This window comes from Vigna unguiculata, chromosome 3, assembly GCF_037176805.1.
Source record: "Vigna unguiculata cultivar grain cowpea cultivar isolate G323 ecotype 2 chromosome 3, ASM3717680v1, whole genome shotgun sequence".
Classification (NCBI taxonomy): Eukaryota; Viridiplantae; Streptophyta; class Magnoliopsida; order Fabales; family Fabaceae; genus Vigna; species Vigna unguiculata.
This window is the reverse complement of record NC_140794.1, coordinates 68,660,158-68,721,105: the sequence shown is the minus strand read 5'-3', so window position 1 is coordinate 68,721,105 and position 60,948 is coordinate 68,660,158. Positions and strand designations below refer to the sequence as shown.

The window sequence follows — 60,948 nt, the reverse complement described above, 5'->3', positions numbered from 1 at the left end:
TCCAATAAGCTGGAAAGGAACATTTGGCCTCTTCTGTGTTTTTAATCAATACAAGAAAACAATATTAAGGTTACAAGTCTGAAGATAAACATAACTTTTTCTACTTCATATCTTCTCCCTCAAGTTGGGAACTGAAAATAAACATAACTTTTGGATTTGGAAGGATTTTCGTCAATAGGACGCTGCATAATGTGAACATTGTAAGTTGTATTGCAAGTTTGTTTAGTATTTTTTTTATTTTCAACTTTAATATAATTGATCCTATTTTTTTTTCTTGTGTGTCATCGTTGTATTTAAGTTTAAAATGTGCATACGTGTTTTCACAAATTTCACTATAATACAAAAATGAACATGTGTTGTATCATGTGGAATAACACTATAACACAAACATATGCATACATATTTTGTAGATTTTGGTCTAGTATTTCTCTCTCATCCAAAGGACATCTTCTGCAACCTATAAAAATACATTTATTGACCTTAACACTGTCACATTTCTCCAGGAGCTACATGTTTCTGTACAAATTCTATTCAACCTCATTATTTGGTATCACGATTTCAAGTTAATATTTGAAAAAGATAATAAAAATTAAGTTATTGTTTTCTATATGATTTAAATTGCCGTCGACATTCATTTTCACGGAGTAGACAAATTATGCCTATAAAAGTAGAAAATTGTTATGGTGAAACCGTTATCCAATCTAATAAATACAGAATTTGATCGAATTGCATCACTTCGGGTTAATAAATATTCATACCCATGAACGTTTCCAATTTTAAAATTGTTATTCTCAAAAAAATTTCTAATACTAAAAAGAAGAAAAATTAAATTTAAAGTTGTAACTCAATAATAGTAACTTCAATCCTCAGATATCTTCCTACTAAAAATACTTACATAAAATTCACATGCAGAAAAATTACACAAAGAAATAAATAACGTCTAATTCACCACATTTATACTAAAAATAATATGAATTTCTTAACTTTTAAAATATATATTACACATTCATTTAATTTTTTTAAAGGATTTGTTATCTATAAAGATTCCTTTAAGAGAAAACATATTTGTGGGTTCTAAATTGTATTAGGTCATTCTAAGTGCTAAGAGATTTTTCTTTTTTAAATATTAGGCTGTAATATCTATTTAAAATATAAATGTTTGTTGGAAATAATCTAAATGTGAGTCAAAAGTTTCATATTGGATAGAATATATAAAGTTAAACATTATATAAGATGAAAAGTCCATAACCACATTGCCTTAAGATTTTGGAGGTAAAAATGGTGTCAAATGCCTTATATGTGTAAGACCAATGTCATATATATAAAACCATAATCTCTCAATGACTATAACTCGTTAGAAATACATAAAATGTTTATCATATATTATTGAAGAGATATTTCTAAATGCTTTTGCAACTAATAATCAAGATGTTATCATTCTCTTCAGTATTAGAATTTTCTCTTTCATCAAACATATTAGTCTATTTAGAAATTATTTTTAATTTCTCTACAAAACGAGTTGTTTTCTTACATGTTAAAGGATTATAAATTGTCTCTGAGTTGAATATAATTATTGTAAGCCCTGCAAACTATTAATAATGGGAGTGACATCCTCTAAAGACGACATACCAGCCAAGAAGTCAAATTTCATTGGCACACCACCATCTAATTCTTGCCTAGTTTCTTAACAAAAAAATATCCATTCACAACACAAATATTATCACACGATTAACAACCGTTGGCTTAAGTTGAGTTTGAGCAACAAGTTATTTCACAACAAGTTGTATCATAAAAGATCAAACCATGGATCCATCACAGACTTCACCCTAGTGTCCATATATTTAAAAAAGATTTAGAGAAAAATGATTTTTCGTGATCTTATCTTGTAAGTAACCCAAAAAAATATGAAATTCCAAAGAAGTCATACCTATACCTCACCAAACGACAATCCTCCCTCCAACCAGCCAATTGCACCAAAGGTATTAAATTTGCATCCTCGTTTCAACAATATAAGCGAACCTGCTCCGACTACTTTCTAATTATGTGTACAGATCTAAGCCCCTCTAATACAAAAAATACTACAACCAAACAACAAGAATGTGATGCACTTCGAGCATTCTCTTCTCTTATACATTCATTTCTCATCTCCTTTCTTTGATTTTTTTTCTTTCACCATTTAACTTTTTATATTATTATTAATATCACCATTACATGCATTGTGTTACGGTTAACATCAACATGTCACAAGTCACTGCCATAAGTAACCACTTGGCTTCTTTTTAATGTTTTTTTTTTATCAATGTATTTCTTTTTAGTCTAAGATGATCTATATTTTTTAGCTAAACTTGTCTATATGTTTGGATTATGGTTTGTTTATACTCTAATGAGTTTATGCTTGTTTTTGTGATTTTAATATTGCTAATTTGTTTCACAATAGGTATCTCTCTAAGTTTTTTTTTTGTTTATAATTTTTTTATAAGTTGAAGGTTATTTGTTCGTGGTTGAATTTGTTGAATTTTGGTATTTCTTGTTATCTATTGATGGTGGAATTTTGTTTTGTAATTCTTGTTTTGGTGTGTGTTGTAGAATTTGTTTAAATATTGATTTCATGTTAGAATTTTGTTTATAAGCTAAATCGTTATTGCTTAATTATTATCCTGTATTTTTTTAAAATTTATGTGCGAGTAGGGTTATAAATAGTGCAATTGGTTTCTAATATATCAAAGCATGTGAAAAAAATGTCTAATCAACAATTTATTCAATATGGAGAGACAAAAGATCAAATTCAAAATTCAACAAATTTAAAGATTTAAATATTCTTGTTGTTGAATTTAAAATCATGTATATGTCTTGCAGAATTCAAATAAAAATAATAGTTTTACTATTACTTTTCTAGAGGGAGTTAATATGTCCTTTTACATATAGCTATTTAAAACTTAATTTTAAATATACAAATATTTTTTATTTCTCTTTTAATCTCTAAATTTTATTTTTAATATAAATACATATTTGCTAACATTAAAACAAAAACACAAATAGACATGAACCCATGTATACGTTCTTATGACAATGATTGAATGAAATTATGAAAGTAAAAAAAAAAAAAGATTCTAATACCCGTCCTTTTAAATTGGATTGATGTTGAAATTATAATAACTGTAATTAATTCGGGGTCCTTGTTCCCTTTATTATGTGTGTTTCTGTTTCCGAGCTTGATACACACACCCACCACCACACCCTTCTTCAACATCAACTACATTGCACTCATCCACCACTTCTCTCTTTCAGATCCAAAACCTTTTCTTTTTCTCACTCCAACTTCTCCATTCTAACCTCTGCAATTCGCTTCTTCAATTCCCCTCTTTCTCCACACCAAGAAACCAATCTTATTCTCAAAAGTCTCTGTTTATTACTTTTTATTCGTCCCCTTTAGCCCTGTTAGTGATTATCGCCACAAGATTAGTTTTTTCGGCTGGTTCTATGCTTAATTCATTAGACTAGCTCGTTCTCCTACGTGATCTGTTACAACTACACTTTTGGTACCTCCGCCAAATTGTCTATGTTGCTCTTGTTTCCATTTCCGTGTTCTCCGCCCCTTGTACAGTACTGTGTAGTGTAGAGTACGTTCCTTTGTTACAACCGTGGTTGATTTTAGCTACCAAATTTTACTGGGTCTGCCTTCGTATTATTGAGCTCTAATTTTTTTTTTATTCTTCTTCTAAATTTATCCTCTCTTTTTTATTTTTATTTTTTATTTTGCACTTTTACTTGACTTTTTCATTTTGATCATCCCTCGTGATCCCCGGAGATTCTTGTGCCATTCTAAATTAACTGGAAGTGGGAGTTCAGTGATTTGAATTTGGGTTACGGTTGGGTTGTTCGATCATTATCGAGTTTTATGCTTAGTTTCCAATATGCCTCATGATCAGAGAAAAAAGGTATTGTTACTTGATCAATATGGCAGCACACTTGAGTAGATGTATGTTTATGTAGCGTAGCATGGTACACTTTTGTGAAGAGAATTATTACTTCCATGTTTTGTGATTTCTGCATCTATACATGGTTTGGATAGGATCTGTACCCTTTGTATTGAATTTTGTTCTTTCAAACCTTCCAGTATTTCGCGGTCCCTGTCACTGCATACACTTTTTTACATCTGTTTCTATTTTGACTGTATTTTTCATATGGCATTATGTCTGGTTCCCAGTTATTTTGGCTCGTGATATGTACTGCAAAATGTTTTTCATCTTTTAAGCTTTCTTGTCAGCTATTTTGGTTCATAGCTTATCTACTGAGCGCAAACCATTGCAATGGATTCTCTTATAAACTTGTTCACTGTTCATGTCAATTTAAATCTTATATAGCACATAGGAAATCTTTTTCATGAAACAGAATGCTGAATAATCCACCATTATATAACAAATATGAAGTACGACTCTTGAGATAGGGATAACATCCTTACATTTTCTCTTTTTCCATCAAATACATGGCTTATTAACCAGAAATCACTGATCGTTTAGTCTGCTTTAACTTCCCTTTTATGTTCGGAGTTTGGGCAATATTGGGTTGGCTATCAATGGCTTAACACCTTCATCGTTTACTGGGGCTTGGTACCGGCTGTGACAAGCTCTCAGTGGACATTTTCAAACAATCATCTATGTGTATATATTTTAAACTAGATATATGCTCTTGATGTACAAAGGCAAAGTTTGAACCAGGACCTTGTGTTTCAAGATTTGAAAGTAGCTCAATTTTTCAGTCTCCTCTCTCTTTAGAAATGGTATATGTTATTCCTAACTACCCTCTTCTTCTTCTTTTTTACCTTTTTCGGTCTAATTTATTTGAATAAATTAAGCTCATTTAATTTATAATTTTAAACATTTTCCCTTTTAATACAAGTGTTTTGGATTCTATCTGAATGAGACATGCATATATTCTACAGTTCTAAACATTTTTTTTTTTGTAATTTTAATCTGTTCTTTTTAAATTTACCTAAACTTTTGAGCCCGTGCAATATTTGAGATACTTGTTACTACAGCCAAAATAAGTATGCCGGTGTTATAGTTAGTTTTAGTATTCTGTTTCCCTTTTCCTTGTTACATTTTAACTGGGTACTTCAAATTGTGCTTTCATGAAAAGCTACATGAAACAAATGCTATTTGTTTCATTTCCTTTTTTTATCTTTAAATTCATTTTCTTATATTTAAGATCTCTAGAAAAGAGAATTTTCCTTACTGTTAAAGGAATAAGTCTAATGTACTCTGGGTGATTTTTTAAATCTCATGTATAAATTAACTACATTTATATCCATTGTCTAAAAGCTTTTGTCTAGCTCTATTCTTTTCTATTTGTAGATGCTGTGCTTGCTACTTTTATAAGATATGAAACCTTATTCTGGTTTCATGGGTGTTGTTGCTCATTTAAATCATGACTTTGGCTTTACTTGGTATATTCAGGCAGAGTCTAATGTGTTGTGTTTATGCAGTCATCTGTAGATGTAGACTTCTTTACAGAATATGGCGAAGGGAGTAGATACAGAATAGAGGAAGTGATTGGTAAAGGAAGCTATGGTGTTGTTTGCTCTGCTTATGATACACGCACAGGAGAGAAGGTTGCAATAAAGAAAATCAACGACATATTTGAACACGTTTCTGATGCCACCCGCATTCTTCGTGAGATCAAGCTTCTTAGACTCTTACGCCATCCTGATATTGTGGAGATCAAGCATATTTTATTACCTCCTTCTAGTAGGGAATTCAAAGATATATATGTTGTATTTGAGCTTATGGAATCTGATTTACATCAGGTCATCAAAGCAAATGATGATTTGACTGCAGAGCATTATCAGTTTTTTCTCTATCAGCTTCTTCGAGGCTTGAAGTATATACACACAGGTTATGATCTTTATATTTGGCTAACTTTTATTTTTAAATTTCTTAATGTACCTTCTTCATAGTTAATGTTTTATACAAACACTAATTGCTAAATCACATAATCATTGTGGCTGATTTAAACTTGTTAATGAGTTTGTAGCAAATGTTTTTCACCGAGATCTGAAGCCAAAAAATATTTTAGCAAATTCTGACTGCAAACTGAAGATTTGTGACTTTGGTCTTGCCAGAGTGGCTTTCAATGATACACCAACTGCTATATTTTGGACAGTAAGAATTTTTTTCTTATGAAATACTCACCTTAAACGTAGTTTTCCTTCTCTGGTTATCACATGTTGCTTATTCTCACCACTTGTTTCCTCACAGGATTATGTTGCTACACGGTGGTATAGGGCTCCTGAATTGTGTGGATCCTTTTTCTCCAAGGTTCAATATCTGTTACCTTTTTTATCCTGGATCACTGCTCTCTTTATCTCATTTATTACTGCTTGGAATCTAAAAGTTGAGAACATGCTTTCCTCCCCCACATCCTTTTTGTCTCTTTCCTCAAGCCAATATGCATTCCAGGAAATTTTTGGAAATTTATGTTTTTTAAACTGCTGTTAACTTAATGTACAAAAGAACCTGTGTTGAGACTTGAGCTATTTCATCAAGTTTTGATTTGTATGCTAATATTGTCCAATTGAAGAGGTTTAGCTTGACAGTTAAATAATTATTGGTTATGTATTGTTTACTTTTTAGTCAAACAAAAAAAAATGTCTTATTGTTTGTGAAATGACAATGGATAATTAATGTTGTTACAATCTTTTTTTCTTTCAGTATACCCCAGCTATAGACATATGGAGCATTGGCTGCATTTTCGCAGAACTTTTAACTGGGAAACCTCTTTTCCCAGGGAAGAATGTTGTCCATCAATTGGACCTCATGACTGATTTTCTTGGAACACCCTCTCCTGAAGCCATTGCTAGGGTCTGTTATTCATTTGCCAATCCTTATAGCAAATTTGTGTCCTTTATTTTTTTTGCTTAATATAACCTTGGCAGTATATTAACAGGTACGGAATGAGAAAGCTCGAAGATACTTGAGTAGTATGCGCAAGAAAAAGCCGGTGCCTTTCTCTCAAAAGTTTCCCAATGTAGATCCCCTTGCTCTTCGGGTTTTAGAAAGAATGCTGGCATTTGAACCTAAGGATCGACCTACTGCTGAAGAGGTTAAATTTCCATCCGTCTGTTGTTAACTTTCCACACATCATGATTAGTTTTAATCAGAATACTGTGTATGATTTAATTAGGCTCTAGCAGATCCATATTTTAAAGGCCTGGCCAAAGTTGAGAGAGAGCCTTGTTCTCAGCCAGTTACCAAGATGGAGTTTGAATTTGAGAGACGTAGGATAACAAAGGAAGACGTGCGAGAGCTTATATACCGAGAGATTCTGGAGTACCATCCAAAGATGTTAAAAGAACATTTAGACGGAGAAGAGCCAACAGGATTCATGTATCCAAGGTACTATTGTACGAACTTGCACCGAAATTTCTATTTCACTTCTCACTCTTCTTCTCAAGTAAGTACGCTTGACGAGATATTTAATTCAACATGGAGCGATGTACTATGTAGCTATTAATAACGTTTGGTCAGCCTTTTTGTTCTACCTTTTAACTAATTTCATATATAGGTGCTTGGAGGATTTCTTCTTCTCCACTTGTTCTGCATTTTCCCCTTCTTTTAATGACTTCCGTGTTTACCAAAAGATAGAATTTGATTTTGTGAGCCATAAAACTTCTTCTGATGTAAAGATTATACTTTTTTCTCCTCCCCCCAATATATGCTTAAGTTTTTCTGCTCTAGATCCTCAATCATCATAAACACTTCCTTTTGATATTAATGTTGTTAATGAATACATTTTAAAACTTTACCTGGAGTTTACATTTGTTGAAATGTATGATTAACTGCAATTTCATGCTTATACATATAGTCATGTAAATTTTCAATCCTACTTTATATAGTATATCACTTCAGCATTTTTTTTATGCTAACACGTATTTCAAATAGTGCCGTGGACCATTTCAAAAAACAATTTGCATATCTTGAGGAGCAATATGGAAAAGGTGGAACTGTTACTCCACCTGAGAGGCAACATGCATCATTACCCAGGTATCCTGAGAGGCAACTGGTTCTGGAAACATGGCTTTTGTCTTTTGCTATTGCTCCTTTATCTTGTCAGTGTACCCATTTATTTTCTCTTGAACTGCACGCCAACTGTGCTGATTTGAGGCTGTAAATGCAGGCCATGTGTGTTGTATTCAGATAACGAAAAGCAAAATATGGCAGTGGTTGCGGATGATCTCTCCAAGTGTAGGATCAGAGAAGTTGAGAAGCCAGCCATAGACAAGAACGGTGGTATCCCAATGACCAGGCTTCCTTTACAAGCTCCTCAAAATATTCAAGGTGTGATGACTAATTGTAGTATGTATTTTACTTTTTCATTTCCCTCTTTCTTTCCTGGTCTCTCATATGTGCATGGTAGACATTGTCTTCAAAGAGTGTGTGTGTGTGTGCTCGTTGTTGAGGCTTGTTTCTTTTTATTCATTGGCTTTTTACATACCCAATAAGAAGTATGTTTCTGGTTGTGTGAACTTGTTCTTGCTTCTGTCACATGATGGAGAATTATGTATGAATGGCTGAAAGCAGCAGGACTTGTATTACTGAAATAGATTTGTGGATTTTTTGTGATTCTTTTGATGAGTGTATTTCAAGCTTGCTTCTTTCTGATTTGGTTCACATGACTCAGGTGTTGCTGCACGTCCAGGAAAAGTTGTAGGTTCAGTACTGCGTCACAACAACAGAGGGGTGGCAGTGACAACTGAGACTGAGCAGCGGAAGACGGGTAAAAACCCATCTGTTTCAGCCAAGTATGCTGCTCAAAGCTGTTCTTATCCAAGAAGAAACCCAAACTGTAAAATTGAGAGGGCAGTTGAAGGAATTGAAGGTGCTAATGGACTTCAGACAAAGCCTCAATATCTAGCACGCAAAGTTGCTGCTGCACAAGGGGGACCTGGTGGTAATTGGTATTGATTTTGGAAATGTTGAATCTATGCCCTGCAATTGCTTTGTGCCATCATATTAGGGTTTGTTGTTCACACACAACCAGATCAATCAATCATCTGAATTGAACAAAGATAAGAGTGGCCATAGCATCAACAACATCAAAATTTGAGAGAGCTAAAGGGATTATAATCTAAAGAAGTCTCCAGCTGATGTTTTATTAGATCTTGCAATTTGCTTCACCAATTTGAAGTTTGGAAGGTTAAAAATGGGGGAATTCTTTCTGTCTAGTTCGTTGCCAACAGAGAAGGAATGATCTGAAAAACATGGAATTGGAGGCAATGCACTTGCAGAATATAAATGATTTGTATTGTCAAACAATCACATCTTTCTCTGTTTCTTCATGTCAGGTTTGAGGCTGGCTCTCTTCCAATCTATACCTTCTCTTTTTAGTTTCTGACTAGATCAGGAAGACTTTGAATAATTATTTGTATCCTTAATTGTTAATTGAATGAAATATCGTAAACTGTTTAAATTTAATTATATATGTATAAAATTATTACTTTTGATGATTATTACATCTAATCTTTTATTGTAGAATTTATACATTTAAATAAAATAAGAAACATTAATTAAACATTTTTTAAACCAATTATTGGTTTTAAGAAAAAAAAGTATAGTACAATATTATTATTTAATATATGAATAAAGTAAATAATTGTTAAACTTATTTTTAGTTGAAAACTAATTATTGATGAGAAAAAAAAAAAACCTAATAGTATCTAAGAGTTATAAAAGTTAAAACTAATTATTGGTAAAACTAAAATAAACTAAAAAACAATTATATGGAATTTAAATGAAATTAGGTGCATTTTTAGTTTTTTTCCTACCTCATTTGGATATTTAACTTAAACTAAATGTAGGTAAGCAAAAGGAGGTCTATGTCATTTAAATATTATGTTAGTTTAAACGTAAATCTATTTCATGTTTTTCATAATTAGGTTCATTCATGTTTTAATAAAATATTAATAAATGGTTTAATATTTGATTGTTATATTTAATAATTAATATCTTTTATTAGGTTCCTTTACATTCTGTTTTTTTTTTTACTATTTATTTGAATTATTGATCATAGATTAATATCATTAGGTCATAATCACGTCTTATCTCTTAAAATTGTTTATTCTATATTCAAAGCTTTTATTAAAAATATTATTACATTGTTAGATTTTAAATGCTGAATCACCCAATAAAAAGATATAAGTCTTTATTAAATAAACATCAAATTTTATTTATTTATTTTAATCATTATCCCATAAAATTAGCCACGATAACTTAATTAGCTGAATTAAATATTTTCATCTGGGTATGTTTTTTATTCTCTTACACAACATTACGTACTAATACTGGATTTTCTTCCACAAATGTACCGTTTTTGAGGAAGAAAAAGAGAATGAAAAGTTTTGAAGATACATGACATTGTTGTCGCAGTGTATATATCATCTATTATTTTATTTCCAAATTAAAAATTTAATTTCATCTTTATCGATAAGTGTGAAATTTTTATTTCATTTAATTTTTTACTCGCATCTTATATTTACTTTTAATATTTTAAAACATAAAAATAGAAATCACACAAATTAGATATTATAAAAAAGTTAAATATAAAAAAAATATTTTTTATTTTCTTCAATGTCAAAGATAAAAAAATTCTAATTACATAAATATTAAATTAGAATATCAGATAAAAGTTCGATAAAAATTAATTAACTATAAAAAAATAAAACTTCAATGAAATTGAGAATTTCATCTCCTAAAATGCAGTACATTGTTAGAACAAGATCATGCAGAGAAAAAAATATATAATCAAAAGTTGTGATGAGAAAAAAAAATTTATCTTAAAGATCTCAATAAAATTAGATTTTTGAATAATTGAGAAAGAATGATATATTTTTTTCAAACAAAACTCTTTAAATGAATCTAATTAAGAGAAAAAGAAAACAAATAAAATAAACTTTTTTATGTTATCATTTAAATTAAAGATTTAATAATTTGAACTCTTGAAATAAAAAGTCAAACATTCTCATGTTAAAAAGTAAATAAAAAAAAATTAAAGTAACTGAGACCAGTTCTTTAAGCTATTTGATTTATTAAAATTTTTATTTTTATTTTTGAAATACAATATATCATTTAAATAAAATAAACAATTGTAATTAAGATTAAGATTAGAGAAAAAAAGTATTTTGAAGGTATATATTTTTAAAATTTTTAACAAGTACATAGAGAGAGAGAAAATTTCTGTAGCAAAAATAAATAAAACATAAAATTAAAGACTAAAAGCAATTACCAATATATTTTTTTTAAGCTGATTAGTGAAGTATGATTATTTCAATAATTTGAAACGACAATATACATAAAGTTTATCTATATATGTAGTTGATCAGTAGTGAGAATTTTCATTAAAATTAGGACAAATTTGATTGAACAATGTCTAGAAAAACATATTTATTTCTTTAATATTTTATAACAACGGTTAGATGAAAGAAACTAATTAAAAACTAATATAAGATCAAGAACTGAATTAAAAAATAATTTACAGATCTAACTGTAAATCATGGAATAGTTTATAGACCTTCAAAATAATTGGACTTATTATCACTATTATTCCAAATTTGAGTAAATGGAATATAATATGTTTTCAGTTGAAAACTAATCCTTTGTTACGAAAAACTAATAGTATTTAAGATTTGCAAAAGTAAAAGCCAATCATCGATAAAAATAAAAAAGAAGAAGATACTTTTATATGAAAATAAAACAAAACAAAGTTACATTATTTTTTATTGTTTATATTTTTCAACTGTCAAATTTAATACGATTAGGTTTTATAAATTTTATTAGGTATGATCAACATCTATTTCTGAATATGATTTAGATTTGTATATTTCTAACTTAACTATGCAAAAATTATATAGTAAATATTACGAATGTGGATAATTTATTTTTTCACAAAATATAAATAAATATATTAAATCAAGTTAGGTCTAATGTTGAAGTCTTCGTGAACCACTGTAATAACTTGATTTCTTTGTTATTAATTGGGATGAATTTCGAAGGATCACAGCCAATATTCCCATGCATAAAATGGGTAGCACGCATGAACACCCTAATTCACAAAACTTGTGTATTATATTGACACCTTCTTACATTAATTTAAGTAAAATTAAATATTTATTTTAATAATTTGCGCAATTTAACACCAATCTTTATATTACACTTATTGAAATTAAGCTATAGCTTCAATAAATGATGGTGCAGAGAAACATTTATGGTACGATAATTTTAAATTTTGTCTTATTTTATATCGAACCGTATACTCCAAGGTTTATGCCCCGATGACACAACCTGATTATGTAACTTGCAATCCACAAACAAGAAATTCGGCAGTGCTATATATGAACAAAATGTTTGATTAGGTTTCTTCTAAGGAAGAAACTGGCATGGAAAGAGTCAAAATGCCAATTATTTTGAGGATGTGTACTATGTCACACTGTATGTCTATAAGCTTTCATGCTTTATCCAAATAATGTTTGGTGATAAGATTATTATGTGCCAAACTACAAATCATTATCTCATTAATTTATGCCAACCATTTTCAGCTGAGATATAAATAGTACATAAAAAGAAAACTCGTAAATTTAATGTCTTGAAAAATTTTGGATTGAAAGTGTAAGTCTAAATCATAGCGAGTAAAAATAAAAAAGAAGTCGAATACTATATGAAAACGAATGAAAATCTATATACACATTTGGATCAAAAGTGATGTTAATTAAACTTATATTTTATTAGTGTTGTATCTATCCAATAATTTATTTATTTTTTTATCAAAAGACTCATTAAAGAGTGGCTAAATCTATCTCACTTGTTATTTTAACATAAAAGTTTAAATTTTTATGTGTCCATAACTTGCAAATATAATCTCTAATTCTAAAATTCTAATAAGAAACCTTGAGGAAATTTAGTAAAGAAAGCAACGTTAACCCTTTGGGCAAGTTAGTAGGCAGAAAGAGAAGCTTGAAGTTACTCTTTCCCTATATATATCATGCCATACCACACCATAAGCGTGCCCCCAAAGCTTGCCATTCTCATTCTTCTATAAAACTCTCCTTCTGTGATCACACTTGGAATACAACTTTCACTATATATCACATATAACGCAATCACCGTTTATCAACCATCAACAAAAGTTAAACATCAGTAGTTGCATTGCAATGGAAGGAGAGGGAAGCATTCATGTAGAAGTGGATGAACTCCAAAGGATGAGGCTCAGCGAAACCATCAGCATAGGCACCACCATGTTTGAGCCTCGTGGCCTCAGCAGCATAGACAAGTTCGACAGTAACAGCACTGTCAATTCTGTCTCTCCGACAACCTCGGCACCAGAAAAGAAGCTCACCCTTTTTGCGCTCCAGCTTGCAGTGCTTGAAAAAGCAGCCACCGGGTTGGGAACTCTCGGTTTCATTTGGGCAACCGTTGTCCTTCTGGGTGGTTTCGCCATCACCTTAGAAAAAACCGACTTCTGGTTCATCACCATCATACTTGTTGTTGAAGGAACCAGGATTTTCAGCAGAAGCCATGAACTTGAATGGCAGCACCAAGCCACATGGTCTATCACTGAGGTAGTGGTAATCCCCTTTACAAAAAAAAAAAAAAAAACTTTTAGAGATTTTTTCAAAATTAACAAAGTGTTTTATCTTCTTTTTTTAATATTTCCTTTCTATTGGAGTACCATAACTAATAGTTTTTTGCTTTGAAATTTCTTATTTGATTCAGAACCATCACCACCAATATGTTGCAGCTGATGCTACCCCATCAAGAACACCGACTAGGATGTGGGTTAGCTCAGATGTTCCACTCCTACCATATGCTAAATGGTTTTTCCTTTCAAGGCATGTTAGTAGGCTTCTCTATTGGCTGCAGCTTCTTTCTGCAACAGCTTGTGTGGTTCTCTCGTTAACAAAGCTCGTGATGCATAACTACGGAGAGGTGGCAAAGGGAGACACTGACAAGAGGAACCGAAAATCAGCTCTTTCCATCTTCTATGCGTTGGCTCTTGCAGAAGCTCTGTTGTTTCTGATGGAAAAGGCCTATTGGGAGTGGCAAGTGAGCTATTGCAAACTGTTGGAAGAGGTTAACAAGGAGTGTGAGTTGGGGCCACCGGGAATGGTGTCCACTAGAAGGTTCTTCTATGATGCCTATTCAAGATGTGTCAATGGAAGCATATTTGATGGCTTGAAAATGGATATGGTTAGTTTCTCTATGGACTTGTTGGCTTCTAATTCACCTGATGAGCAGCTCATTGGAGCAAGAATTCTTAGACAGTTTTCAGTGAGTGAAAGATTTTCTGATGATACCCTTCAAAAGATTGGAATTGACATATCAGTGGCGGAGAGACTGGTTGAGATGTTGAATTGGACAGATCTCAAGGAGGAAGAGATTAGGCTCTCTGCTGCAGAGATTTTGTCAAAGCTAGCTGGCAAGAAGCAGAACTCTCTCCGAATAGCTGGAATTCCAGGAGCCATGGAATCAATATCATCTCTTCTGAAAACTAATAGGAGTGTGATTCCTGCAGCTGATGAGATAGGAGAAAAGAAACTTGTATTTGATCACCAAAATTATGGGTTCTGTACATTTAACCAATTGGGACTCCTCATACTGAAAAAACTTGCACGTGATCTTGACAACTGTGGAAAGATTGGAAACACAAGAGGCCTTCTTCCAAAGATCATAGACTTCACACATGCTGAAGAATGGTTGCTGAAGAGTGAAAATGTTACTTCATCCCAAGTCGTAACCGTGAAGAGGTCTTTGCAATTGGTGAAGATGTTGGCTAGCACTGTTGGCACTACTGGGAAATATCTTCGAAGAGAGATTTCGGAGATAGTTTTCACCATCAGCAATATTAGAGACATTTTGAGGCATGGAGAGAAGCATCCTCTTCTACAGAAACTGAGCATAGAGATTTTGACAAGCCTGGCATTGGAAGAGGATGCAACGGAAAGAATAGGGGGCACTGGTGGAGTGCTTAAAGAACTGTTCAACATTTTTTTCAAGCACAACATACCAGAAAATCAGAAACATATAAAGATTGTTGCGGGTGAGGCCCTTGCAATGCTGGTTTTGGAAAGCAAGAATAACTGCCATCGAATTTTGAAGTTGAGAGTACTAGAAAGGCTCGAAGAAGCATTGAAAGATCCATTGCTTCGTGTTAATGCAGCTAGAATTCTGAGAAATTTATGCACCTACAGTGGACCAGAATTGTTCAACCAGCTAAAGGGGGTAACAACTGCAGCACCCATAGTAAGTGTTGAGCTCTGACCATCATTATTATTTTAAGCGATCATTAGTGTTTTGGTTTTTGCTGAGATAAATTTCTCCATAAACACAACTAAACAAATGAATTGAATTTTTCCAAAAATAACATAATATACATTGACTTTAAGAGAAGCTAGATGAAGGTGCTTTTTGAAGTTCATGAGTTTTCTTATCATTTTTCATTCCTGCAGATACTTAAGGCGATCATGTCAGAAGAAAACAAGATACAAGAAGTGATGGTTGGACTAGCTGCAAATGTTTTCAGATACATAACTACTCGTGAATCAAGCATTGTATTTGAAGAAGCTGGAATCACCGAGGCTGAACTTGCAAACAAATTAGTCCAGATTCTAAAGAAACACAAGTATCCCCCGACCAAGGTCCCAAGGATAAGGAGGTTCGTTATAGAGTTGGCTATTTGGATGATGAAAGACAAATCGGAAAACATAGACACCTTCAAGGGTATGGAAATGGAAGTGGTGTTGGAGGGTGTCTTAGAGACCACATCGGAGCTTGAAAGCTTTAATGTTTTCTCCGGCACAGTTGGACTTAACCGGCACAATATAACAACTCAGTCACTCGTTGACATGGCACTGAAATTGATGGAAGATAGGTAAACTGTTGTAGAATCTCCATCCAAAGGACAAGCATGTTTGCTGCGGCTGAAAAGATCAACCCATTAACTTATTCATTGATTTTCCAGATTCAATGTTGAACTTGAAAGATTGACATTTTACTTCTTATGCCTGCTTCGAGTTTCAATATCTTTTCTCTGAAACAATACGAAGTTGTAACTTTAATTATGAAGGATCCTGCTTCTACATTTAGACCAAACTCGAAATTCTGGGACTTTTACTAGTTCAACTAAGGTTTCCAGTTACACAGGCTTCAAATGTTTTGGCGCTGTAGTTGAGGAAGCTAATTAAATTATCGCAAGAAAACATCTTGTGACAAAAAAATGACATAGCAATCAAGGAAATTTTTGCAGTATGTTTGGAGTCAATGTAATAAATGTCAGTGACATCACAGAAACCCCCAAACAACTCCAATAATGCAGCTCTAAGTCCCGGTTGTGCAGGACATTTACGTCAGGATAGCACACCATTGTGTAAACTGTTCTGCCACCTTTCTGAAAGCAAATCTTTGTCGCACTCATAAATTAAAGGTGAAAATTAGCTTGGAAGTATTGAATTATTTGAAAATATTTGATATTCTAAAAGTTTGAATTAAGCTTAGTTACTTTTAATTAGATTTATGATTAGTTTCTTTAAGATTCCATTAAGTATCCTAAAATAATTCAATAATTTACAAAATAACTAGATTAGCCGATTGATTTTAAATTATTTGAAACATCTTAATCAAACGTCTATAGTTGACAAAACATAAACACATCTGAAGAGAAGGAAAGACGAGAGCATCCAGAATATTGTTCAAATACTGAGTCCGATAGAGAGAATATTTCCCATCATTTAGATTCTTAAAGGCAACAAAATATGACAAATCTCACTTACAGTCAAAGAATATTGTTTGATTTGTTAGTTGAGAATCTAAACATACCAAATTTACACACGAGCAACCTATTTCTTTGGTACAAACTATGAATTTTTTTCTTAGTTACAGAAACAACGTATAAATGAGAATCAATCATCTGATCATAATGGCTGTTGCTATTTGTTTTTGAAAAAATTGAAATCCCAACGACGCATTAAGCCGTCCATGGCATGGCCTGGGGGATTCCTGACAACAGTTACTGTGGCTTTTGTATTGTGTGATATGTCAGTCTCTGATGAACTTTTCAAACTACCAGAACTGGAGCTATGAGCAGAACCTCTTGTGTGGCTGGACTCACTTACTGATGACGTGTCTGTTGATGCCGGCGGCAGCGGTGGCGGCAGCTGGGACTGCAGTTGCAACTGTTCTGATGAAAGACTTGGCACAGGACTTGGTTTGGAAACCACATTTTGAGAATGGTTTACTGAAATGGAATTTGACTCACCTTCCAATGTCTCACATTCTTCTGTAGCAGAGGAAGTGCTTTTAGATTTTGAATCTGTGCTGTGTTTGAGCGAGGAAGATTCTGTCTCCATAGATCTTGAATTCTCTTGTGAGGAAGCATCTTTATCCGAAGGATCTACAGCCGCTACAGACACAGTACTAATGCTACTTGCTGGTTGTTCTGCATTTGAATTTCGTACTTCCAGGTCCTTCAGTGACTCCATCACTGCTTCCATGAACATCTGAATAGAATGGACAAATCAAATGTAAGGAGGATACAAAGGCTCACCAGGTGTAAGGTTATGTAGAAGTCATCAAGTCAACTCACCCTTTCTTCCTCCTCAGAAGTAGATGGAAAACCTGCAAGGTCATCTAGTTGATATTCAACGTATTGATCATCTTCCAATGCTGCTGGAACATGGGGTCCAAAAGGATCACCATTTGACAATTCAAAGCTAATCATTGATGATGGAGATGGAGAATGATCACCACCCTTTTCCTGCTAAACAAAAAAATCATGAAAAAATGTGAGACTCTAGTTCATTTGTCTTTGGTTACCTTACTGGTTATACTTCTTCTTTGCTTCTTTGTTATTTCATCACCACCACTAAAGGTAGATATGTGAATACATCACATTCTTGAAGCTCGGGTACATAACATTTTTAGGAAACTCTTGATTGTCATGGCATCATTACTTATTTAGAAACGGCAATTACTACTAATCACACCTTTTTCTTTAGTAGTTTGGATGCTTACTTAGTTACCACCAACCCCACTTGGTGATTGATAACACTACTAAAGCCATACATGCATATAGTTTACAGGAAAAAATTACAATGCATTTTTGAAGAATAAGGGAAAACGTTTCAACAATGTGAAAGGTAAAAAGTGATTTGGAAATACCTCATGTTCATGACGTTCATCTTTTGAAGAAATATCAGATGGAACCTAAGAAAAGTCATACAAAATATTACTCCAAAAAATTAAAGCCATGCCAATTAAAGAATTTAAACAAGATTGAAATCATCATATATTTGATGGCCATGCGAAAGCCATTTGACCTGTATTATTACATTGGATTTTAGCAAAACACTCTCCTCTGATGTTAGCCAAATGCAATCATCTAAGTTTAATATCCGACTCGAGTAATCTTATGCAAAAATACATTTTAGGATCAGGATCATCTAATGCTAGTTAGGGGCGTCATAATGCCATGTTACGAGAGAGAAAGATACAATAATAAAATAAATACTGGTGGACCCTGCCATACTATACTTGTTTTTGTCTTCTTCATAACGAGATCACCATCCTATTTTTTAATGGTTAAAAATTGTTTCTGTTCCTTACTCATTTTTAATTTAGTTACTAGACAAAAAAAAATCAATTTATTCTCAATATGAACAATCAATTTTAGTGACATCTGTGCCATCTATGGTTGTTATAACACAGTTTTTGCCCAATGAAAAATGATTATCACATCCAGAGATAAAAATGTAAATTTCTGGTCTCTTTACATATTCATTTTCAATTTGATCTGTAGACTTCACCTCGTCATTACTCCAACAAGTAGTAAATCAAAATTGAAAACAACAATATGCATAACACAAAAACTAAATTAAAAACCTGTTTCATTTAAGAAACTCTGCTTTATTGTTATATAGCTAGTCCCAAGCCTGGGTAAAGGGTCTATGGTTTCATAGCCAGTCCCAAGCATCGGTAAAGGAGAAGGGTTGTGTTAGGCTCTCAACAACTAACGTAAAAATCATTGATATACCAGAGATGGATCACCTGTAACTTTTTTAATATAAGAAAATAAAAAAATAAAAAATACATGGATATGAACCAAAATTATATCCCAACCCTTTTCAAAATACAGGGTACATTCCCTCAGCCAAACATATTTGCATGCTATACGAACAGTAAACCAAGAGTTGATAAAGACAGACCTCCATTCTACTCATTGGTCGTCTTGAACGAACCTGCTCAATGGCATTTATCGTACTGCTTGCTGAAGGTTCTGCATCTAACAAAGAAGCATGTATAAAAGATTTGCAAAAAGGGAAGGTACTAAGTGCTGATCCTCACGCAAATCAATATAGCAGAAAAAATTAAGAGAATATAGGTGCTTAAGTCATGCCTTTGTTTCTTGATGATGATTCAACGTTGTAGCCTAATTCATGCATAGATCTCCAAACATCCTGAGGGAAAAAAGAAAATTTTCAGAAGATGTACAAGATGGACTATTGAAATTTGAATAAAGTGGAACCAACGAGAAGCATTGCTGATTTTACCTTACCAAAGTAATCATTCACAGGGTCAAAAAATGATTCCCCAACCTCATCTTCCGGAGGTTGCAAAACATTGTGAAAAAAAATGTTTATGGAATCAAAGTAAAATTGAGGACGTGGAGAATTGTGATCTCCCTCAAATTTAATTATGTTTTTGTCTCCCTACAAAGTGTGGACAGCAATATTGAAGATTAAAGTAACAGGGATAAAAATAAAAAGAAAATCCAATAGCATAGAATATATACTATAATTAGAAGAAAGGGTCAGTGTCTGCTTGGTTGAGATTATTATTGAACAAATAATCACATCTTTCAAATCCTCCAAAGAAGCTGTTAAAAAAGAACTCTAGACATACCATGTAAGCCTCAAATATCCGATCAGAGTGATGAGGCTGTATAAAATCATCCTCAATGGCATGCCCAAGTAGAGCTGGAACAAAACAAGATTTTGCCACCTGCAACACAAACAAATAATTAAATAATATGATGGAGAAGATAAAAATGAGTAAAACCAGTAGGAATAAATTTTTATTGTTTTCTCCCCCAGATATTTTCAATAAATTTTGAATACAGTTCAGAATATTGATTTCTGAGATTTTGAATGCCAGATATATGCTCAAGAGGACAACAAAACAATTGTCCACGTTATTTCTTTGTTAGTTTTGCATCACTATATGGACAAAAATTAGATCCTGAAAAAGCCTAGTACGTGCTTGGATTCCCTTTCAGGTGCTTCCAACAGAAATCCATACATTCTCTAATGTTGCCAGTGGCCCCACAGAGTAAGGGACACAAATTAGTAGTACTTAGCCAGTATTCAATCAACTATACCATGTGGTCCACCAGTTCAGTCATTAGCAACCAAAAACTTGAAACATAATTTAAATTGGTTATTATTAGAACTATACAAATTAAAAAGTAAGAAGAACAAGAAGATGCAAGACTGCTCCACTTGTTCCCAAAATAAATCCTTCAAATAACGTTTTCTGAACTATTTGGAACAATGTACTATTTGCATCGAGCTACAACTTTCTTTAGCTCACTAGCAAAAGTTTCTCTACCTATGATTAGCAATTGATCAATTTAATTTACAAGAAACTTACCTGAAATTTTTAAGGCAATATATAATTATGAAAACTGATTTTTAAGGCAAGTGATACTGATTTCTTTCAATAAAAAACTCCTACCATAAAATAAAATTAAATAACCAAAGGACAAACAACCTTTATGGTATTGAGGTCCATTATGTCAAATTTTGCCTTCTTTTGAATAGCTCTTCGCATGTACTGGATTGCAAACTTCACCTGTAACAAGAAAAATGAAACAAAAACCGCCTAAAAGTGAGTTATGGCACTGAGATGTTATTTTAATAATAAGAACAAAACAGGGCATCACTAGGCTCACTAATTCTATGTCCGGAAAGTCTACAACAGATGTCATTTATATTTTAAAGTGGTTAATGAGAAGGTAACGAAGTAAACCAAGAGACTTGCATATAACTTTATTGGCTTGTAAGCATATGATCGAGTCCCAAGATGTTGTGGAAAATCTGGAAAAAGAAAGTGTTTTTGTTGCATAAATCTGGACTATACACAACCTGTGTGACGAGATAACTACTTTTTTCTTTATCAGCCTACTAGTGTGAGAACTCTGAGGCAAGACCAAGGACTTACATATAAGGATAGGGTTACAGTAAGGCTCAACCTTAAGTCCTTATTTGTTTTGTTTTGGATTTGTTTACAAACTTGAGCTACAGAGACAAACTTTCTAAAGTAGGAATTAGATAGAATATATGCATAGAAATCTAGTAAGGAATACTCTTGTAAGAAAAAATTGCAGATGTTATATTATATCACCGGTTTCTAAGGTTAAATATTTCGGATCAATATCACAAAATATAGGGTAATGCAAAGTAGGTAATTCAACCTCTCCTCCACAAACTTTAAGGACCCTAGACATCTTATGGGGTTTTCTACAAGTTACCAATTGACCCCAACATTACAAGAAATTAATAACTTTTTTTTATCAAACTTGCCCCACTTTAACACATGTCCATTGAAGAGAAGTTTCATGTAGCAGAAGAGGAACTTTTGGGGGGATCATTAAAGAGAATGAAGTAGTAAAGGCAGAAATTAGCTTAAATGTAGTTTTTTTCTTTGAAATGGTACACAAGACAGCCATGCTGTTGCACTGCTTAAGAGATATCTAGTATCTCAATTGTTATCCAGTAACCTGTGATGCATGGACATGGTACTTCATCTAACTTATCCGTATCCGACAGGCACAGGATTCATAATTCATATTTATCAAGTGTCCCAGAGCAATTGTTTCTGTTTTTGAATTTGTGCATCTCTCTCTATATTACAGATATGTACTGAGAGGTATGGGTTCTAAAATAATCTAACTAAACTGAATTTTAAAATAACAATAGCAGCAAATAAAATATGTAACAGTTTAAAAAATCTTAGAATCTGTAAAATTAAAAACTTACATAAAAAAATTAAGACATTAGTTAAACTGCATAACAGAATGCATATATGGAAATGACAAATGAAGGGCCAGGAAGAAATTTGGTTTATGGGAGTGAGATTAACCATAAATGTGAAGATGAAGTGTAGAAGTTAACCAAGAAATTACGCAAAGATTTGGGGCCCTTTGGGCAGGTACGTTGGCAGACCTTCAAAGGTCTGCATCTGTTTCTAAATTTACTTTAGTGTAATTAAGAGGGATTTCCCCAATCGTAAGGAGCTATACTCCATGGTTTCTTACCAGTAAAAATCAGTTATTGTCCAGGTACAAATTCAACAACACAATTTTTGATCGTGATAACAGGTCATGAAGAGCTATTAAATTTCAGGCTGGATAGACATGGAAGTTCAACAGTATTAATGTCATTTCCGATCAAACTTCTTTATTTCGTGTCAAAGATCACTGAGGCATGCCAGCATAGACTGAAAATAGTTTCAATAACCTCAAAGTAAAGAACCAAAAGTAATCTTTGATATACTCACGGTGAACTTCGGAAGACGAATTTTATATGTATCTACAAGTTCCATCATCAAATCAACCAAATCAGAAAAGGGACTGTCTAAAACCATCCCTGCAATTGAAGGATCCTCAGCTCCATACATAAGGCTGCAAGTAATAAAATCATAAATTGTTCAGAGAAAAACCATATGCATTAGCTAAAATGTAATGTTTGAATAGCTATAATCACAATACTTATATTTAGTGCACTTATCAAGGAGAATCATTCAAATAAAGAGGGGAACAAACATATAAATGAGTTTCTTCCACCAAGGGAGGAAGGTACTGCATGAGTCTACACATATACAGAGCAGCTAACAACTTTCCTAGTTTAGTCAAACAAGTGATATAATTCAGCCTCAGGATAAAAGCAGTATTATACACAATCTAGTAAAAAAGGACTAAACAGGCGGATGTGACCCAAAAGCTGGAAAACTAGTTAGACAAGTAAAAGGTCCATGTATGCATTGATATTGTTTAGTTTTCTACTATTTATTTTTCATCTAGTAGCAGGACACACACTTGTCCATTTATACTAATTTAAATTTTATCTAAATTGATTTATTATAATTTTATATGTTGAATGATCACGTATTTGAAAAGGATTGAACTAATTAAGCATGAATAACACCTACATGAGTTCAATAACTGACGTGTTTTTCAAAAACATTAATAGAAACCTCATCACACAGGCCATTTCAGCCACTCAAGGTTGTCAAATTGAGATCTTAACTAAGACCAGGAAAGGGATTGTGTGGTTCTAACATAGACTGCAAGATCTTACTGAAATTAAAAAACATATTAATATATCTAATACAAGTAATAATATAATAAACTTCAAGGAAGAATTTAGATATTTATTTACTAGTTATTCTTTCACAATATTTCATATGATTCTATATTCAAAAGTGTGGGGAGTAAAAAGAGGAAGGAGTCCAAGTATCTTGCATTTCAGAAGAGGAAAAAAAGCCCAATTTGTGGGTTTCAGTAACAAAAAGAAAAACATGAGGAAGAACTTCTTTTTAGCAGTTCAGCTAGCCCTAAAACTTCAACATACCAAGAAGAAGAGAAACGCTACATTGCACCATCACAGACAAGAAACTCTAACAGACCAGAGAACAGACATGGACACAAATATAACAAAGCAGTCTGTCTGAGATGAGTAGAGAACGAATGGGAAAAAAATGGGTCTTGTGCCTTCCAGGTCACACAACCCAACCACGAATTTTACAACACTGCAGCCACCATCCAATCCACAATACTTCAGTAACTGTACCATGCTACAACCATTGCCATATAGTAACAAAAATGTTAAATGAGGAAGCATTATACCAATTATTGGAAAAAATCTTAATTGCAATTTACAGCAAAAAGTGTAACTATAAACAAATTCCAATATCTTGCTACGGTACTAGACAGTCTCCTTTTCACTGGCAAACCTTTCCTAAACCTCATTACAAAAGCAAGTTCAAAGCAAAAAGTGGATGATGATGATGATGATGAAAAACTACCTTGTTACAGCTCCCATTGAGCGACCCCACAAGCCAATCAAAGAGACATTTCCATCATCGCGCAGATAGTTGACCACAGCCTTCAGATCATCCTTCTGAGAATAGGAAGAGATAACAAACAATCATTTCATAATGAAGAAAGACAAATGAGTAGTAGAAACGTGTGTACACAGACTCCCAGCAAAGAAAAAACTCGAAGCATTTCTTGTTCTACTGTGATAGAAGATAATTGTCCTGTCCTATCATATCTAAGTTTCACAGTTTCCACTGATGAAACTGACATATTGCTAAAAGAATTACTAAATTTAACTTGGACTAATAATGTTGGATCAAAGTCACAAAAACCAAAACCAACAGCTTGCAAGTTCTAGAAACTATCTTTAGATGAGGTTTACTTATGTGTATTGTGTCCAATATGCATGCTAGTCCATATAAGGAAATAATAGAACTTTGAACCTGTCAAAATATCTCTTTCATTTGATGTCCTTCGCACATTTACTCAAAATAATTACGCGGGAGAGATAAGAGAAAAAATTCCTATGCCCCACGAGAGTGGATAAATGATACATTAATACGGCTATGCATTTAATAATTAAACAACATTTGATGTTTTTTAAAAGGCTATTGAGAAAGAACTTACTTCATTCCAGCCAAGAGTAACATGCTCCCCTCCAGAAATTCCAGATCCCGAGAAATCCAGAGTAAAAACTGTAATATTTGAGGGAAGTAAAATTATAGCAGCTTCACTAGCATCAGCCCTACATCCACTGTCATACAAACACATGACTCAGTCAGCACAACCCTATAAAATTTGAAATCTATAAACTATCCAATGCCATACATACACTATGGTGCACAGATATGATATTACATATCAGATATGTATCTGATACGGCTATTCTTAAGAAAATATAGGACATAATTTGTGCAATATAGATATGTATGAAAAATCATAAATCATGACAAATATATAATAACTTCAATTCAGATTAAGAACATAATTCTTGGATATTACTAAAGGAAAAATAAAAATGAAAAATTGTTATATTATTATCATAAATCAATGGTTATTGTGTCCTACAAACAGCAATAATATCAATCTCATCCCCTTCCTGAGCATCATTCCTGACTGTATCAGATATTCATAGATGTGAATCAATGAGTATCAGTATAAAATACCTATCCATGAAACGCAAGTATGGGTGCTTAATATATCATACACATCAGCAAAGAAAGTCACAGAACACATTATAATTATTCAGTATCTAAATCTCACATACAATCTAGAAAGGACTCTAAAGCTTTCAGAAGAACTTCTATAGTTTCAGAGGAACTGTTTCAAGCAACAGCGTGCTGTCTAAGAAAAAAGTAACACCCGACAATCACCTGTTTCCATGACAATATATAACACAAGGCAGGGGCTTTCCTTCAGGACTGACTATCGGCATGTAGTGGCTGCATTGAAGAACATCACCCCGACTGTTTTTTATCTGCAGAATATCAAATCTACATGACAGGCTGACCATGAAGGTTGTCAACAAAAAATGACAAAATATGACTGGACAAAAAATTGCCCATGATGGGGAAAAAGTTAAATCAACAAGGACAAAAGTTTTAGAATATCACTTACATACACTGTATTTATAAAATACAAGTTCAATTGAGAAATAATTCTCCTAAAATAGAATTTCAATTCTGATATTTTTCTCATCATATTATAGTTTCACCTTCTAAATGGTAACTATAAAATAAGATAAAAATCATCTTCAATGTATTTCCACATGGCAAATGCTGAAAACAATTTTGCAAATGCACTCAATTATGCTATTTTAAACTTACCTCTACATCCTTCCGTTGATACCATTTCCCTCTCAGCATGAACTCCTGCTCCAATAAATCACTTTTGGGGTCATATTCAGCTCTGCATCCAAATAAAAGATATGATCTCTTTACTTAAAAGTTGAAGTTAAATACGAAACAAAGAAAGTGTAAATAAATCAGCTAGGCGTGTACTGATATACATAACACAAGTCCCTATTCATCTCTTTAGGTATAATGACTTAGATATTTCTTGAAGTAAAAGCTTGTAGCAATCTGTGAGAAGCATACTGCATAGAAGTGTATAGCATGTATAATGTTATCTCAAGGCCTATATTGCAACTGGGCTCTATTAATACCTCGAGATTCGAAAGATGCACCTTTACGGTAAAACTCCTGAGCACACATATATACATACACACACATTCAAAGCAATAATCCATTCCTTTTCGATTTCTTCTTTCAGAATTTGATAGATCTCCCTTTTCAGAATATAAAAATTCAAAAAGAAATAAGCAATTGAATATTGGGCATAAATAACCAGACAACAACTAATTATCATATGTGTGTTTGGATAAGTAATAGTTTATATGTCTATGATACTTCTATCATATCAATACCACGTAAAGTTACACGACAGGTACGTCCATTCTTCAGAACACAAAAAGAACGAATCCATAACAAAAGAAACTAAAACTCTAAAAGGGTTTATAAAAAGACCCTTTTCTGCTGGAAGAATGAAATCTAACACTTGAACATGAGGTGACAAGGAACATCCCCAGGGTAGCTTAAAATTAGATCTCAATTTCCAACCAAATAAAATAGTTAACCAAATTAACATGATGTGAAAGCTCCGAAAAAACATGCTTTTGAAAAAAAAAAAAAAAAAAAAAGTGGAATTCTGAATCTACTTGCATCTGCTTCTTTTTTCCCTTTTGAAAAGAAAAAAAAAATAGTTGTGGAGATTCACAACGAAACTTAAATTCAATTGCGAAAACCCAAGCTGAGCTGGGGCTTTCCAAGTACTAAAAATCAAAACTTTAAATTGAATTCCATCGCTTTCAAAGTGCACAACACACCAAGCAGAAGAAGATACCCCATCTGGGAATTTTGGAAAGAGAAAAAGAGAATAGTTTGATTCGAAAAGGTGTTTGGATGTAAAGGATGCGAGAGTGGGAGGGAAGAAAATTGATACCTTGGTGGCCGGATGATGAAGTTGACAAGCTGTTCCATAGAATCAAACGATCAAGGCGATGATAATTTCAGCTCTTCAAGCAAATATGCCTTCAACGCATATCAATTATATTGTATCATACGTATATTTGCAAGGGAAAAAGAAGAACAAGAATGACAGGAAAAATAAAACAAAAAAGCAGGGAGAGAGAGTGTGCGAGAGAGAGAGAGAGAGAGAGAGAGAGAGGGAGGGAGAGAGAGAAATGGAAGGGGGTTGGTGACAGTTTTATCAGAGAAAGAAGTAAAGAAGAGAAAACAGAGGGAGAAGGAGAGAAGCGTTGTGGGCTTGTGGTGGGTCTCTGTGTCTCCAACTTGTGCTTTTCTTAAAAAACTGAAAAAGTACACTTGTCATCTTCTTTTCTTTTCTTTTCATTTACATCACTTAGTATTGTTTTCCAAGATTACCAAGAATCCTTGTAAGTTAAATCAAACTTCATAGAACACGGAAATTAATAATAGTATATATTTTTTAAGTATATAATTTTTTTATATTGTGTTAATAACTTTTGTAATGGTATCTTAAAAGCTATATTTAAATATTTATTATTAATTAGCACTATAAAAGTATCCTTATAATGCATAACAATCAAAAAAATAATTACTATTTCAATATTAAGATTTTTTTAATCCGCTCATGGTTTTTCTTAATCCATTACACCAAAAGCTATTATTATTTGTAATACTTTAATTGTGTTGAGGAGTGTGTCCTAAATAACATTTTTTGCTTTACACTGTATGATATGAGTGGTCATAAATATGAAAAGTTATAAAGAATGAGTTTATTTATGAAAGCTGATTTTTTGGTAAAACTAGTTGATAAATTAGTTCACTAGTTGATAGTTTATAGGTTAATTATAAGTTAACTCAAAATCATGACCTTCTAACCTGTAAATTTTAAATTCAACTTTAAGTATGGACACGACAATAAATAGAATGATACGGATTTAACCATTTCCTTTTTATTATTTATTTCCATATTTATATTCAATAAATATGAAAATTTTGTCATTATCATCTCATTAATGGTCGAGGATATTTGTACATCTGTTTTTTGTTGCTTTAAATAATATTAATTGAGTAATTCTTTTTATAAACAAGTTACAATATATATTATATGATATTGTTAAATATTTAATATATAAAAAATATACATTTTTCACCTAATAATTATATGAATATCAATTATGTAACTATATAAGTTTATTATATAAATACAATTCAAATTTTTAGGAAATATATTATTATATAATCATTATAACGACTTAGTTAATCCATATACAATATGAATCATATCATTATAGAGATAATATAAAATAAATTTAACATTCCACTTAGAGAGAACATTGAACATTGAGTATTAGATAGTTGACGTCCAACGCTCAAATCACTTGAAGATTTTATTAAGTTAGTGTCCAACGGTCCTTAATAATGTCTAATGTCTCAAATCACTGAAGCTCACTGTCGAGTGAACTCCTAACGATCTTTAGGCAGTGCTCAACATCAAGAATCATTAGAGCTCTTCGTCAAAATGGCACTTAACAGTTCTTAAGTTGCGTCCAATGCCATAACAGATATTAGATTCAACTTCTTCGCATCAAATTGGTCCAGTGGTCTAATCGAGCAATTTTTACCTTCATCAATCCTCAAAATAGTTATAATTTGACTAAAAAACATTTTTAGATAGTACCATTCAACCAGTTTGATAACATTACAACTCAAATTTAAAAATTTTTACACATACAAAACAATCTCAAAGTCTCTATCAAAATACAACACAAATTATCTCAATCAGATTTCAATAATATTGATTTAACTCACCAGTTAGAAACAAAATAAACCATTGCATCACATATCACAAAAACAAATTTGGACTTCAATAAAATAAAAATAATAGGCTTCTCTTACCTTTAGTATAAAACTTTATAACTTGAAATTATTCTTTATAACTATATCTCCACAAGATGATATGACTATAAACATAAAACCCTAAACAAAAATATAAACATATCCTTATGCACAAACAAATTTTACTGTGTATTAATAAAATTATTCTTACATGTGTCTTTAACCTTTTTAATATATATTTACCTAACTTATGTTTTTAACGAGGGAAATCTGTGTTTTTAATAAATTAATATTTTTATTTCAAATAAAAATAAAATATACTTAAATATAATACAAAATTATGAAATATATGTTTTATATAAATTATAAAAATTAACTAATTTAATTATAAAAAAGTGATTTCATCTTTCTTAAAGTCTCTTAAACAATGTTAATACATTGTGGGAATAATCCATACAATAAAAACTGATTGTACATTGTGGAGCAAATCCCTATAATAAAAAGTTGTGTTTATACTTTTGTTGAGTTAAAATTTGTCAAGTTATATTGCAGGTGAGCTTCGAAAAAACTTGTTATAGGACAAAAAATAACATGGCATTCTTTCTATGAAATAAAAATTGAGATACATATCATTGTTGATAAATTAACTACTTTACTGAATTTATATTTATATTTATATTATTCAGTAATACATTCATAACTTTAACTGTACATTTTGGCTAATTATTTATTTTTATATTAAAATATATATCTAACAAATATAACTTTTTATTTTTATAATCCTATTGATTATTCAGTAAAAATATAGTTTCATGATATTTTTGTACATAATAATTATAAAAGCGAAATATTTATGATGTTTTTGTTAGATTATGAATCCAAAAAAATAAATCATCGATATAATATATTATTGCAATATTAAGAGCAGTTCCTAATAACAAGAGTAGTATGCGAAAGCGTACCTGATAATCAGTAATTAAGAACAATATAGACAAAAGTGATACCTGATCTTCCAAATATAATCAATGAATGATTAGAAATTATTTACGTGTGAGACTATACTGCTCTCTTACTGGTTGGTTTTTCTAGAGCGCATCTTACAAATATATTCTGACGTCGTCTCATAAAAAACTGATTAATGGGTATCAGTTTTATAACCTTACCAGCAGAGACCAGGGACCTCTCAACAAGTTCCTGAATACTTAAGTCCATCATAGACCGTTCATTGAACAATCCAACCCATCACGGATCGTTCATCAGAAACCCAATATATTATCCATAAATTAATAACAATTGTGCAATATAATTGATATTTATAAATAATATTATTTATTTATTAATGTTAATCCACAATAATAATAAAATAGAGAATAATAATTTTATATAATAAAATTATATAAAATATAACAATCTCCCACTTGGATAACATTAATAAATAAATTAATTATATCAATTACAACATAAACACAAATACCAATTAAGAAATATAAGCATGAATCACAAAGATAATATCCGATAGGGATACATATCATATGCTTAGATTTCAAAAATAATGGATAATAAATAAAATAAAATAAAAACAAACATAATAAATATGTGATCCCAAAATGGTTCATGCATTTTATATGCCGAAAGAGATGCGATGAACATAACATCATTAATAAATTTACATCTCATGAAAACCATAATAATATAGAGTGTACATCTCAGACTCCCACTAACCCAATACATCAAAAGACTTAATCACAGCTATATGAGTTACATGTTTTTGAAAAAACTCCAATAGCTAAGCCTTTAGTTAGTGGATATGCGAACATATCTTATGTAGCAATATGTTCAATCCGAGTCTGAAAATCTAAAACTTTCTCTCTAACAAACATAAATTTTATATCAAGATGCTTTGAGCATTAGAATGTATGTCGTTTTGAGAGAAATCCAAGGCAGTAGTATTTCCACAATATATTACAAGTAGCCTAGAAATACTTTCAACCATTTGAAAGTCAAAAAACAAATTTAGGCCACATATTTTGACAAGTGCTTCATAACAAGCAACATACTGCATTTAGGAGCAGCTATAAGAGTTTGGTTAACCCTCTTCCAAGAAATAGCTTCTCCTTCCATCATAAAACCAAAGCCGAAAATAGATTTTCGGTCGTCAGGGCAACCATCAAAACCAGAACAGAAAAAACAGAATCAGAATAACTATTGACCTGAAGTTGATCAGACTTCTTATAGGTCAACATGTGATCCTTGCTTCCCTGCAAATATTTAAAGACTTTTTAACGACTTTCCAATGACCCAAACCTGGGTCGCTCAAGTATCTCCCTACAGCATTAACAGCAAAAGCAATATCGGGACGAATACAAACTTGAGCACACATTAAACTATCAACAGCGGAAGCAATTATGGAACTTTTTCCAAGTCAACTCTATCATTATCTATTTGAGGACATTGACATAAGGAGTAAGAATGCATGTTAAACTTTGAGTACTTTATCAATGTATCCTCTCTGAAACAATCTAAGAATGCCACGTGACCTATAACAAAAATATGAATGCCTAGAACAACAAAGGCATAGGTCCATCGTATCAAAGTGGCTATTAACATAAATTTTGTCTCAGTCAAAAGTTTAACCCTACTATTAGCAAGAAGAATATCATCAACATATAAGGCAATAATGATGAATTGACTCCCACTAGCCTTCAAGTAAATGCAATGATTTGTGGTATTTTCCTTGAAGTCAAAAAGAAGTGACCATCCGGCCAAATATCATATATCATTGTCTATAAGTTTGTCTAAGTCATAAATAGACTTCTTCAACCTGCAAACTAAATGCTCTTTACCTTATTTAACAAAAGCCATCAGGTTGAACCATATAGACTTCCTTATAGTGTTTTTCAACAACATTAAACACACTTTATTTGAGTGTTCCCATTTCTTACGAGAAGCTATCTTGATAGTAATGAACTTAATAGTAATTAAGAGTAAAAGTGGGAGGCTCTTCTTCTCTCAAACACAAGTTCAATGATTCTGTCTAGTCCTCAAAATTTGTCTTGTTCAAAGTTTTGACCGAAGTCAATTGCATGGGCAAAAAAGGCGATATCAAAATGACAAAGAAACATCTAATATGCACAACTATTGTGCAATAAAATTTAATGTTTCTGAATACATAGTCAAACATGCCTAGAATACCAAATTTCTCATCCACTATGATCCCGCCTAAGGGTCCCGAATCATAATAAATAAGAAATATAATTAAGAAATTAAAGACAATGCACAACTCATGTCATAAAGAAATCTAATACCGATAGGGTACAAGACAAATAATTGACATAAGATAAAATTCAAAGTACATCATATCATCAAGAAATAAAATAACATACAAGCATGATTGACATTAATGTAATATAAAATTAATTAGTGAGATAATTAAAATATCTCATTCACACAATTTCATATAACTGTACTCACGATAGGTGAGTTCACAATCATATAAAATTATATCGTCCATGCTCAATAAAATATAATAAAATTATATTATGCATGAACAACCCCTTAAATAATAACATTTTCAAATAATGGTCAAAAAATTAATTTCAAGTATAATATCACGTCACCAAAATAGTAGAGAACTTGTACAAAAATTTCATACCCAAAAGTCGAGAATATAATATATAAACTCAAGTTTTATTCATGAAATAATTAAAATTAAATTATTTCATTCACACAAAATCTTATACAACTGTGCCCACGATAGGTGAGATCACAATCATATAAAATTATATTACTCATGCTTAACCAAATATAATAAAATTATATAATGCATGAAGTAATTATATTTAAAAGAAATATTTCGGCAATTTATACAACATAATGACACGATTTTCCGACGACATGATCACCATCATGTGACGGTCAAAATCCAAAATAATTGAAATTGAAATGCATGAATATACATAAACACAACTGCTTAACATTTTTTCAAAAACCATCTACTTAAAAGATGTCACTTGGAATATAAGGTCATAAAATGCTAAACATTTAATTTGCTCATAAAATACTAAACTTGAAGTTGAATATTTATTTATTTATTTACAAAAACCAATATATATATATATATATATATATATATATATATATATATATATATATAAAATAAGAATAATAAAATAAATTGGTTGAGCAATTTATGTTTTGGTAAAAGTGGATTTTTGATTTTTTATCAAACCACTCAAATCCAAATTCGGCTTTCACGGAACACAAAAAATAAAAATTTTCCAAACCATCCCGGTTAATTTAAATCAAACCATACAATTATATTTGCTTAAACTTTCGTAACAGTGAAAAGTACATAGACCATAGTTTGCGATCCAATAATCACAATTATCTAGATAGGAAGCAAACATGCAGCAACGAAACATCTTCCTATTAGCAAATTAGCTATAGAATACAATGTGAATCAAAGAATTGAAATCTCTTACAACGAAGAAAGAAAATAAAAATTGTGATACAAACTCTATCCTTTTAAAGTTAACGGGAAAAGCATTACAACAGATGTATCATCGATCATGCCCCAAAAGAAGAAAAAACTAATATAATTTTATTAATAACCTTCGCTTTAGGGATCATGTTAGTTTGGTTGATTAAACAATTACATTGGAAATTAACTCATTTTCCAGACCAATGTTCTCAACACTTCTAAGTTAATCCAATTAGTAATTGTCTCGCAATTTTTTTCAACCTCTCAAAAGATAGAATGATCTCATACATCTTATGGTATCTGCAAAGATACCAAAGAATAAAATTCTTATGGTTCAGATCATCACTCACTTCATGCTTAAGTAGAGAAAAAAGTTTAACTAATACAATCTACTTGCACAATACCATTAATGACCATAAAGACATCACGATTCATGTAACAGTGGCAAGACACAGAAATTACAAAAGAATTCATACATGCACGTAGACCGATCCAAAACCATGTGCAATTTCGATAAACATCTAATTAATTAAACACAAAATGTATAAAGCAAACCCCTTTTCTCTCTTTCTCTTCTCTCGCAAGCAACCTTATGTCACCGTCACCGGAGAGAGACATCGCGACAAAGAAGGAGGACACCATGCGAGAACGAGAACACCTCCGTCGCGAGCAACCCCACTGATGCGGTCTTTGCAAATGCAATCAGAGGCCATCACCGCGAGTCCCATGATCGCGAAATACCACTGCCGTGATCGCGAACCAGATGCAAAACCACCACAGCCGCCACACCGTGATGGAGGGACACCGCGACATTGAAAGAACGAGGACTGTCGCGACAGAGGCACCATGAGTCGCTGTCACAGACGCGACCACCATCGCCTGATCTTCGAAAAACACAGGCCACCATCACACGAGAGCAGAAGGACCTTCCCGACAAAGAGAGCACAACGCCACCAGATCGCGTTTGTGCCACTGCCGTAACAGCAAATCCGCCTGGGAAGAAGACAAAGTCGTGCCTCCACCATTGCGACAAAAAACAGATCCACAACACTGCAAATTACGAACGTGACAACATCGTCGCGATGATTTGGGGATGGCAGAAAACAGATTTATCTCTCTCACAAACGCAACCACAAAAGCGCCTCCATGGCAACCGCGTATGAGGATGCAGATCGCGGTAGTGGAAGAAATTCAAGAGCAGGTTCAAATTGGGGGTTACCTTAGGTTCCATCTTTCAATTTGTCTCATAAAACACCACGAGGCTATCATCGTGGAGAAAAGGATGAACAATACGAGAGGAAAGAATTGGAGTTTCGTAAAAAATACAAAACGCGACAAATGTTGATACAAAACTCATTATAGATGAAATCAGATTGGGATTAACCAATTGGATTTAGGGTTCGAAAAACTTACGAGAGAAATCAACACCAAACTGGAGATTTTCCAAATGAAAAGTTCTCAATTTGCCCATGGCTTCTAATTGGGGTTTTCAAGAACAATGCACAGAATTGTCCTGTGCGATACGAAACTGCGTACAAAATTTTCTCAGAAAGAGATAAAAGAAAACCCTAGACCACAAGAAAAAACAGAAGAGGACGATTGATGCAATTCGAGACGCTAGGTGATCATAATTCTAACATGCTCTGATACCAATTGTTAGATTATGAATCCAAAATAAATCATAAGAAGCATCAAATTATCGATATAATATATTATTGCAATATTAAGAGCAGTTTCTAATAACAAGAGTAGTATGCGAAAGCGTACCTGATAATCAGTAATTAAGAACAATATAGACAAAAGTGATACCTGATCTTCCAAATATAATCAATGAATGATTAGAAATTATTTACGTGTGAGACTATACTGCTCTCTTACTGGTTGGTTTTTCTAGAGCGCATCTTACAAATATATTCTGACGTCGTCTCATAAAAAACTGATTAATGGGTATCAGTTTTATAACCTTACCAGCAGAGACCAGGGACCTCTCAACAAGTTCCTGAATACTTAAGTCCATCATAGACCGTTCATTGAACAATCCAACCCATCACGGATCGTTCATCAGAAACCCAATATATATTATCCATAAATTAATAACAATTGTGCAATATAATTGATATTTATAAATAATATTATTTATTTATTAATGTTAATCCACAATAATAATAAAATAGAGAATAATAATTTTATATAATAAAATTATATAAAATATAACAGTTTTTACAATTTTATGACATTATAGGAAAGACAGTGAAAAAATTGAAGTCGTGCATAACATATAAAGAAAAAACGCAATATAAAAGACCAAACATATAAACCTAATATTTAAAATATATTTGGTGATCTGTTTCAATTGAACTAATATAGTTCATATTGAAAAAAGTTACTGTATAAAATATTGAAGTAAAATTCTAATTTTAATTAAAGAATATAATAAAAAGAACTACTCTTCTATGCAAGAAATAGTAATATATTATTATTTATTTTCAGTAAAATAAAATAGAATTAAATATGAACATGAAATTAAATAAATTTTATTTTTCAAAATTTAAAAATTAATAAATATAATTATATTATTTCAATAATATTAAATTTGTTTTAAATGTTTCTATCTATATTTTAACCGCAATTTAAAATGTGGATTATCATCTTGTATGAAAGTTTAAAAATAAAAATAATATTTAATCCAATGAAATAAAATAAAAGGAAGATGTTTGAGTCGTTGGGACTCAATAAATGGTACGTAAAGTTGGAAGTGGATAAGGGGAAGGTGGTGGCGGGAAGGTGTTGGTGGAGTGGACCGTCCTCTCACACGTCACCATCATGACTTGCATTGTGAGCACTTACTTCCACTGCATGTCATGTTATGTTATGTGAGAATCAACCCAACACCTTTCTTTATATTACTTCACATCAACATTCCCTTCCATTTTTTTTCTCACTTTCATCTTTATGTTTAGTTTAACTGGAGAATGAAAATATAAGAGATGAACTTAATCAATTATGTTAAAAAAAAAAACCTGAAAAACATTAAAATAAACATGTATGTTGAGAGAGAGTTGGTGAACCCCACAACACCACCAATCAGAGACAACATGAGGAACAAAGCACTTGTGATGTTTTCCATGAAAAAATATATATTGGAAGTATTCAAACCTGAAGGGACAAAACAGATGCTAGCATACAAATAGCGCAGAGTGAGCCAAGTTAACTTCAAATTAACCAACCAACACATTGTGCTATCTTACCTGTTACCTTTGAATCCCATGATTCACTGTCCAAGAAACCATCACAGGCACACGATGAAATACAGCACAAGATTCAGTGCCAAGAGAATTGAGGCTATTGGTTTAGATCCTGCAGTCATGCCTTGAACTTCAAACAACAACAAATCAAACTGGAACCTAACTTGTCCTTATTTTGTGAGATTGGAAGCTGGGGAAAGGTTGTGCAATAATGGTTTTCACACATCTGAAAATAAGTTTCTTCTAATTTCTCAATTTTATAAGTTTATATATTTTTTATTTTATAATTTTATAATATTTTACTTATATTTTATAATTTTATGATTTGATCATTTTATGAATTAAATAATTTATAATTTTATGACTTTAAGATTGTATAATTCTATAATTTAATCATTTTGTATTTTTATTATTTTATAACTTTATCATTTTGTAATTTTATAATTTAATAAAATTATAATTTTTATACTCTAAAATCTTATAATATTATAATTTCATAATTTGGTAATTATATTATTATATAATTTTAAAATTTTATTACTTTATAATTATACAATATTATAATTTATGAGGCTTTCCTCCTGAGTGTGGTGCTTCGCCAAGCTGACGTTTCCATGTTTTTTTTTTCATCCTTTGATTGAAAAGATTCGTCATTCTTAGAATCAGTAACAGCCCTTGAAGGTACTTAGGGTCTTTTCCATCCCAAAATTTTCTTTTATTTTTTTATTAATATGTAATGGGTTTGAATTATCTTTTTGTCATGTTTTTTTTAAATATTAATTTATTTCTCCAATTTTTTTAATCTTAATTTAGTTTAACTTTATTTTAAAATTGATGAAATTTAATTTTTTAGTTAAATTTTATTAGTTAAATTTTATGAAATAAAAAAAAATCATAAAGTTTAATATTAAGATTATATTAATTATACCAAAGTAAATTTTTGTTGTTTACGGTTTCGAGTTTGATGAAAAAACTTTTACTAATTTTATGAAATTTAATGAAAATAATTAAATTATGTCAATTTTTAAAAAAGTAAAACAAAATTAAGATTGAAAAAACTGAATAACTAATTTAATATCTTTAAACCAAATAAAGACCAGAAGGATAATTAAACTTATATAATAATATATTTTTATTATTTTAAAATATTAATATTTAATAAAAAAAAATTTAAAGATAAAACTCAAATATTTATTGAACTTGAAAATACAAAAGAAATATGATAATATTTATTTTGCTTACTCACTTGCGATCAATTAATAATTATTTTTATATTAAATTTAAAAGAAAATTAGTTCAAGTTCAAGTTCATTATTTTATTATAATTGATGTTCTTTAACAATTTAAATATTTTATTAATCACATTTAAATTATATTCATCTTTAATAAAAATATTCGAATAATTTATTAATCATATTCGATAGACATTTCATCCAAACCATATTTTTTTTTCCGATTTATTAAAACAAGATTACATAATAAAATAAAAGATGAAATTCTTAAATACTATATAATTATTTACATTAAAAAAAATAGTTACGAATTAATAAATTCAATAATTTAAAAAAGTTAAGAATAATTTATTAGATATACATAATTTTTTATAGCTATAATTATATTAAATTATATGTTATTTTTGTTATATGAGTGATAATAAAATATATAAACTTTAAATATATTATTTTAGTTTATTCACCGTTCTTTAGAATGATTGGCCCGAGTCCGATGTGAAAATGTATGTGTCTGGGCGGGATAAGTTGTGTAGGACTTGCCCCTTCACGATATGTAGAGAAAGTCCACAATTTTTATTTGTTGGATGGTTTTTTCTTTTTCAATGTTGTCGAGCTTATGCTTCAAAGTCTGTAATTTGCATAGCATAATACTGAGTATTGATTATTGATACTTCCTATGACAAAAGGCAAAAAGGTATATTGACCATAGTTGTAAAATATATATTGTTATATGTTAATATTCTTCAAATCACATAACTGATAGACAGTTATAATGCAATATCTTCCTACTATTTTAGAGATTATTGTTGTTATAATGACTCTTTCGCTTTTAACCCTCTTAAAATAATATTCGGTCAACTTTAAGACTAATAATATTGTACTTGCTTTTAAGCAGGATATATAACATAATTTCTTTTGAATTTTCCTAGGAGTAGATCTTGATTGATATTTATGAAAGGTAAAATATACTTAAAATTTATATATTTAATTATTGTAATTAATATAATACGTAATTTATGATAATTATAATTATAAAACAAATCACATATTTAAAAAATTATCATTTTTTATAAGATTCTTGAACTTATTAATAATTGAATTAATATTAAAATTTTCAGCTATTTTTTTTAATATAAATAATTATATTGTCGGCAATAAATGTATCTTTCATTTTATTTCGTAATCTTGTTTTGATAATTTTTATTGTAAAAAATTATCTTTATGTTATGGTTGTAGAAACAAAAATAATTAAAATAAGATGAGACACAAATCAAAGATGATCAATAAGTTGATGTAGTTGACTTTTTTGTTTTTGTCAAAGATTAATTTTTTTCTATTTTCTTCCCTTCCCTTTTATCACTTTTAAATAATTAGTGTATTCTTTTATTTGTTCATCAATATACCTATGTTTAAAAAATGTTTAATTACTCAGATGGTACCCACTTTGGTAGAAGTGTGTCAGTCTGGTACATGCTTTTAAACAAGTGTCAATTGCATCCCAATTTTTTAGAAAGTGTTTTAATTAGGTCCTTTTCGGACGAAGTTGACTAATTGAAACACTTTTTCAAAAGTTGGGATACAATTAACACTTTTTTAAATACATGTACACACTTCTACCAAAGTGGGTACCATCCGAGTAATTAAACATTTAAAAAAAAAAGACTAAAAGATAATTTATTATAATCTAATAAAAAATTGAGATATGTAAATTAATAAAATAAAAATATATGATAATTAAACCACATTTAAAAACCAGTTATATATAGGACCGTAGAAAGAATACAAAATATTTAAACTGTTTTAAGTATTATTCCCATAGGCTATATGAGATTATTAGATGTAATAAAATAACAAACTAAAAATAAAATAGACATCCTATCGTCCAAATTATAATTTGAGCGGAGAAAAAGTACCTGATTAATGACAAATTGATCATAAATAAATGTTGATTAAGAAAATCAACTTTTTATGTGTAATAAATTGAATTTTGTTATTAGATATTTTTCTCTTATCTCTCTCATATTTTACAATTTCAAGTACCAGATTATGAGTTGTATTTCATTTTTAATAAGTTTTGTACGTGTGTTAATGAATTTTGTTATAAGAACTTTTACAATAAAAAATAGAACATTTTAAATATTTTTTTTATAAATTAAACTTACTTTATGGGAATATTTAAATAATAATATAAAGAAATTATATAAGATAATATTAACAAATTAGTTTGTATATTAATTAGATCATGAGTTATATTTCATTTTTAATAAGTTTTGTACATGTGTGAATGAATTTTGTTATTTACAATAAAAAACAGAACATTTTAATTTTTTTTTTATACATTAAACTTACTTTATGAGAATATTTAAATAATAATATAAAGAAATTATATAAGATAATATTCACAAATTAGTTTGTATATTATTTAGTTGTTACATCATTTATTAGTGTAACTTTCATAGTTTCATGGGCAACGTGTTCTGCACTTTCATATTTTCTTATGACATACGATATTTAAAAATAAGATTATAGATGCCTTTATTTTCTTTGTAGATTAATTTTTTTAAAGTGTTGAAAAATCATCATAAAATAATAAAATTACGATGCAGATAACATATATTTATAAGTTTGACATCCCTATATTATACTATTTCGTAAACAGATTCTACTTATTAGTAAAAACACATCCACGTAAGTGTATTTACATTTTCTTGTAATAACCAAAAATAATAAATATAAATCACTTTTATAATTTTATTACGGACAGTTATTAACAATTTTATAGATGATTTTTATTTATTTAATTTTGAAAATGATTATGTTTTGGGTGTAGGGGTCAAACACCTACTATCAACACTCAAATTACCTTCAAGTCCTTCAGTTATGCATTCTCCTTAGCTAGCTGGTCTCATCCTCTATTTAGTTCAGTCCTTCGTCCTTCTCTCCCTCCATTCGGTCAGTCGGACGATCGGGGTACCTGTCTAAAAGACTTTGAGGCTTAAATCAGTTTAAGGTGGATCGGCGAGTAGCAATAAGTGTTGTAATAAATGCGAGTTTAAGATTCTTATCAACTTACCTTGGACCTCTATTTATAGTTTTCGGTATGGGCACATGATTAGGATTTCTTAATCATGGCTCAATTGCTTTTTAAACTTGATTACTGACTTGTATTATTTTAATTTACTTTTAACTTACTGATCCAGATTTTGGTGTGGCCACCCGACCGGAAGGTCATGCGTCCTATCGGTTGTCCTTATAAATGAGGGTCTCCATAGAGGTGAAGACAAAGTGCAATTGAAAATGAACACGGGGGTGTTTAGTCTGGCTGACCGATGGGTAGGTGATTTAGCGTGTTTAGAGCTGAGACTTCATCCAAAAAACGGGGGGCCTTGGTCGCGAGGTCCCCTTAAAGCACTCTGGAGATATTGCTACATCAACTTCCCAAGGTGAGGTCCACCTGTAGCGGGCGGCCTGCAGCCGCTTGACCTTGGTCTGCCTGACCGATGGGCCATACAGTACAGATTAAATTAAAAAATAGTTAATTAAAAAAAAAGTAACTTAAAAGGTAAAATTAATAAATAATGTGGATAATAAGAAATTTTTTTATAGAATATATTATAATATAATGTAGAATTATATATAATTTTGAAAAATGTGTTTTATTTAATTTTATATTGCAGAATGAGAAATAAATGTATAGATTCTAGAGATGTCAAAATGGGTTTCAACCCGTGAGCCAACCCGGCTCACCACGGGTTCGAGTCGGGTTAGGTTGAGAAAAATTCAACTTTTTCAAAAGTGGGTTGAACTCAACCCGGCTCACTTAACCCACGGGTTAAACGGGTTCGAGCCGGGTTGAAGGTGGGTTGGCCCACTTAATCAATAAATTTAAAAAAAAAATGCCAACCAGTTTGATTCTCAATAATTTTAAATTATTGATTGTAATAATTAAAAGAAATAGTCCACAAATGATGTATAATTAATTATCAAAAGTACACATTTTCTTATTGATTTTTGAAAACATATAATCAGAGAACCTTTAGTTTTAAAAATTGGAAAAAAAAAATCAAACACTAAAATTTAAGCATATAAGTCTATTATAAATAATAGTGATAGGTTTTCAAAGAAGGATCGGTATCAAGAAATAATATCAACGAGAGACATGAATCCACCTTTAACGTAAAAAAGTTAATTTGTAGACATTCATTTTTATATTATGTTCAATTTTTTAACTAATGTAGAGTTTATTGATTCATATTGAATCCCTTCATATTGACACACTTTCTAGAAAAGAAAAAAAAAAAATTAAACTACGAGTAATATTTATTTATGTAATCACTCATAACGGTATACACTTATTTAACTTTCCTTTGATATAAAATTCATCTGAACCGATTACAAAATAAAACTTTGACCCTTAATAATATTTATGGTATTTTCTGTCTTTCGAAAAAAATTAATAATAAGACACATAAAAGATTAATGTTATATTTGATTATGTTGTTTTTGCAGAGAACAAATAAAAGAAGTCAAACACGAATATCATCTTACCTCAATTTGCAATATCTCTAGTTGGTTTCTCCTCATCTCGCACATGTCATCCGCTGGTATCACGGTTTGGACCCATAAGGGGTTATCTGCGTAGAGGACTCCGACGATCAAGTCAGCCAAAAGATTCTCAGAAAGTCAAATCTCGTGATTAAGGGATTAATGAATGTGTACCTTTAATTATTGGGGTTCATGCGTATTTATTGTTTATTAATTATGTTTGATCTTGCCATGGGCTGAGCTATTGTTTGGGTCGTAGGTGGGTCTGGGCCAGGCCTAGGCCCCTTAGTTTGATGATTGCTGGTCCTAGGGGTTTTGTCTTAATATTCTAAGTATGGAATGGTCGGCAGATGTCGTATTGTTCCCTGAAATAGGTGGCCTAGGCCGCTTATGGTTGTTCGTTGATTTATTTGATAACCATTTGCATGTTGGCAGGGCCTTATGTAGGTGGATTGTACTATATAGTTGTATTAGGCTGCCTAGAGGTACACTAGTCTCTTAACCTTTGTCGGTGAAGATATAACAACAAAGAACGAAAAGTGCGAAGAATTTTGTTTCACCGCTTAGATACAGTACATATTCCAAATTTTAAGTAATAAATTTCTGAATCTTTGTTCCACGTTTTTATTTTTATTTAAAGTTATACTCCGATTCGTAACCAATTACTCATGATAGAATTTGTAACACACTTTTTGACATGATTGTTGATCAAACTTAATAATTATTAAAGTTATATTTAATATCATGTTTTGATGATATTTTTATTACAAAAATAAAATCTAATAATGATAATAATTTAGTGTCTGGTGATGGTTGTATTATTAGATCAAAATCCCATCCAGATGCGGCAATGCAGAGGCTACATCATGTCATGTGCCAGCACAATTAACAATTAACTCGAAGGATTCTGAGCATGTGATGTGAAGTAAATTTTGATATTTTCAGAAGTTACAAATATATTTTTTTACTATAAATTATTTTATTTTTGAATTTGATAGAACTATTATAAATGGTAAAGTTTTTTAATATTTAACACTCCGAAAAAATATTTTATTCTGTTCATATCATGATTAGATGAGAGATGGTTAGTTTTGGTAACCATTCTTAGAACCACCATTCACGCGCAATAATTTCACTAATGTTGTTGTTTGTACGATTTTTCTTTTGTTGCGTGAAAGTATTAAGTTTCTAATATTCTTATCAGGATAAGTTTTAAGATAAAAGAAATAATCGTAATGTAAATTCTTAATAAATGAGCTTTGATTATAACATTTTGGAGAATTTTGTGGATCTAGTTAGATAATACAAAATACTTTTATACAAATAATAATAATATTATAATGAAGAAAATAAAATAATACTTCTTTTAATAATTTTGTATATTTCGATCCTTGTGGTTTATCTCTTTTAAGTTTTATTTGAGACAAGATTTCTCAACATAAATTTCATCAAATAATGTTACCAATACAATTTTTCAATTTTCAATAAATTTAGTCTGATAACACAGAATATATTATTAACAAAGGTATAACAAAGATTATATATGTGTATGTATGTATAACAGCCACTATTGGGCCATACGTATTTGGGCTATTATGCAGTTCTTGCGAATCCAACACCCTTATACAATCAAACTGGGGCATATATGTAATAAAGCTAACAAAATTAACAAAGTTTAATTAAATTTTTGTTACAGATGTAAAAAAATATATTTCAGACTAAATAAAAAAAAACGAACTTATGAATGTTGATAAAAGTACTAAATAAAATTATGACAACAATTATTTTTTACCCTTACGTTTTTAGTCATTTACTCTTAGGTTATTTAAGCTTTAAACGTTTAATTTTAATTCTTTAACTTTGTAATGTTAATCAGAAGGGCCAATTTATGAAATTTACACTAACATCCTTAATGCTTTAGATTTAAAAACTTCTAACATCCTTAATGCTTTAGATTTAAAAACTTAATTTTAAAATAGCCGTGGTTAAAATTTATTATTTATCTAAAAGTAACGTGTCGCAATGTCATACACGTGACAGAAACTAGTAAATATGTAATGAATTGGGATATATTCGTGACAGGAAAAAAATAAAAAACATAAAGAGAAAATAAACTTTAAATTATTTAATTAAAATTTGCACTATTAATGTGAAGATATTTTATATCTTCCTGTTGTACAGTAAATAATAATATATAAAAATATTTCCAAAATAGAATGTTGCATGATGTGATGGGCATTTGGTCTAGTGGTATGATTCTCGCTTTGGGTGCGAGAGGTCCCGAGTTCGATTCTCGGAATGCCCCGTTTTCTATTTTTTATTTATTTGTTTTTACTTTTCATGAAGTTAACTAATGATGAGCTATTTATAAGAATTATCTAAATAATATATAATGAATTTTTTGATATTTTAAAATCCTCAATTTACATTAAAGAACTAAACAAAAGAGAACGGAATTATGATTTTCTAAGGATTCAATGGACTATGTTTTCTAATGTATTTTTACTTTTATTTATATGTTTTCAATGAATTTAGAAATAAAGCTATTTACAAGAATGCTATCTTGGTATTCTCAATTAAAAAATATTGTTGCAAAATCATGTTACTAGAAAATTAATGTTTTTTAATATATATATATATAGTTATTTATTTATAATATATATTACTCTGTTAATATAAATACAACAACATATTTAATCATCTTATTTTTATATATTACAAACAAAATTATATAAAATAAAAAATAATATATTTCTGTACAAATCACACACACAAATATATATATATATATATATATATATATATATATATATATATATATATATATATATATATAATATTTCTATTTCATGTAATTTAGGAATTTATTAAACAAAATTGAGTATTTTAGACATAAAAATGTAGATAGATCCTTTTATTTTGGACTGTCTTGTATTTGGTCTGTAAAATGTAGGCCAGTCCATCCCATCCACAAAAAGAAATGGTAACTAATTTAGTTGATTTGTTCCACGTAATGTTTGGATCTTAGGTTTGCATGTCGGTTCATAACATGAAAATTTTAATTTTAATTTTTTTTAATTAAGTTAATAGAAATAATAATTTATAATGACTCATTTATAAAAATAAATAATATTTATAATTTTATAATTTATAAGTATAAATTTATTGAAAATAAAAATAACCTAGTGGACTGAAATAAGAAAAAAAATGTGAATAAGAACTATTAAATTTTAGGAATTTAAATAACGTAGATTATGTGAACCAACTTCTCGTTAACCCTATGGGTTATATGAGAGAGGCCTAAACGTGCCACAAAGCTAAAACACTCTTCCTATCCCATTCTTCTTTTATCTCATTCTTTTTTTTTTCGAGAATGTGGGTCGGCCCGCATTTCCTTCTCTTCCTAATCTTTTATTGAACAAATTAAATTCCAATCAAATTGTTTCTCATTCTGAATTTTAATAATTTTAGTTATCATCTTAGCATATACCAGCCAATGAATTTAAGAATTTAAATTGCGTCCATTTGAATTTTGAACTGAGCATGATACAAATTGAAAAAATTAAACTAATAAAATACCATGATGCAAATAGTCATCATATGAACAATTTTGACATAAGTAAAAAAGTCTGAGTTAATTGTGCAGTCATGTTGCTAAAATAGAGAGCATTCACGCATGCCATGACCCCACCACCAAACTCAAACTCTTCCAATTCTGGGAGGAACAACTTCTGAAATACCAACGTGGATAACTCCCGTGCATAGCAGTTGAGTTGCGCTTACTATTATCGTGATTGTTTCTAAGGTCCGCTGCAAAAGTATTTCCAAAATTCTGGTTATTATTGGAAACCAAATCTCTACTTCTTCAAAAATTAACAGATAAAAATGATAAAGTATACAACTTTCTTTACTAAGCAAGCTAATTTACCAGGTTTGAGTCAGTCCATCCAAGTTCAATCTCTTTGCATGCAAATCTGGAAGAAAAAAAGTAGCAGTTGAGTGGTGATAGAATGGTAGAAAATTTGAGTAAATAGAAAGCAGAAAAGGGGATAAGGCTGACCCCATGGCTAATAGAGTGAGTGCCCATGTAGTGAGTGAAGACATGGCTGCAGCATGTAAGTTGGGAGCATCCCACTGGAAAATGTTATTGAGTCCGGTGAGAGAGGTGGTGAACCCCACAACACCAGCAATCAGAGACAATATCACGAAGAAACCAGTTGTCATGTTTCCCATCGGAAAATATATCGGAAATATTCGGGCCGGAAGGGACAAAACAGATGCTATACCATACAAATAACCAGAGTCAGCCCAGTTAACTTCAAATTCACCAACCAACCAACACATTCTACTATATCTTACCTGTTTCACCAGACCTTTGAATCCCATGATTCACTGCCCAAGAAGCAATCACAAGAACAATGAAGTACAACACAAGATTCAGTGCCAAGAGGATCGAGGCTACTGATTTCGATCCTGAAGCCATGGTCCTTGAACTTCAAACGCAAAAACAAATCAAAGTGGAACCTTAACTTGTCCTTATTTTGTGAACTTGGAAGGTTGAAATATTTATATATATGTATAAAGGAAGATTAATTCTCCCCATTACTAGAATATTTCTGGGGAAAGGTTGTCCAGTAATGTGGTTCTTCTTTGCTCTCGCCATTGAAAATAAGTTTCTTCTATGCAAAGAAATGGCTGTATTCTTTGATCATGAATTGGTTTGCCTCGTTAAGAGGGAAGGAATTATTTTATGTGGCAGCATGTAGAAGGGGGAAACTTTGTATCTTTATATCCTTATGGATAATATCAAATTCGGAGTGAGAAAAAAGTCCGCAACATTATAAATAAAGTATGAGATTACGTTTCTTACAGCTAACTCAAAACACAAGCGGCGGTGGAGAACAAATGTTACACAGCAGAAATACATATAAATAAAAATTTACTGCCAAAACATAGTAAAAATAATTTGAGTTCTTAGAAAATTTATAATGTAATTAGTTTAATAACTTTCAACTCATTTACTATTTTTTAAAAGTAACCACAGTTTTTTTAATTTTCAGTTAACTAAAATCATAATTGAAGTAACTCACATAACATACTTAATAGTGGGATTTTTTCAGTCTTTATGTAAAAGAAAAAGACAATGCTGTTCCAAAAGGGAGAAACTCTAACAAAGGAATGGCAGGATAACCAACAACAGAGCCAATTTTTGAGAACTTTGCTCATATAGCCTTGAACTGGTATCCTTGGTTGAATCCTTGATATCGTAGTATGTTTTAATTTGCTATGTAACAGGGCTAATTTAATTAATATTATGTTGAAAAGTAAATTTTAAACTAATTTATGAATTCATCTTGTAAATACTGTTATAAGGTTTATAGATGGCCAAAATTGTTGCTCAAGTAGATCGAAAGATGGGTTTATAGTTAATTGAGCTAAATTATGTTGTTCCAGAGAAGAGGGAGGCTTGCAAATCACTAATTTTCATCTATAAAATGATGCATATCTTCTTGGGAGCTACCTTATTCTTGCAGACCTTGGTCTATGTTGTTACAGTCCAAATTTCTCAGGTCAAGGTATCAGCAGTTTCTTATTTTCAATGTTCTATTTGGCCGGGAATTGCTGATAAATATGACATAGTTTTGTTCACATTTATATTATTATACTATAATAATACACAAGAAGCATGAAGACATTATCGTGGCACATGGAAGGGAGAAAACCCCATCCAAATCAAAACAAAGCAGGGTGCTGCGGAGGTAGGTAGCACCATGGGAATGCAGATGAATAGTTTTAGCTGCGGCAACCTGGCCATTGAACGTCCCTAGGAGAAGGGGTTTTGAGAGCAGGGTTCCTTTCGAAGAAATTGGTTGGCCTGAGCTCAAATGCAGTGCTCAACAATGGCATTACAGGGAAGTCTTCCTGAGATGGAACATGACGAATTCCCACGACATGCCACACCACAATGTCCTTGTTCTTTATGTCTCTGTTCCTGCAATTATTTCAACTGTAAGTTGTTGTCGACACAGGCATGCACTTATAAAGAACTAATAACAAAAATCGTACTTTTTGGTCCAAACTGCTAAGGTATCATCTCCATGGCTGTGATCCATGTAGAGTCCACCGGCCCACTTCTCAGTCCTGTTGTACGGAGTGACCCAAACATCGAAGTTTGTAAAAGCGCCACGAATTTGAGGATAATCGTCATCCGTTAGAAGAGAGTGAACTGGGATTGCTGGAATCAAACGGTATCCCACATCGTTCCCAACCGATGTCTTCTTGTTAGGGTTCACCACCGAAAGCTCACCCGGTGTGGACCCTATTCTGATCTTTGCATCGTTCTCGCTCTCAGCAGTTTCAGTCTCAGTCGTCCAATAGCTTTTCCTCTTGGAGCTTCCATCTGTCACTCTCACCGTCTTCAAGCTTGTCTTCTCAAAAGAGTTGTATACGCCATCGATGTCAAGGTCCAGATAGTATATGAAGAAGTGGTCGTGGTAGACGCCAATCCTGTTTTTCGACACCAGGGTACCATGTTCATCACTCTTTATCTCCTTCTTGTGCTTCATATCCACTCCCTTGATTTCCAGTATACCCGACAGAGCAATCTGTACACATACGTATTCGTATATGTATGTTCAAAAGTTTATTAGATTACATTATTGGTTTTGGCTACTGGACTAGCTGTCTGGCCAAAACATATAATAAGTCAAGTGAGGACCACTTTTTGTGTCTCTTATGATTTGAATTCCAAAAGCATGAATTTAAAATGAAGCATGTTATACTTTATTTCATTCTGAGTGACTTTTGTTCTTGGATTCAGGTAAACATTCAGGCATGGATATTCCAAAGTTCAGATGGCATGCGTGGTAATGTCCCCTGGGGTCCGCAAGGGAATAATATGGATCTTATCTAATAAAATAACATTACGCAAGGAATAATCGAAGCAATATAGTATAATATTTTTTATGTTTAAATGTAATTTTTAAACAATATAGTATAATGTTCCTACCAATTTGATGTTTTTGGGATACACCGGGAGGGTTTGGATCTAGATTGAAGTTTTTAATCATGAGTTATGATATACAGACATTTTAGTTTTACTTATATTTATTATATACTTTTTTCTTCTATCTTTTTTCTTTTTATCAAATCATACGTATAAATTTATCATTTTTATTCTTTCTCTAAGTATATACTAAGTGTTAATGCACATTTTTTTGTGTCCATGTATTGTTTCTTTGAAAAACGAGCAGTGATACATATGTAGTTTAATTTTATTTATATCTATTAGACAATTGTTTTTTCTTTTTATCTATCTCTTCTTATAATATTATATAACTTATAAATCTATAAAAAAAAATTCTGTGTATATTAAGTGTTAATGCTATGAGATGTTTTCCTTTTACTTTTTTAGGACGAGGAACCTAAAAAAAAGTATGTTTTGTTTTTTCTTTCTCCTTTTGATAATGTTTATTCTTTGTACCATGGCTTTTATAAAAGATTATAAATTTGTCATCCTATCTACACATAAAACAAAATTGACAGCTTTACAAAAATGTTTCTATAAGTTGCAAGAACTATCTTAATGATACACATAAGCAGAGGAAATGATTATGCATACCGCGGGTTTGATTGAGCCACTTGTCTTAAACTCCCAGTCAATGATGTTGTCGTAGCTAACGATTGTTCTCACCACCAAGCTCACTTCCGTTCTGGACTCAGCGAACTGTTGTAAATATTTAAATTTAAATATAATCGAATGAGCGATTAGCGTGTATTGATAAGAAGGAGGGTGTAGTATGTGTATATACCGATTCGTTGGGAATGCCAGTTTCGGTGTGACGCCACAAGATGCTGCCATATTTTTCAAACACACAGATTGCGTTAGAAATGAGCACCGGAGTGCCATCGGCGGCGTGAACATATACGTCAAGGAATTGAGCATTGGAGGGGCAATCACGGTTGGGGACCAATGAGACAGTGGAGAGACCGAACCCAAACTCTCCAGCATCAAAGAATGTCTTATAATAAAAATCATCTGTTGGGTCTTGATATGGCACGAACTGCTCAGAAATGTAGCCTTTGTACAATACTCTTCGAGACCTGTGCTTCTCCAGATCATAAATGGAGGCCAGTGATATCACCAGTCCTGCTCGTGGATCGAATCCAATGTGGAACTTCCAGTTGGCCCAGCTGAAGAGATTAATTAAAGAAAAAATAGTTAAAACTGTTCATAACCAAAGCAATGATAAAAAATGGTTGCCATTAATTACTTACCTAACGCTGTAGCCATTGATTTGGAAGCCAGGACCCTGTGGTTGATGGGTTGCTAGACTGTGTTGCTTTGGTCCAAATGGTGGATTCAGGTGTGATAAGCGGTATTCAGTGTTATCAGTGGTTGGAACTGGTACAATAGCACGGTCGTGATACTCGACGATCTTCATGAGGTCAAGATCAACCACAATTGTGAGTCCAGTGATAGGCCTCACCCATATATTGGGGGTGCTTTCTTTCATGAAGCATTCCACCCTCACTGTCCTTCTGCTCTGGGTTTCTCCGAACCACCCCAAGGTGAAAGTGGAGCACACAACCTCTGAGAGGTTCAACCCTCTCTTCTTGATTGAGTCTTTGAATGGGCCGTATTTGAGTGTCAAGTCTATGGCAACGGCCAGTTTATCCCCGGAGAGGGTGGGGAACCCATTTCCGTTGTGAATGTTGTCTGAGAGAACTGTCTTAGTCTGAAGATCAATTAGGATCTGGTGGGTTTGGGTGTTGATGATGGCAATGGCGAAGGCCTTGCGAGGGAGAGTTGTGGTGGTTGGTTTGGTGGATTCCCATTTGAGGATGGTATCCTTGTGAGGGTCATCGAGGCCAATGTAGTTGAAGCTTAACGTGTTGTTGGAGGTTGGGTACTTCCTGTGGACTATGGTTTGGACAAGAGTTATCTCTTCTTTGGTGAGAGGGTCTAGTGGATGCTGAAAACGCAGTGGGGTGACTGACACCCCTGTTTGGAGGGAGAAGAGTAAAAGGGCAGAGAAAAGCACAAGTTTCATGGTGGAAACCATGGTGAAGATGAAACCCTAGTTTGGTGTGTGTGCAGTGGAAGCTCTTCCTCAAGCCCTTAAATACACGTCTCAAATGGCATCACCACGTGAATTATTTGTGTCATGCCATTTTTAAGCGCTGATATAACAACTTGGTGGGATTTGGTAAGAATGTGTACAAATAGTAGTTAGCAAGATCATTTAAATGCAGCTGCTATTCTGCGACTAAAACGTCAAAATGAGTCCTCATTATAACATTATTAATGACCATTTAATTGAAAAATAAACCATGTTGTAGTCTCACTGATTTAGAGAACATTAGTTTTCTATGTATACTGGTGATCACGAGGGACAAATTGAATTTTTTATGGTTTGGTTTTGGAGTCCTACCATCTGTATCTCAATAATGTTATATAATTTAGACGAGAGCGCATGATTTGGCTGAAAACGGTGGAGTACGAATAACACGACGAAAGACACTAGAAGAGTTTTAGATTTTACCCAACTATATTACCAATAATTGATTATAGAAATAAATTGCTTCTAATATCAAACACTCAACCTTTTTTTATTTGGACTTGACATAAGCTTGGTCTTTGTTTATTTTTTTTTCTCTCAAATTGTCTGCTCGTAGAATGTTTTACTTGAATAATAAACTTCTTTATTCCTTTTTCTTTCATTCTCTCAAATTCTGTTCAATTAAAATCAAATTTCTATTTATTAACCAAATTTCCTAAACAACTTCTAAAAGTAAAGAAAATTATATATTATACTTACATTAATAAATGAAAATATGTAAAAAATATAAAGTTTAATAAAAAACTTAAATCGTATTTACTTGTAGATTTAAGTAAACAAAAAAATGGCTCTTTAACGTTACAAATTGTTTATTGAAGCACGTCTTATCCATGTGAATAAGTTTAAGAAAATATACCATCAATATATTTCAAAATAAATTAACAGTTTTTGGAAATTTACTTAAATATTACAACGCAATACGAAGAGGAACTTGTGGAAGTTATTAATATATTAATTAATTATATGATTTACTTTGAATTTTATATTTTCTTAATGCAATTGAGTCATAATATGTTTTAAATAGAGTCAATTTGATTTTTTAAGTAAAATTAACATTAATATCATTTGAAAGAAATCATGTATCAAAATCAAAATAATTTTCTATTTTATTGAGACTTCTTTGATTTGATACATGACACATTCTAAATTTTAACTCATGACATATTTCAAACTATTTGACACGTAATAATATCTTCTAGATTTTGATGTGTTACATCACGGGATCAAATTGATTATATTTAAAAAATATTGAAACTAAATTATATAAAAAAAAATTAAACTAAAGTGAATCATAAACCGAAACATAGGACCATATTATTATTAAACCTCATTCAAAAATCTTTCATTTTTCTTTACTCATTTAAAAAGTTTAATTCATGCACTAACAATATTAATAACTAAATCACACCTGGCATACATGGTAAATATTAAGGATAAAAATAAATGATAAAAATGACATTCTTCGATTGTCTTTTTTTTTTTTTTTTCAAATTAGAAATGTCCATTTCCACCGCACCTCCTTCCCTGGTCCCCTACACAGAGCACCTCCCCTTCGCAACATTATGACCCCTGCACCATGTCGTCCTATGCACTGCTCGTTGAGGCAAGTCATCGTATTGTGGTACGATCCTCACACCATGACTCTAAAGGAAAAAAACGACGTTAACAGTATAGGTGCATATACGTACCACATTCACCTTTCTGAAACGTATTTGTTTCCTATTACAAGGATTTGTCCGATGCATGTGTGCACATCCATCCCAAATTTGTTAAGAAAAGGAGTAAAACTCTTGAGCGCATGGAAGAAGAAAAAACTGAAAAAATACTTCTAAAAAGAGTGTTCAGGAACATATCTCCGAATTTAGAAATATTTCTTGGAATACTCATTTAAAAAAAAATCTACTATAGATCGAATATTCCGGAAGGTATTTCTGAATCAAGAAATACATTTCTAACTTGAAAATATATTCTGTAATACAAAACAAAGTTTCCGAAACAAATGTTTAGGAAGTCATTTACGGAATTAGATAGATATATATTATATACCAGAATTTTTGTTGTATTCTGGAATGATTGTTTCGGAAGATATTTTTGTGGAACACCTATTTCTGATTTTTTTTTTATTCCAGACGATGTGTTTAAAGTATGAACAAATTCCTTAAAATAAATCGAGTCTGGGTACAAAAATTTAAAATTTAGAAATTTGAAATGGTTTTATAAATTCATTACCATCAATAAAAATTTATATTATTATATTAAGGTAATATAATAATATAGATGATGCACGATGTATTGTGGCACATGGAAGGGAGAAAACAATGGAGACTCTAGACATTCAAATCCAAACAACGCAGTGCAGGATGTAATCACTTCCTAACTACTCAACGTAGACAAACATTCTATTGTAGGATTGATTAATAGTTTAATACATGTATCCAAATCCAAACAATGCAGAGTGAAGCGGTGGTAGCACATGGCAATGTAAATGAGTAGTTTTAGCTGCGACGTCCCGGCCATTGAACGTCCCTAGGAGAAGGGGTTTTGAGAACAGGATTCCTCTCGAAGAAATTGGTTGGCCTCAGCTCGAACGCAGTGCTCAACAATGGCATTATGGGGAAGTCTTCCTGAGCCGGAACGTGATGAATTCCGACAACATGCCACAACACAATGTCCTTGTTCTTTATGTTTCTGTTCCTGCAATTATTTCAAGTGTAAGCTGTTGTCGACACAGACACTTAAAAACAAGTAATAACAAAAGTGAAATAATCGTACTTTTTGGTCCAAACGGCTAAGGTATCATCTCCATGGCCGTGATCAACGTAGAGTCCACCGGCCCACTTCTCAGTCCTGTTGTATGGAGTGACCCACACGTTGAAGTTTGTAAAAGCGCCACGGATTTGTGTATGATCGTCATCCGTTAGCAGAGGATGAACTGGGATTGCAGGAATCAAACGGTATCCCACATCGTTCCCAACCGATGTCTTCTTGTTAGGGTTCACCACCGAAAGTTCACCCGGTGTGGACCCTATTGTGATCTTTGCATCGTTCTCGCTCTCTGCAGTTTCAGTCTCAGTCGTCCAATAGCTTTTCCTCTTCGAGCTTCCGTCTGTCACTCTCACCGTCTTTAAACTCGTCTTCTCAAAAGAGTTGTAGACGCCATCGATGTCAAGGTCCAGGTAGTATATGTAGAAGTGGTCGTGGTAGACACCAATGCTATTTTCCGACACCAGGGTACCATGTTGATCACTCTTTATCTCGTTCTTGTGCTTGATATCCACTCCCTTGATTTCTAATATACCCGACAGAGCAATCTGTATACAAACGTATCCGTGTATATGTATGTTCAATGGTTGATATTAGATTACATTAGTTTTGGCTACAAGACTAGCAGATCAGACAAAACATATAATAAGTCAAGTGAGGCCCACTTTTGTATGTCTTAAAGATTTTTCCAAAACCCTGTATTTATAATGAAGCATGCAGTACTTTATTTCATTCTGAATGATTTTCGTTCTTGGACTCAGGTAAAACTTAAACTATTGGTATTGAACGAATTCGTCCTTATTTTGAGGGAGAATTCTGGTATTGAACCACGTGGTGTACATAGTTGAAATTGCAAGAGCTATATTATGCATGCACATAGGTAATGGAAATGATGATTCATACCGCGGGTTTGATTGAGCCACTTGTCTTAAACTCCCAGTCAATGATGTTGTCGTAGTTGGCGACAGTAACGATTGTTCTCACCACCAAGTTCACTTCCGTTCTGGCCTCTGCGAACTGTCAGAGACCAACACCAACGTAAATATTTAAACTTAAATTTAATCGAATGAGCAATTTGCGTGAATTGTTAAGAAGGAGGTGTAGTATGCGTACATACCGATTCGTTAGGAATGCCATTTTCGGTGTGACGCCATAAGATGCTGCCATATTGTTCGAACACACAGATTGCGTTAGAAATGAGCACCGGAGTGCCATCGGCGGCGTGAACATATACGTCAAGGAATTGAGCATTGGAGGGGCAATCACGGTTGGGGACCAATGAGACAGTGGAGAGACCGAACCCAAACTCTCCAGCATCAAAGAATGTCTTATAGAAAAAGTCATCTGTTGGGTCTTGGTATGGCACGAACAGCTCAGAAATGTAGCCTTTGTATAATACTCTTCGAGACTTGTGCTTCTCCAGATCGTAAATGGAGGCCAGTGATATCACAAGTCCCGCTCGTGGATCGAATCCAATGTGGAACTTCCAGTTGGCCCAGCTGAAGAGATTAATTAAATCAATAATAGTTAAAACTAAGCAATGACAAATGGTAGTGGATAAAGAACAAAAGAATGAAGAACGTTACTTACCTAACACTGTGTCCACTGATTTGGAAGCCAGGACCCTCTGGTTGATGGGTTGCTAGACCGTAATGTTTTGGTCCAAATGGTGGCTTCTGCTGTGATAAACGGTATTCGGTGTTATCAGCTGCGGGTACTGGTATAATACCACCGTCGTGATACTCGACGATCTTCAGGAGGTCGAGATCAACCACTATTGTGAGTCCACTGATAGGCCTCACATAGATATTGGGGGTGCTTTCTTTCATGAAGCATTCCACTCTCACTGTCCTGCTGCTCTGGGTTTCTCCAAACCACCCCAAGGTGAAAGTGGAGCACACAACCTCTGAGAGGTTCAACCCTCTCTTATTCACCGACTCTTTGAATGGACCGTATTTTAGTGGCAGCTCTATGGCAACGCCTTGTTCATCCACGGATAGGGTTGGGAACCCATTTCCATTGTGAATGTTGTCTGAGAGAATTGTCTTAGTCTGAAGATCAATTAGGATCTCGTGGGTTTGGGTGTTGACGATGGCAATGGCGAATGCCTTGCGTGGGAGAGTTGTGATGGTTGGTTTGGTGGATTCCCATTTGAGGATGGTATCCTTGTGAGGGTCATCGAGGCCAATGTAGTGGAAGCTCAACGTGTTGTTGAAGGTTGGGTACTTCCTCTGGACTATGGTTTGGACAAGAGTTATCTCTTCTTTGGTGAGAGGGTCCAGTGGATGCTGAAAAGGCAATGGGGTGACTGACACCACTGTTTGGAGGGAGAAGAGCAGAAGGGCAGAGAAAAGCACAAGGTTCATGGTGGAAACCATGGTGAAGATGAAAACCTAGTTTGGTGTGTGCAGTGGAAGCTCTTCCTCAAGCCCTTAAATACACGCTGCCTCCTACCCTTTTGGCCAATTAATTAAACTTATTAATGACATCCCACGTGAATTCTATGTCATGCCATCTTTTGCAGCCAATAGACTTGTTTTCTACTCAGTAACATTAAGCATACAACTATACAACTAACCATATATATATATATATATATATATATATATATATATATATATATATATATATATATATATATATATAAAATCTGTACTCATGGGTATATGCGGATAAAACATGAATAGAAAATGAATATTAAAAATGGATATCCAAAGGTAATTGATATGAGTATTTTTTTATATCTGCATGTCAACGGATTAAATATGTGTATAATAATATTCGTACATATAGATACCCATACTCGCTATACTTTAATTTAAATTAAAAAAAAATATTAACAGATTGAACTTGAATTCAATTAGTTTTAAAAAAAATTCATTTATTTATAAATTGTCATTCAACATTATTTACATAAATTATTTACATTTTGTTTGACGTTTATAAAAATTATACATTATATTTTTATTTGAATTTATAATTAAAATTTATTGTTCATTATTAAAATTTTCTTGTTGTTAATACATGTAAATATCGTGAATATTAATAAAATATGTAAATATCCGTATAACGAATATTTATATATAAATACATGTGCAAAACATATATTTATCCAACAAATAAACTATAAAAGATTTATTACTGTATTTACATCCCTAAATATATCATAGAATTTCTGGTGATTCATATACACGCCTCTCGATTTCTGAATCAAGTTGCTTTTATAAGAATATATACAAACACTATTTGGAAGATGCATGCATGCAGCTGCTATTATTACGTGACTAAGGTCAAAATGATATAAAATTATTATGGAACATTTAATTGAAAAATAAATCGTGTTGTATTCTCACTGATTTAGAAACATTAATTTTCTGTTTTTGCTGCGATCCAAGAAGAAATATTTTATTGATAAATTGAATTTTTGTATGGTTTGATTTTGGATTCCTACCATCTCTATCTCAATAATGTAATATAATTTAGACGAGTGCACATGATTTGGAGGAAAACAGAGGTGAACTCTTTGCCTTCTGCTGCAAATTATACAGTGCAAATATTATTGATCCATCCACAGCCGATCTTATCTTCACCATAATTGATTTTCGCCACGGCGGCCAGCAGAAGAACAGTAGAATATGTTGGAATGAATAATAAATTAGATTGTGTCTGTACGTTTCTATGAACAGAAGTTATAAAATGTGAAAAATTCAAACATTTCCAAGGAATATACTTCTTCACTTTCTCCGACTAAAAAAAACTTTTAATTAATCACCAATTTCAGTGATAAAAACATATTTAAACATCAATTCATTATAAAAATTAATTATTAATTTAAAAATCAATTATAATTAATTTTTTATTATTATTAAAATTGATTATTATTCAAGAAATTTTTTGAACCTTGTTCTTACCGTTCTTCTTTATAACTCAGACATTGGTATGAATGAATGTAAAGCTGTCAAAATGGGTTGAAACCCGCAAGTCAATCCGGCTCACCACGGGTTCAGGTCGGATATTGGGTTAAAATGTTTTTACAAATTTCAATACAGGTTGATTTTTGACCCAACTCATTTAGAATCCGGCTCATCCAGGTTGAATCCGTGGTGAGCCGGGTTGGTTCACCAACCTGCAGATAAAAGGGTCACACAAGTATTTTTTTATTAAGTTGAGCTTTACATTTGAGTCATGTGAGATTTTTTTTTAGCCAACACATAAATAATTTGTATTTTTTTATTTTGGTTTGTATTTGGATTGTATTAAAGTTTATTTAGATTTTAATTAGAATTATAATTTAGTTTTGACCGAAAAAAAATAAAAAAATTGTATTTTTTTTAATTAAGTGAACCCATGAACCAACTCGTTTAACCTGCTAACCCGTGGTGGGCCGGACCGAGTTTGAATTTTTTTGGCTTACTAAAAAGTGAGTCGGGTTGAGTTGACTCACTGAATCATCAACCCATAGTGGGTTGAGCCGGATTATCCGTTTTGACAGCTCTAAATTAATGCATGCTCAAGCAGAGTTCAATTAATATATTTTTTTAATCATAAGATAAACTCTACTACTCATAGGTTATCATTCTTTGTCAATCTTTTTCATAATGTTTAGATTGACTTTTACAAATCCTCACTACAATGATGAACTTCCCTAATCTCGACTTCTAATAATTGTAGCTTGAAATCCATGAATTAGGTTAAAAGGTCTCCAAACTAGACAAACTTTGATACTACTCTTGAAAATTAACAAAACAAAAAGTCTTAATGACACTGATATATGCGTGAACAAAAAATAGGCATCACGCTTCTGAAAGAAAAAAATACCTTCAGGAGAGAAGACTAATGACACGGATGAACGTGAAAAGTCTATAAATGTAAGCGAGGAAAAATCACATGAGCTGGTTCATAACAAAATTTCACTATGAAATTTGAATACATGCCGTGGTCCTTTTTTAAGAGAATCTTTTAAAGAAAATTAGGGCTTATAATTATTACTACTATATTAGTTCGTACTAATTAAAATTAATATTAAAAGAAAATGTAGACTAACAATTATAATATACTTTAAACTTTTAGACAAATTTTAATGAATCAATTGGCTCACCTAACAAAATGGCTTAAGAGGCCAATATAGCTCTTGGAACATCAAACTACCCCCAATTACACAGGATTTTTATCACAACAAGAAGATCAAGACTTACCATTATAATCATTGGTTAACAGAAACTCATATAGAAGATTAAAATGACACACGCAAGTGAAAAACCTTCACATGCAACAGAAACTAGAAAAAGACCAAAGAAAAAATGGTTGAAACTTAACTTATGCAAATGGAGAAACTTATCGGATCACTCCTACGATCTCAGATCTTCAATAAAGTTAACAGATAACAATAACTCTTATAGAGAAGTCATAAAGATCACTCTTATAATCTCACTTATAGTTTCAGGATCTTCAATCAAGTGAAGAGAAAAAATTTTAACAAGTGGTTTCTAAAGAAAAAAGTGTATTTTAAAATAATGAGACTCGTTTGTAATAAAGTAAAATTTTTTAATAATGAAATAATCAAGTATTACTATTTTAAAACTACTATATCACGTCTAAAATATTATTTTCTAAAATTTTTTAAAAAGATTTTCAAATTGAAGACTCAAAACTCAATTAATTTTTTTTTATTATTTAAAAGAACTTGATTATTAATAAAAGGTTTAATCATGCATTTGGTCTCCATTTTGGAGTCAAAATCTCAAAATGGTATCCGAATTTTTAAAAGTCTCAAATTGATCCCTTTTTTTGTTAAAATGTCTCAAGTTTGTCCTTTCTATTAAGTCAAGATTGATGTCGTTAGAGGGAGTGTCACGTGTCAGTTCCTCAAATTTTTTATTTATTTATTTTTTTTGAATTTTTTTTATATTTCTTTTGAATTTTCTTAAAAAATCAAAAAAATTACTACGTGTCAAACTGTCATCGTGCCACATGGTAGTGACATAGTGATGTTAAAGTAACAATGACACGTGTCAGTATTACGGCAGGTGTCATTTCCTTAGTTTCAATTTGGTCCCTTTATTTTAATTTTTGTCTCAATTTAGTCACAATTTTTGTAAAAATTATCAATTTTGTCTCTCTCCAAATTGAAATCAAATTTAATTTCTATATAAATATACATAAATATTTCCATCAAAATTGATATTTCAAGTAAATATTTTTAATCAAATTAAGTTCATTTAATTAATATTTTACATTGAACTTTATTTAAAATTGTTTTAAAGTTGTTAATAGAAAATAATGTTAATAGAAAAAAAATTCATAAATTAACTAGTTCATGTAACAATAAAAAACATAATTTTAAAATTTGAAAACAATTTTAAGTAAAATTGAATGTGAAACAAAATTTTAAATAAACTTAGCTATGTTAAAAATATATAATAAAAATATCAATTTGAATAAAAATATCAAATTTAATAAAAAAATTTGTATAACATTTATATAAAATTAATTTTTGTTTTAATTTGGAGAGAGACGAAATTGAATTATTTTTACAAAAAT

The 60,948-nt window shown here is 31.6% G+C and overlaps 6 protein-coding genes and 1 non-coding gene across 14 annotated transcripts; 3 read left to right on the top strand and 4 right to left on the bottom strand.

Annotated features, from left to right (window-relative positions):
* Positions 1–3,199: 3,199 nt before the first annotated feature.
* LOC114177844 (mitogen-activated protein kinase 15-like) lies at positions 3,200–9,473 on the top strand. Its single transcript, XM_028063421.2, has 10 exons — positions 3,200–3,938; positions 5,486–5,894; positions 6,034–6,161; positions 6,258–6,317; positions 6,711–6,860; positions 6,946–7,101; positions 7,183–7,394; positions 7,941–8,042; positions 8,176–8,336; positions 8,680–9,473. Exons 1-10 carry the CDS (start codon positions 3,915–3,917, stop codon positions 8,961–8,963), a joined length of 1,686 nt encoding a protein of 561 aa, XP_027919222.1. The 5' UTR covers positions 3,200–3,914; the 3' UTR covers positions 8,964–9,473.
* A 3,574-nt stretch (positions 9,474–13,047) lies between these two features.
* On the top strand, positions 13,048–16,169 carry LOC114176632 (uncharacterized). The gene is made up of 3 exons (XM_028061738.2): positions 13,048–13,609; positions 13,764–15,290; positions 15,497–16,169. Exons 1-3 carry the CDS (start codon positions 13,202–13,204, stop codon positions 15,920–15,922), a joined length of 2,361 nt encoding a protein of 786 aa, XP_027917539.1. The 5' UTR covers positions 13,048–13,201; the 3' UTR covers positions 15,923–16,169.
* A 583-nt stretch (positions 16,170–16,752) lies between these two features.
* LOC114177668 (uncharacterized) lies at positions 16,753–27,486 on the bottom strand. 8 transcript variants are annotated; one of them, XM_028063118.2, is made up of 15 exons: positions 27,139–27,486; positions 25,965–26,046; positions 25,512–25,615; positions 24,766–24,892; positions 24,126–24,220; positions 22,599–22,722; positions 20,811–20,891; positions 19,944–20,042; positions 19,592–19,750; positions 19,438–19,498; positions 19,247–19,323; positions 18,204–18,248; positions 17,629–17,802; positions 17,302–17,542; positions 16,753–17,218 (listed from the first exon to the last, which is right to left on the bottom strand). In XM_028063118.2, exons 1-15 carry the CDS (start codon positions 27,174–27,176, stop codon positions 17,151–17,153), a joined length of 1,575 nt encoding a protein of 524 aa, XP_027918919.1. In that variant the 5' UTR covers positions 27,177–27,486; the 3' UTR covers positions 16,753–17,150. The 8 variants fall into 8 exon arrangements, with proteins under 8 accessions (XP_027918919.1, XP_027918920.1, XP_027918915.1 ...); XM_028063119.2 differs by having other exon boundaries at positions 16,753–17,206; XM_028063114.2 differs by having other exon boundaries at positions 16,753–17,542; positions 27,139–27,485.
* Positions 27,487–44,756: 17,270 nt separating this feature from the next.
* Positions 44,757–44,828, top strand: TRNAP-UGG (transfer RNA proline (anticodon UGG)). The gene has a single exon. It is a non-coding gene; the product is annotated as a tRNA-Pro (tRNA).
* Positions 44,829–46,024: 1,196 nt separating this feature from the next.
* LOC114179268 (AWPM-19-like family protein) lies at positions 46,025–47,080 on the bottom strand. The gene is made up of 4 exons (XM_028065534.2): positions 46,883–47,080; positions 46,584–46,803; positions 46,452–46,497; positions 46,025–46,333 (listed from the first exon to the last, which is right to left on the bottom strand). Exons 1-4 carry the CDS (start codon positions 47,004–47,006, stop codon positions 46,223–46,225), a joined length of 501 nt encoding a protein of 166 aa, XP_027921335.1. The 5' UTR covers positions 47,007–47,080; the 3' UTR covers positions 46,025–46,222.
* Positions 47,081–48,142: 1,062 nt separating this feature from the next.
* LOC114176534 (primary amine oxidase-like) lies at positions 48,143–51,659 on the bottom strand. The gene is made up of 5 exons (XM_028061604.2): positions 50,801–51,659; positions 50,335–50,716; positions 50,145–50,249; positions 48,590–49,128; positions 48,143–48,515 (listed from the first exon to the last, which is right to left on the bottom strand). Exons 1-5 carry the CDS (start codon positions 51,586–51,588, stop codon positions 48,317–48,319), a joined length of 2,013 nt encoding a protein of 670 aa, XP_027917405.1. The 5' UTR covers positions 51,589–51,659; the 3' UTR covers positions 48,143–48,316.
* Positions 51,660–53,832: 2,173 nt separating this feature from the next.
* LOC114175573 (primary amine oxidase-like) lies at positions 53,833–56,823 on the bottom strand. The gene is made up of 5 exons (XM_028060326.2): positions 55,999–56,823; positions 55,526–55,907; positions 55,312–55,425; positions 54,418–54,956; positions 53,833–54,339 (listed from the first exon to the last, which is right to left on the bottom strand). The coding sequence occupies exons 1-5, from the start codon at positions 56,784–56,786 to the stop codon at positions 54,141–54,143; spliced, it is 2,022 nt and encodes a 673-aa protein (XP_027916127.1). The 5' UTR covers positions 56,787–56,823; the 3' UTR covers positions 53,833–54,140.
* Positions 56,824–60,948: the final 4,125 nt, after the last annotated feature.

Coding starts and splice junctions, on each gene's coding strand:
- LOC114177844 (XM_028063421.2), top strand. CDS start 3,915: ATGCCTCATGATCAGAGAAAAAAG. Junction 5,895..6,033: donor CTTGAAGTATATACACACAG/GTTATGATCTTT, acceptor ATGAGTTTGTAG/CAAATGTTTTTCACCGAGAT. Junction 6,861..6,945: donor CTCCTGAAGCCATTGCTAGG/GTCTGTTATTCA, acceptor GTATATTAACAG/GTACGGAATGAGAAAGCTCG.
- LOC114176632 (XM_028061738.2), top strand. CDS start 13,202: ATGGAAGGAGAGGGAAGCATTCATGTAGAAGTGGATGAACTCCAAAGG. Junction 13,610..13,763: donor CCACATGGTCTATCACTGAG/GTAGTGGTAATC, acceptor TATTTGATTCAG/AACCATCACCACCAATATGT. Junction 15,291..15,496: donor TAACAACTGCAGCACCCATA/GTAAGTGTTGAG, acceptor TCATTCCTGCAG/ATACTTAAGGCGATCATGTC.
- LOC114177668 (XM_028063114.2), bottom strand. CDS start 27,176: ATGGAACAGCTTGTCAACTTCATCATCCGGCCACCAAG. Junction 26,047..27,138: donor TTCATCATCCGGCCACCAAG/GTATCAATTTTC, acceptor ATTTGGATGCAG/AGCTGAATATGACCCCAAAA. Junction 24,893..25,511: donor ATATATTGTCATGGAAACAG/GTGATTGTCGGG, acceptor TTTGTATGACAG/TGGATGTAGGGCTGATGCTA.
- LOC114179268 (XM_028065534.2), bottom strand. CDS start 47,006: ATGGCTTCAGGATCGAAATCAGTAGCCTCGATCCTCTTGGCACTGAAT. Junction 46,804..46,882: donor TCAAAGGTCTGGTGAAACAG/GTAAGATATAGT, acceptor TGTATGGTATAG/CATCTGTTTTGTCCCTTCCG. Junction 46,334..46,451: donor GATGGACTGACTCAAACCTG/GTAAATTAGCTT, acceptor ATACTTTTGCAG/CGGACCTTAGAAACAATCAC.
- LOC114176534 (XM_028061604.2), bottom strand. CDS start 51,588: ATGGTTTCCACCATGAAACTTGTGCTTTTCTCTGCCCTTTTACTCTTC. Junction 50,250..50,334: donor CTGGCATTCCCAACGAATCG/GTATATACACAT, acceptor TATTTACAACAG/TTCGCTGAGTCCAGAACGGA. Junction 49,129..50,144: donor GTGGCTCAATCAAACCCGCG/GTATGCATAATC, acceptor GTATGTGTACAG/ATTGCTCTGTCGGGTATACT.
- LOC114175573 (XM_028060326.2), bottom strand. CDS start 56,786: ATGGTTTCCACCATGAACCTTGTGCTTTTCTCTGCCCTTCTGCTCTTC. Junction 55,908..55,998: donor ATCAGTGGACACAGTGTTAG/GTAAGTAACGTT, acceptor TAATCTCTTCAG/CTGGGCCAACTGGAAGTTCC. Junction 55,426..55,525: donor ATGGCATTCCTAACGAATCG/GTATGTACGCAT, acceptor GGTCTCTGACAG/TTCGCAGAGGCCAGAACGGA.